Consider the following 65,882-nt stretch of genomic DNA (forward strand, 5'->3'; position numbering starts at 1 on the left):
GTATTCCCCAGCCAAAGAAAATTTCAAGTCCTGCCCAACATCCACATGTCCATCACATGATCCAATCAAAGCACTGTCCCAACTGGAGATGCCTCCCAGGTCCAGCCTTCCAGGTGCAGGGCGAAATGGCCTTGACTTTCTGAGAAAGGAATGTTATTATGACTATATATCACCCATGCTCGATACAATCCCCCTGCCAATTTCCCACAGCAGTAAATTTGGCAGGCCTGAAGGCCCAATTCAAAAGATGGCTTCCAGGTCTGATATCAAGGCCATTTCAGAATGGCACTTCCTATCTAGTTCCTACCCTATGGAATGGATGCCCCTACAATCGGAGTCTGATCTCCTGAAATTTAGAAAAGACATCTCTGAAATTGTGACTGAATTTGATATAGATTTAAATTATGGTTCTCTGGGATTAGCAAATGTTTTAGATTGATTATTATATTATAATAGTGTTGGTACCAATCAATACTGTGTTATATTTTTATTGCCTTTTTCATATTGCTCTTAGGTACCATATTGCACTTGATATAAGTGCCATACATCAAATACTAATACTAGCTCATCTAGGCCAGGAAAATTCCTTATTTCCTGGACTGCGAAGTCAACCATCTGCAGCACCTCCATAGAAACCAGCCTCAGAAAGCCCACCCCCACCCCCATCCAGTTCACCAGGCATGTCCACAATCTCCTCTAATTCAGCTATTACACAAACATTTTACAAGGAATCTCTGGAATATCGATGTTCTCTATCTTCAAATGACAATTCCAGGGATTTCATGTAAACGTTAAAAGATATTACAGATATGCTATTTCCTATTATTGTCACCACTTTAGTTGCAATCAATGCTGCAAGCAAGAATGATGCTAATGGAAAATAATATTTCTGATCCTAACTCTTAGTGATGATCCAATAAGGAACCATGGTTAATGGCATTACTAAGAAATCAATCAAAAGAATCAGATTGCTTTCCTCTCTCTCTCTATCCCTCCCTCCCTCTCCTAATAAAGGTCAGTGATTTAAAAAGACATCAATAAATTAAAAAAAAAAACAGTAGTACATGTTCATGCTGTTAAAATTATCTATCTGATTAGAACTACCATGGTGACTTAGCCCAGATCTGAAACTACACTGAATAAGGTCTAGAAGCTGTGTGTGACAAACCCCTAGTTTTAGTATGGCACAACATCCCTAAACCATTTGATATACTGACCTCGTGCCAGAGGCCAAAATAGATGAAATATAACTTTTGTATTCTAAAGGACCCTCTCCCATTGTAATCACATTTACACAAACAAAGAGTTGGTGAAACCTAGAATATGACTTTATCATTCTACTAAGTATTGCTAAGAAGGTTAGTTGACACCTAATGAACTTCAGATTTGCTGGCTAGTATCCTTGAATATTCCAATTCCAAAGAAGGACAATGCCAAAGAATGTTCCAACTACCACACTATTGCACTCATTTCACATGCTAGCAAAGTTATGCTCAAAATCCTACTAGTTAGGCTCCAGCAGTATGTGAACCGGGAACTACCAGAAGTACAGGTAGGATTTTGAAGAGGCAGAGGAACTAGAGATCAAATTGCCAACATATGCTGGATCATGGAGAAAGCTAGGGAGTTCCAGAAAAAAAAATCTACTTCTGCTTCATTGACTATGCTAAAGCCTTTGATTGTGTGGATCACAACAAATTGTGGCAAAGAGATGGGAGTACCAGACTATCTTATTTGTCTCTTGAGAAACCTATATGTGGGTTCAGAAGCAACAGTGAGAACTGGACACAGAACCACTGATTGGTTCAAAATTGAGAAAGGAGTTCAGCAAGGCTATATACTGTCACCCTACCTATTTAACTTATATGCAAAGTACATCATGAGAAAGGTGGGGTTAGATGAATCACAGGTTGGAATTAAGATTGCTGGGAGAAATATCAAGAACCTCAGATATGCAGATGATACCACTCTAATGGCAGAAAGTGACTACTCTTTAGAAGGCCAGATCCTGAAGATGAAACTCAAATACTTTGGCCACCTAATGAGAAGGAAGGACTCACTGGAGAAGAGCCTAATGCTGGGAACGATTGAGGACAAAAGAAGAAGGGGATGACAGAGAATGAGGTTGCTGGATGGAGTCACTGAAGCGGTCAGCAAGAGCTTAAATGGTCTCTGGGGGATGGTAGAGGACAGGATGGCCTGGAGGAACATTTTCCATGGGATGGCGATGGGTCAGACACGACTTCGCAACTAACAACAACAATCCTCGAATAACGATCAGAGTCAACAGAGGCTGGCTTTCACTTATTGCCTATATTCTGTACTACTGGGGAGAATCTTTTTTTCTTAATAGAGTTGGAGATGGATGGCTATTTCCATCAAAATGAGGGGTGAACAAACAGATATGGACAAGTTTGCATCTACTGAATAGTCTTCTTCAGGAGAGGTTATATAGGTCTCCTTTATGATGCCCCAGACTTTCATGCAATGATGTGTTCATCACAATCTGAACACATTGGGCCACCTGCCCTTCTGCTCATTCAATTGCCTATGGTTGTAAAGGACCAGGATTGAGACAATATATTTACAAGAACCTTGTCTAATTTTTATTTTGAAACAACTGAACTGATTTGACAAATGGAACAGTTGGTGAATTGGATTCAGCAAATTTGTTACTCTCAGGCCAAGGATTGGGGCACCCAATTACTTGGGCAAATGTTAACAAATGCCAAACCAACTAAATAATTATGATGAATGACTACTTGAAGATGCAAGGCATGTCTTCACCATCATCTGTTCTGTTTCATATCCTGCAATTCTTCTGAATACAAGGATGTAATGCAGACTCTGTATGATCAGAAAGTCACTCAGGGATTACTATTACAATAGCCTATACTAGTACAAGACAAATGCCATAATTACCTTTATTGCTCTTTCTTTGTACCCTTTCCCTTGTTTTTCATAGGCTGCTATCCCAGAGGTAGATGCTAAGCATGAATTTTGGAACCTTCATACAAAATTTTAAACATTCTGACATACACATAAGGATCCCATCTCATTATTTTCATGTCTCAAAAGTAATCATTGTACTTTCATTCTGAAAATATACTGTATTTTGTACATTTTTCAAATTACCAGCATCAACACTAGAACTAGTCCATAGCAAAAATGCCATTTTAATCTATTTTGGTTTATTGTAGAACTGACCCTGAAGTTCAACATTTAATTATTATTTTGCAGCATTCTCGGTTTTGTTTTTTATTTTATTTTTCATTCTAATTATGTGATGTGGTTGCAAACATATAAATAAACCTGTTCATTTAAAACATCATTGTTTTGTTCTTTTCATTAAAAATAATGAATAATCTCCCCAAAGTCAATTTCTATTGCAATTCACATTTGATAAACAAAAGAGCTGAGCGCGAGGTTAATTACTCTCCTCCCAGAGTAGAATGCCTACAAGATTTGGTGAGAAATTTCTTTCATCTTCTTGACAGCATACAATAAAACTATCTGATTATCTACTGAAAATCTGTTACAATTTTTAGGAAAAACAATTTCTACATTTATTGTTGAATAGAAATCCCTTCTGGACTTTTTGTGTGAAACAGGAAAAATGAACTTATGATTTGATGGTTAGACAGAATAATTATAAAGAGACTTATTTTGTAACCATAGAGTAAAGGGTAAATTTATAATTGTAAGAAGACCTGAAGCTTTTTTTCTTTTCTTTTCTATTTTTCTTTTACCTTTTTTCCTTTCTTGCGTTTTTAGCCTTATCTTTGATTTCTTTCTCATTTCATTTTTCTCACTCTATATTATTACTTCTTTAGAAAGAAAACAATATCAAAATAATCTGCAGGATATTTCTGAAACAGAAGCTTCGTGTAGTTCCACCCACTGGTGATATAAATTGTAGAAAACAAATCTGAGGATGAAGTCATAGACAAAAGTATCCAAAGCTGTATTGTAAAAAAAAAAACCCGTTCCTTCTGAATAAAGATCAAGGTACCTTTTCTGAGGTACAGAATATCGTTCCTATGAACAAGATACATCAATAGAGGGAAGTAAATTTCCATAAATATTCTGAAGGACGACCTATGATTCAATCTTTTCCTTTTTGTTCCACATAGAAATTAAAATATCATTTGACTTGGTCCCTCTTGAAAATCCCAACCTTAATACGCTGCACTGCTTCCTATCTGATACACCCACATCTATCCTACTCCTACAATTTGTTTCTGTCCACAGACCCAAGAAGACGTTCTCAGCTGCATTCCTTGCAAATAACAAGGAAAAGGAGGGTCTTCTTGCTGGCAACTGTGCTGAGCATTTCAAACAGTTCTCCTTGAATTATTTTTAAATTGCTTCTTCCAACTGCAGAGTTATATTTCTTTGCTTGTTCCACATGGTAGACAGTTACCATGGGGTTGATTCCTCAACAGGACCCAACATTTGCAATCCCATTGTCTGTTAGTGCAGAGAAGTTTTACAGAATGCATTACTATGCCTGTGTTCCCAACAAAAACTGCTCTCTTTACAAAGATACTAACTGTATTGTCCTGACAATGTACAGATTCATAAGAGAAAATGATACTTGAAATGAATTAGACGAAAACCAAAGTTTCTGAGTACCAAAAAAAAAAATCAATTCAGCAAAAACAGAAATATTACCATTTTATTTAACTCAAGGAGAAATTATGTGTGTTTAATATACTACAGGGTTTTTTTAAAATTAAGATTTGTCCATGGCTACATAACACTAAGTGAGTTTGATCTATCCTCCACAATCAGACTTAGTATTTAGAAGGAGCACTTTCAGGAAATCTGGCCTGCAAACTATGGTAAAGAATGAAGCTTTAAAAAATCCTGGAAGAAGACAGAGAAGAATCGCTTCTATATTGCTGTCAAGAAAACTCTAGAAATGGCTCAATAGAATAATCAGGATCAAGCACAAGTCAACTTGATTTTAAACTTCACCTTTTCTTCCTTGCCATTCCTTCTCTAGGTGTCAAGTTCTTGCATCAAGTTCAAACAATGAAACAAGATGATCTTTTTATAAGAGAGAGCGAAAGAGAGAGGGGGAGAGGGAGGGAGAGAGAGAGAGAGAGAGAGAGAGGCTGAATTAAATAGACAGCTATTATTAAATAGTAGCTACATTTACAAATAAATTACACTCTTTACAGTTTTAAGACCCACTTCCATGATAGTGATTTACAATGCCTTCTAGCATCATCCCATCATTTTTTGCACTGGTTAATAGGATTAATATTGTCATAGTAATGTCCTATCTGAAATAATCTTGGAAGCAACACTTAAAGCTGTACAATGCTTCTGCTTTTGTGTCCAGAAGATGCTTTGAAGTATACAGCAATCAGACGCAACATCTGTCTGCAGCTCCTTAAAGCAGCTGCATCATTTCCCAAGGATGACATAAATGTCTATATATTCCAAGGTTGTTCCTGAATGAAAAGCATTGCATAATTCTAGTACTTAAATCACAACCACACGTTTGAATTCAAGAGGGATTCAACTGCATCTTAAATGAGAAAATTCTCAGTTATTTTAATAACTATTGTAATATAACGTGACTTCTATGCATCTCCGCTAACTTCCCTAATTCTTTATTACAAAACTATTTACAGACATAGCACTCATTCATGATTGACTGACGTTACAGTACTTTTCCATTTCCTAATTGTATATTCAACACAGTGAGCAACTTAACTTAAAAAAGAATAAGAAAAACCTTAAACTTTGACAAATAATGTATAAGGGAAAAATATCTTGCATTGTATGAATCCAACCACTGGCAAATACTAAGGCCTTTCACAGGTGCTGAGTTAAACAGCTGTCCACCTATCCTTCAGCGGATAGAAAACTATACCAATTATGGAATTAAATTTGCTATTGCTATTGTTAATCCCTATTTTGCCTCTCCCATTTGTTCTGACTCACTGCTGAATGGCATTGTCCTGATCATATGTGCGCAACTTGTGATAAGTAAAGTGATTGACTGAGCCGCACATCTTTGTTGTCCTCCCTTTTCTGCACCCCAGCAGGCAGGAAAAACATCCATCAATCACAGTGAATAGGAGGAAGGGGGTGGATTAGAGTCCAAAGGTCTGTCCATCATCTGAAGCTGTTTCCCATGGCCATCACCCAATTTTATCATAACTCAAATTGAATACAAGTTTTAAAAATACACAAGTATTTTTAAAATTCTCTCTCTCTCTCTCTCTCTCTCTCTCTCTCTCTCTCTCTCTCTCTCTCTCTCTCTCTCTCTCTTCCCTCCCTCCCTCCCTCCCTTTTCCTTCCTTTCCTGGCTTTTCCCCTCTCCCATCAGTGCCAACTTGCAGTGAGAAAACTACCACCAACATACAGAACCTCAAATAAAGTAAACAAAATCCATCTAGCTTGTATTAATTGCTTCAATACCGGTAGGATTTCCAGAGCATGTGCTGACTTTATTTCAGAATTGATGGTTTGAAAGAGGACATTCATCTGTTTTTCTCCTTTTAGAGCAATTGTTACATACATTTTGTTCAAAAAAGCAAGGTAGGTGAAAATCAGCATGCTATTGTCCAGGCAAGTATTACATTCCTTCTTTAATGTTGGAGATCTAGCTAAAAATCAGAAAATTTTCTAGCACTTCCAACCACCTCCCCAATGATCCTGCTATTAAATGACTAACATAACACAACACAACAGAGTCAACCTGTTCTAACTGAATAAATATGTGAAAAGAGCTTTTTGTCTAAGATGCATGCTTGGACACTTTTTGGACTCTTCTGGTTCCAACATAGGGCCAAACAAGTTAGAAGGCCTTGCCATGCCATATTAACGTATAAAAGATGGATCACATATTGTAATCAAATTCACGGACAAGTGGCTTCCTCACCAGTTTGCCCGGTGGGCACTTCAAGGGTTTAATTGCTAACAATGTGGCTCAAATGCCCAAATGCCCCCTCAGTATTCCATCCATGCATCCCAATCCAGCATGCAATTCATTTTCCAATATGGATGAGAAGAATTGTAAAATAGGAGCTTTTGGCCTTGTCTCAAGACACCTATACAGGGCTCTAATCCTCCACAGCGGATGTGAAATCCCACCGCAGTACATAATGAACCAAGCCACCACTGCACCATTATCCTTCCTTCTTGAAGCAGCACATATGACATAACTCTCGAATTCCTCCAGGAAGGGCTTGGCCGTGCAGCTGAAAAAATGCAACAGCTTTTACTCACAATTATTTTCTCTGCCAAGCCTTATTCTGCCCCAATTATTTCTCACTTTTTCCCCCCAATACGCAATGTAGAAAGGAGGCAGAACAACGGAAGCCAAGTTGACTAAATTGGTAGCTGTTTCACTTTTGCAGTGATCTGAAGTGTAACAAATACTGTAATGTAACAGCTGTGGCTTGGTGCTGGTGAGTAAAAAGTAATTAGCCGCCTATCCTCCAGTAAAGGGGAATATCATGTGACTGGCTGCATAGTATTGCTCAGTTGGTGTGATTCTATGCAGGTTGGAGAGAGTGCAGAAACCTTGACTAGGCGCTGACCTTATTCCTGAGATTTCATTTTCTGAAAAAAGTTTCTAGCCCCTATGATTTTCCTGTGTGTTAGTTTTGGTGAGATGGCATGGTGTGTTTCTAAAGGTAACATAGTCACTGGGTTTTTTAAATGGTTAAGAAAGCAAGGTTTAAGTCAGCTGGAGGGCTGCCACTGCTTCCAGGTATCTAACAGAAGCAGAGTAAATTATAATTAGCACCGTTTGCTTTCTGCAAAGAATTTAGGGGAAATTAATTCAAAATGCACACCGAGAATAAAAAAAAACATTGTAAAGTTGTGATAAGGTGTATTAACAAACAAAGTAGGCGTTGAAAGATTTGATAAGTCTTCTACCCCCAACATAGCAAACACAGGGAAGGTTGGAGGGGAAAAAAAGCAGCAAAACAAAACATTACAAAGGCTCAGCTTCCTGCTGTATAATCCCCCAGAATGCTTTTGGGTCTGCTGTGGGCTTCAAAGCAAGCCCTGCCAGATAGTGAATGCATACATTTTTTAAAATACAGATATTCACCATCATCGCAAACATTTTTAAAAAGCATGGCCACTCTGCAAATGGAAGAGAAGCACAGCACAGTACTAACTGGGCAGTGGCAGAAATCAATGATCCACAGATAGAAGAAGGAGATTGGGCAAACTGGCAGTAGTGAGGTGAACTGGGGCTCACAAAAAAAGCAGAAAATTTAACAAGAAGCTAAGAAAGAGGAATAGTAAAGCATTATACAAACACACAAGTAAAAAGTGGATGCAGTAATATTGGACTAGCCATGCTTTTAGTATTTTAAGAGAATCTGTTTAAAAGCACTGTATCACAGCTTCTCTCTGCTTAGCATAGATCTGCCCCTTGTTATTGGCATCATTATACAAAAACATGGATTTTTGTTTACAACTTTCAAGTCACAGACCATCCCTGTGTTTGGAGAGAGGGTTGTGATGTGATGATGGACTTGATCCTTTGATCCTTAATCATAAAGTTAAGGTTTGCAGTTTTCATCATGGACAGCAAAGTTGTCCAGCAGACTTCCATGCGTGCACAAGTGTTTAGAAGTAAAATCAGATATGATTAAGCTGCAAGTGCTCAAAAGACTAGGTAAGCCGCAAGTTTCCCAAACAACACAGGTATAATATATACCCCCCAAAGGCCATCTGTTCACTTTTCCTGTTTTTAACCCCATGCCTTAACCATTAGATGAAACTGGCTCACTAATGGTATAACTAACAACATACTGCAGTGGTTCATCATTCCTTAAATACTAATGGCCCGGGGGTTTGTAAACACGTGTTTGGCACTTTTACACTGCATTTTTAATACATATCTGAAGGGTCCATTAGGGACAAAGTAAAGCGATCCAACTACTTCTCACTCTCCAAGAATGACATAGCCTCCCTCAAGTCCTGGTGATTTCAATTTTTCGTCGCCTCAGTACCTTGTTTGTTTTTCTACTTTGCGGGCTCTAATATCCCCTTGAGATCTCCCGTCCAAGAAGGAGCCAGGCCAAACCCCATTTGATTTCTGAACCCAGAAGCTCCAGCTAGGTAGCGTGAAAGCCTTCCAAAGTCTTCCAATAACAAGTTCACGAAGATGCTCATACCGGTATTTTAGGGGCACAAAACCCAGGATCGGAATCCTTCCAGCATAGGCGCAGGGACCGGGTCCATTCAGACTTCGGCCTCGCGTTGCAGGTTCCTTGCTCGCTGCTGGCGCCCCCTCGCTCCGGCATTTCTTCCCACGGGGAAGGCTTGAAACAGCGGGTTACGAGGGCTTGGCAAGGAAACCAGGGAGGGATGCTTTGGGGGAAAATATTCCCTCCCCCGGCCAGGCGCTTGGGAGATGCTTCTGGACAAGTGAGGGTGGGGTGGAGGCGAAAGGAGGTTGGAGATTCGGAACTCAGCGGAGGAGCAGAGGAGAAACGATTAGCATTTGTTGCGCAAAAAAAATCGGAACGGCGGAGGGACGGGAGTCGAAGAAAGCGCAAGGAAGAGCCGGACAGTCGAGCTCGCTCTTCCGTTTAATTGCTGCCTCGCCTGCCCCCCTCCGCCCGTTCTGGGTCTCTTCTTCCCTTGGCGAGAGGAGGGGGCTTCAGCTCCAGCCCTTCCCAAGCGGAGGAGCTGGCTTGGAGGCTGAACCGAGACAGTTTCAGCCACAGGTGCTGCCTGGTATGTCCCTTGGAGACGCCTCGCTCCATAGCAACGCAAGAGAAAGAGGCTGGACTGCCGGGGAGGATCGGAGCGAGAGCAGGGAGAGGGGCGCCGAAAGGAATCTGCGAGACTAGCTCGGGGGAGTTGGCGGCGGGAGGAGTGGGGGGGGGGGTGGAAGAGACCCAGGGCAGGATCGCTACAGGCGGATCCTCCCGCCAGAAGTCCCGTCCGCGGCTGAAGTCAGCCTGCAGCCTGGGAAAGGGGGATGCGCGGCCCCTTGGCCCTGGACGGAGGGGGGGAGGGGAGAGGACGTCTTCATCGTCCCCAGAGCGACGGGGGCTCTCTGGCGTGCGGAGAGGAGGCTGCTCACTTTGCTCTGGGTGCTCTGAAGAACCCGCCTCTGCTTGAACAAACAAGCGGTCCTCTAGCAGGGATGAACGGGGAGGGAGGGTTGTTTCCCGGGGGGGAAGGAACGTTGCTTGCAAAGATATTAGCCCGCCACACGGGCATGGGCGTCCACCGCCGTCCAAGGGAACTTCGAGCGGCGGGAGGGCGGCTCCCCCCAAGCGCTACTCCGCGCCCTTTCCTCAAAGGTGGGACCCACGTGCTCCGTGCCCCGCACCCGAGGGTCTCCCCCCGCCCCCGTAACCCCGCCTGCCCCCGCGCCCTGCCGCTCGCCCCGCTCTGCCCGCCGCTGCGCCGCCCGTTCGGTCTCTCGCCAGCAGCCAGAGCAGCAGCCACCCCACGCGCAAGGCAGGCGCTCGAGGGGGCGGCCTCTCGTGGCGCGCAGAGCGGGGCTTAGCCAGCAGGCGGAGGGTTAACGGGGACCGAGGTGTGAGCGAACCAGACAGAGAGACGGACAGACGAGGCAGCCGCTGCGAGTGAAGAGGCTGGAGGAGCCGGCCCGCCGCCGCCGCCTCTGCCTCCTGAGCCCGCCTGGCCATGAAAGGCGACGCCAGCTGGGAGAAGGAGAGCGGCAGCTGGACTCTTCCGCGGCTAGCCGGGTCCCTCGGCTCGCCCGCCAAGGTGAGTTGGTGGCTGGCTCGCTCCTCCGGGCTTGGAGGAGGAGAAGGCAGAGCTCGCCCGCCCGCCCGCCCGCCACTGCCCGGAGACTGCGAGCCACTCGCTCGCGGCTCTTCGCCTGCTCCGTCGGCTTCCTTCCGCGAGCCGCCGCCGCCGCCTCCTGTTTGCACAGGAGCCGCCGCCGCCGCTCCTCGCAGGTCAGCGTTTCCCAAGCGGGGCTGGGCGGCGTCTTCGGGGGCCAGGGGAGTGGGGAGAGCCGGGGGACTTGGGTCGGGGGGCTCCGGTCCGGCGCAGGAGCTCCGTGAGGAGCCGCGGGGAAGGAAGGTTGGAGGGAAAGGCGGCTGAGTGTGGGCACCCGGGCTCCTCGGTGGGCTCCGCGGCTGGCTTCTGCGGGCTTTTCTGGTGGGAAGAGATGTCAAGGGAAGGCTGACCGTGCGGGGGGGAGAACGCGGGGCGTCTTATCGGGGGCTCTTGACGGGCTGAAGAGGAGGGACGTTCTGTTGTGTAGCGTGTGTGTGTGTGTGTGTGTGTGTGTGTGTGTGTGCGCGCGTGTGTGTTGTGAAAACTGGCAGAAATCGAGGATGTTGTCTGCGATAGGGGAAAACGTGTCCCTTAAAGAACGGCAACGATTTGGCAACCCTTTGGGCGGTGATACTTAGCAGTCTCTTCTAGCCTTTTCCAGCAGCCCTTGCCAATCGTGCCCTGAGCCTATTCGGCTCCATCCCTTGTGCACAGACGCCCAAGATCTGCTGTGCCCAGGAGCAATTGTGGTAAGCCAGAAGACAAACAGACACAACACAGGGGCGTGAGGCAATTACCTCCGCCCCAGTACCCGAGAGAATGTGCCACATATGGGTCCTGTCCACCTGGCCGTCCTTTGGGGACATCTCAAAAAGCTTCATAGCTTGTGGACGCAGATGGAAATTCAGACATCATGCAGGTTTAATCCTCACATTTAACAATTCGGGGTTTTTTTTTAAGGGAAAGAAAATGCTTTAGGCTTCCAGGATTTTCACTAGACTCTAGGTATGCTTGCTTAGCAGACCTACATTACTCCCAAGCAGTTAACATGGAACTTATTTGCCCAAGGAGATTGCAGTGCAGTGGGTTACAACTTTTTTCCTCCAAATCTCTGGAAGAACAAAACCTGTCTGGTATTTTTTAAATCAAATTCACATATTTCTACAGTCTGCCGCCCTACAATCTCCTGATCCCGAACTCCCTGGAGGGCTCTGGATTGGAGAAGGCTATTCTAAGCCATCTGATTCACTCTGGACCACTCTTGTCAGTCCTTGAAAAACATACTGTTTTCCCCACTGGGATTAAAACACTTTCCTGCTTCTCACAGCAGCAGCAGCAGCAACACTATTGTAGGGTGAGAGACTACCAGACTCTCACTATTCCAGCTAGAAAATATTGCTGAATTTCTCTAAACAGCATATTAACTACTACCACCATGAAATCACAGCCTGGCTTGGAATATAGCAGGGCCGTACTTTGAATAACACAAACAATTTTATTCCTAGGCTAAGATCCCCAAGCCTCTTTAAGCCTCTGTAAGAATTGCCTGCCTGGTTCAAAGCAAGACTCCATTGTTTCCAGAACTGGCTAGCAAACGCCTGGGAACCTCTAACTGTGGAGGTTCTCAATGGCTTGTCTTAGCTACACTTGCTTTCTGTTCTTTATTAAACAAAGACTAGATTAAAGATGATTGCTTGCATGTGGCGGTGGTGATGACTCCTGCAACTTTATTATGTGTTAGTTAAAGAATTCCTTTCCATTTCTGCCCCAGACTTACTGCCAATCAATTTTATGGAGGGAAAGAAATTTTAAAGAAGTTTCCCAATTACACCCACATCTCCAAGCAACATCATTTTAGGCATCTTTTTATATTATTATGTTTATCTCCTTTGCTACACGGCAGGATCTGTTGCAGCAAACCTCACTCACATATTTTGGCAACTGGCTTTTAGTGCTCATACTAGTCTTGGTGAAAAGTAACCGTTTGCCCGATGTGGGATTTGGAATACTGAAACTTGCTTGTCTTTTCTTGGCTTCAGAGATAGTTTTGTTTCTGCCCATAATAATGTATTTGTGTAACAATTGAGCATCCGAGCATCCCATGGAAAAAGCAGAAGGGAGCTGAAATGGAACTCAAGTGGTTTCCTCTGACTGAGCTTACAGGGACGATGCTCTCCCTCGGACATTTTGATATCTGAAGCAGAACATCCAAATGGCACATTTCTCCCCTCTATTAAGTAATATGGGAGATCATTTGCTAGAGATTTTCCTGCAGAAGAACTGTTAAAAAGGATGAAAGGAGTTGTACTTACACCAGGAACATGCTGGTTAACTGGTCTCCTACAGGTCAGAATTCTTCCTTGTTTTGTCAGTCTTGACAGTGACAAAAATCCCATGGAGGCTGAATTCTGAAAGTAGCTCTGTTGGAATAAAAATTTAGCATGCACAGATTATTTTAAATATTCAAAATGCAAATCCCAACACATTCCTGTATAAATCACCAAGTGAATAACTGTAAGGTTTTTTTTTCCAATATACCTTTTGTCTCCAGCTGAATTTTTTGCCTGGCGTTGAATTTTACATCTTTATCTACTAAATTAAATATCTGTTTTTCCTTGAAAATGCAGAGAAATTCTGAAGCCTAGACAAAAACACAAAACATATAGATAAATGTTGTTATGTCAGGAAACTGTCAATTCTGGGATTAATAAGGGAAAGTGACACCTCACTCATCTCCCCAGATTCTCGGAGGATGTTCAGGCAGCCTGTAAAAGAAGGTGCTCTAGTTGATTCTATACAAATGGATTTTCAGAAGCCTTTCAGAAAACCATTCTTCAAAGTCTCTTAAGAAAACAAAGTCATCCTAGAATAAGAGGGACTCTTGTTTTGTCAGTTACTAATGGGGAGAGGTTTGGTTGAGTTGAGGATCCAAGCAACTATATTCCAGAGCATTGGGCTGACCTCCCCCCCCCTCCCAGTTATGTTTTGATCAGGGTCAACTTTAGCATTTGGCAAAATCTGGAGTACTTAAAAAAAAAAAAAAGCAGATTCTGTCTCCCCAACCCAGCCCCACACATAATTGCTTTTTAGATTTTCTGCTTAATGGACCAGTATGCCTCCAACTCCTTCTCTGTTTGTTAGGACTGCTATGCTGAAGAGCAGAGTGACAAATGAGTAAGAAATCAAGTGGGATTCTAAAAATATGAATAGGAGAGTAGAAAGGAAAGCACTGAACAAAACAAAGAAGGGGAGAGAAGGAAGGAAGGAAGGAAGGAAGGAAGGAAGGAAAGGAAGGAAGGAAGGAAGGAAGGAAGGAAGGAAGGAAGGAAGGAAGGAAGGAAGGAAGGAAGGAAGGAATATTGAACTGGAAACACAATAGGCAAAGCTTTGCACTTGAAAACAGATTGCTGTCTCTGGAAGGTCATTACACAACTGGGTGACTTTAGCAATAAAATGGCAGATGAAACTCAGTGTTAGGCATTGCAAAATGCTGGGGGAACTGTGAGGAAAGAATCCTTATTGTAAGTATTTTCAGAGTAAAAAGATGCATATGATTTGCGGATGCTATAATCATATGCTGCAAATGTTGTAGAATTTGATTTGTAGAAAATGGGAACAAAGATATAAAGAAAGGCAGCAAAAATAGTTTCCATAAGGTTTGAGACTAAAAAGATATTTTCATTGGGCTAAATGATCAAAAGAGTGCAATGGATATTATGAAGTTAACAAGAAGCAGTTGTTAATTTTGCTTTGTTTGTAATATGAAATAAAACAAGGCAATGCCTGTCAAAGCACTGAGAGGCTTTCAGTTCAGTTGGATTTGTGAATGAGTTGTTGCCACAAAGTATGATTGTATTGTGGGAGAAATTTAAAAAAAAGAGAATTGGCAGCACAATCTTGTATTCATCTACTCGGAAAGAAGACCCTTTATATTGAAGCTTGTATCTAGCAAAATGGGAATAGGATTGTAGTTTCAATAAAAAAAAATAGAGAAAAATAGTATCAGTAGAAATTAGCTAATCTAATTCTAAGTCTAATGTTTTTTTTAACCTTGGCAACTGTTAAGATGTGTGGATTTCAACTCCCAGAATTTCCTAGCCAGCACATAGTTCATACATTATATTAAGATGGTGTGCCCAAAACCTTCCATCTCAACAAGGATTATTTGATGTTGCAATATATCCCTGTTTCTGATTGGCCTACCTGATCCAGACTAATAAATTTAGACTAAAACATATGAAGAACAGTTACAGGAACTGGGCATGACTAGTCTAGTGAAGAGAAGGACCAGGGGAGACATGATAGCAGTGTACCAATATTTGAGGGGCTGCCACAGAGAGGAAGGGGTCAAGCTATTTACTAATCACCTGAAGGCCAAACAAGGAATAATGGATGGAAACTGAACGAGGAGAGATTCAACCTGGAAATGAGAAATTTTCTGACAGTGAGAACAATCAACCAATGGAACAGCTTGCCTTTGAAAGTTGTGGGAGCTTCATCACTTGAGACTTTCAAGAAGAGATTGGACTGCCATTTGTCAGAAATGGTGTAGGGTCTCCTGCTTGGGCAGAGGGCTGGACTAGATGACCTACAAGGTCTCTTCCAACTCTGTTAATCTGTTAATACAGACAACTGGGAGCAGCTGCCATCCATAAAAAGTTGGCAAAGCCCACTCATTTGTCTCAAAGCATTGATAATGGTACCTAATCCGATAAATTGCTAATTTGGAAAAAGGTGACCAAGCAAAGATCCTAATGCAATACTTTATAAAACTTCAAAAAGGTAAGTTTTTCATATATGATGAACAGTTTACTTCTTAAAATGCCTTTGGAAAGGTGCAATAGAACTGTTTTCAGTGACTTAAACTAGTAGTCTAGTTTGTTTGTAACTCTTTTCAGCCAGGCTGGCAGCAACACCCAGGTCTATGGACCTGTGTATGTGGATGGGTGTTTTAGAGTTAGTCTCGACTCCAGCCAACCACCTGGAGAAGTCTCTGCAGTTTGCTTGGCAACATTTTGAAAAGTGGTTTGTCCTTGCCTGCTTCCTAGGGCTGAGGGAGAATGACTGGCCCAAGAGCTCCTAGCTGGCTTTGTGCCCAAGACAGGATTAGAATTCATGGTCTATCAGCCTAGTGGCTGAACCATTGCGCCAAACTGTCTCCCTTCTAGGAATTACACTTAGATTTTTGTACTGAATAGCACTTCTGAATACTCATATTACGTGTAAAACCCCTTTTTGGAGAGCCAATTTGGCCTAATGATAAAGGCAAAAGGCTAGAAACCAGGAGTTCTAGTCAGCCATGAAAGCAGGGGTGAAATCCAGTAGGTTCTAACAGATTCTGGAGAACTGGCAGCGGAAATTTTGAGTAGTTCAGAGAACCGGCAAATACCACCTCTGGCTGGCCCCAGAGTGGAGTGGGAATGGAGATTTTGCAATATCCTTCCCCCAGGAGGGGAGGGAATGGAGATTTTGCAATATCCTTTCTGTGCCACACACCCACCAAGCCACGCCTACAGAACCAGTAGGGAAAATTTTTGGATTTCACCCCTGCATGAAAGCCAGCCGAGTGACCTTGAGCCAATCACTCCCTCTCAGCCCACCCTACCCCACAGGGTTCCTGTTGAGGGGAAAATAGGAGGTAGAGGAATGTGTGTTGGATATGTTTGCTGAGAAATATGATGGTGGTTCTCAAATTGTGGGGAGGGTCCTGAGGCAAAACGAGAACTTGTTGATTTTTAGTTCAGTTCCTGAAATGGAACCTTTTTCCAGTTGAACTTTTCCTGGTGATTTCATGTATATGTCCCCATAGTTTTCTTGTCAAAAATAATAATAATAAAGTAATTTGTCTTGTCCTTTTCTAGGATGCCTTTCAACCTCCTAGTCAATGTCTATATCTTGGGAATTTCCTGGATATTTGACATCTAAATATTAGATCTGATTCTGTTTAACTTCCCAGCCTAGGTCGATTCCGGTGTTGCTGAAATTCTGTTTTTAAAGCTGCAGTCCCAAACCTGTGTGAGAGGGAATAAACATGCCTGCTTAACAGAGCTTAGAGAAGGCACATGGTGACTAATTCTTATGTCCCGCTGGATTTCACCCGCTAGACTGAGATGTAGGGCAAGGTTCACCCTCCTCTATTTCCTCTCACCTACAGGCCTTGGACAAATTTAATCTAGGAACCGAGGCCAAATGTTTTATTCCAGTGACTCATCCAACAAAGAAAATGAATGAGTTCATCAGTTACCTCTCTGAAAGACATGAAAAAGGGATGGGGAATTAAATAAATAATAAATAACCTGAATTTATCCCAGTTACCTTTGAAGAAGGTTTGGTTATCCTACAAAGAAGAACACATGAAATTAATTGAGATGGAGAAAATAAGATGGAGAGAGAACACTAGTTTAGTTGCTTTTTGAAGGAGTATTAGAGAAATTAATGGTAATCCTAGTCTTGGCTGCTATGGTAGCTAAATGGAACTTCCATGAGAAAGGTCAGTTGCTAAAGGCACCAGGCTGGCCCTCTGTTAGGTAATAAATTAAGATGTGATGGGGTGAAAGCCAGGTCACAGGTTAACATGATTTGCACAAACCATTCAGTCCAGTCTGCAGATACCCTAAAATGCCAGTAGAAAGAAGTCTCCATGTCTATGATTCATTTTTTGTTTCCTTTTTTTAAGGAGATAGGTTGGGGTAGGTCTTGAAGCAGATTTTAGGAAGAATCCCATATTTATTGCATATTCTGAAAATTTCTGGAGCAAATACTACATGGACATGGGCATAAAAAAGAGGGCATTTTAAAATGATCCCAATTCTGAAAACAGTAAGCAGAACTGACTTTCTCTTGTATGCCCTCAGGGTTGCCTCAGATCACATTCATACTACTTTTTAAAAGCTTGGAATGGAGAAAAACTTTCTTTGGTAATTAAATCCTGGATTCTTATACAACAGGGTGAATGTTTGTTCCCACAGTAGCTATTCAATGTGGTATTACCATAGGTGGTTCATTCAGGTTAATTTCATTCAGGTTAATTCCACAGTTTTCACCTCTAAGTCACCCAAAAGAATATTGGAATGCTTTATAGAAACATTCAACCAACATTCTCCCAAATGTTGGAATGAAGGGAACCAGCAAGGAACGGCAAGAGACCAAAAATGGGTCTTTTGGAAATGGAAAGATGGGTAACCAAACCTTCACCCATCCTTGAGTTATGGCAGCTTCTGGGACATCAAAAATCCCCTTGTTTTTGTTTCATTCAGGAGGGTGGGGGAAAGCATTGGTACCTCAGAAAACAGTTTGGGCCCTGTAGCTCAGATGCTGTTGTGTATCCCTTGAAAGTATCTCTCCAGCACTTTCTGCACAAGTGGTGTTCATTTGGCCGTTTAAGAAAAATCTGAATTACTGGCTGTCAAGTTATCATACTTCCTGTTTATAAATACCCAGTGAGAGCTGTGAAGGTGGCATAACATCATAGTTGTCAACACACGCTTTTCTTTCAACAGCCACAACCATTGTAAGTTGCAGTGTAGAGCCTCGGTGTGTGTATGTGTTGTTGTTGGTGGTGGTGGTGGTGGTAGTGGGGAAGGATTACTAGCTCGCTTGAGCCAGAAGCGACATAAGGCAAAAGAGGTATTTATTTTGAGATAGCATCGAAGTCAGACACCCTGCTTATATTAGCTGGGAAAATCAATCTAGGCAGTTTGAAAGGAGGATTGTGAGACTGACCAAAAAGTTATCCAATACTTCCTCCAGGTCCCCAATGGCAATATTCAAAAATCAGTTCAGCTGCCCAAGAAGGATGAATACAGTGGCTGAGCATTCATGAGCAAAGGCCAAAGCTGGTGATTCTCAGGCCAAACAAATCTGTTTTATAAATATTGAGCAGATATCTGCAGTTCTCAAGGCCAAGAAAAAGAACGGTCAGGAGTCCATGAATGTGAACAGACAAAAGGAAATGTAAACTTTAGAGCAGACCTATGCTGCACATTGGGCTTGCTTTTTGCTTACTGCAGTAGGCAGATTTTCTGTGCATATATTACTTCTTTCTTATCTGCAATAAAGCAACTTACTCAGCCATGTCATGTCTGTGAAGCTTCTGTGGTTAGCAAATTCCTGAATAAAAGGTTGAATGTCGGGAGTGCTGAGATTTATTACCATGCCTGGTGTGAAGCCTGACACAACGCCAGATTGGTTCAAATGCTATGTGCAGAGGGGCTGTCCATTTTTATGGAGCATCTACACTGAGATTGAAAAAAAGTTTATGGATGCCAGAAGACGGTAATTTACGTTTTTTGGAGAGCTGTAGCTGCAAAGTTGCCACACGTGTGGTTTGCATTAAAATGTCTAGTTTGTTTGGTTTTTTTCCTAAGTACCTTGAGAGAATTTGGGGGGATTTTCTTGTTTTGTAAACTGATATTATTGAAGCTATTTTAAGATTTACATTATAATTTTCATGTGCTAACAGAAAATTATGAGGATCTATTGCTCACCTTTAGTAACTATAGCTGCAGGAGTTTCTGTGTTTGCCTATCTGTAATTTACATTATTGATTACCATTCCTTTATGTTTTCCTTGGTTTTTAAAATTTATATTAAAAGTTCACAGAATCCTTTTAATTAAAAGAATGGAACAGAGACATAATTTCACTTTAGCATCTGTGTTTCATCTTTTTCAGTTAGAAGACTGACATTTTAGGTAATTGATACTACTATATCTCTATAAATTGCCTTATCTGTCAGGTCTGTTGTGTTTATGGTTGGTTGCACAGTCAACCAGCTGTTTAGACTGGATTTGACATTTTTATTCACCTATCGAGTATTATTTTTATTGTGGTTCGTCCCACAGTCAGCTAGATGTTTAGATTGAATTTGGCATTTTTATCTGCCTATTGTGTCCTTCCCAAGGATCTGGGGTAGGCAGATGTTGTTGTTTGATGTTGTTAAAGGTATTGTCGCAGCATGTAAGCTATTCCAAGGGAAGCTGTAATTGACTGATGATGATTGTGTGAATGGTGATAGTGTTAAGGTAGTTTATTATTTCAATTTGCACGGCTCAACTCTATAGCAGTTCTGAGCTACAACATTTGTGGCAACAAAGGTAAAGATTGTAGCAATGGAATTCATGTTTCAAGTCAAAATCCAAATTTGTGCTAATTAATTTATAGGACAAAATTTAAAATACTTGCATGCTTAAATGAAGCAGCAGCAATTTGGCACAAACTATAAGAATTAGTGTGTTTTCCAATTTTGGCACCAAGTTTATTTTCTAAACATATATATTCAATGGCCATGCTTTCTTTTAATATATACATTAAATTTTAAATATTTATTCAGTAGCACTTTAAATGAAATAACACTTTAGCCCATGTTTTGAATTAATTGTTTAAAAATAAACATGTTCCAGATATGTTTTAGAAACATTCTGTCTTTCCTAGTCACGCAGTCACAACAGTTCCTAGTACAGCAGAACATAATACAATACATGGGCATTTCTGAGTTTGTACCATAAAAAAATAATTGGAATCTGACCATATCTTCTCAACTTTAAGAAATTTTGGGGGGAAATTAGTTTATATGATAAGCTGCATAGTGCAATTCCCTTTTTTTGGAAAAGCTGAAGCAGGCATGGGAAAATCAGCACATCTGGGCAGAAATAGCATAATTTATTTCAAATGTATTTATTTATGTATGTCTCAGGATTCAAGTAGAGTAAAAATTAACTACTGTACTTTCTTTCATTGGCAGAGTGATAAATCTAGGTAAAAGCTGAGGCAGTCAGAAAGCATTTTAGAAAACTTCATTTGATACGGCCAAGCCAGAAAAATCTACTCTAAGTTATCAATTGACAATTCATTATGCTCAGCGCACAATTGACTCACCAATAATATGGGATAGTGAAGCCATAATTTGCTTCACACGTCTGACTAATAAATGATTGGTTTAACCATAGTTTACTGAATAAATCACAAATGGTTACATTTGCATGTTATCACCTACGGAAGTTTTATTTGCTTAAATTAATAGCCGAGAATATAGATTGAGCAGCTTGTCCCATTCTAATTCTATCAGCTAGGAACCCAAACTTATGATAGCTGGCAAAGCACCTATCTTCTATCAAGAAAGTGCTGCTTTTAGTTCTCCGTTCTCTATACATTCACATATTAGGAAACATAAATTTCACACAAATCCATGCTTTATATAACCATGGTGTAACTGAAAAAAAAAATCCATTGGCTGACTTTGAACATAAACTAAGTAGATTTGCATAACCTGCTAAGCCAAAGCCACAATTTTGGCTTAACATTTCATATGAATTCATGTTTGAGCTTAACCAATGTGTGAATCCATCTACTTTGTGCAAGTTGTACAGAACATTTATCAATAATGTTATGTACTTAATGCACATAAAGTACAGAATTATTATGTTCTTTAAAACACGATTGCCACTTAACTGGATACGGGACTTCATTAAGTTTATGATCTAATACAGGTCCTATAAACTGTCTTCAGTTCCACAGATGACTGGCACAGATTTCGTCTCTTGTTTTGCTCTTTAAGAACCACATTTTTACCCTTTGTGGTCATAAAGAGAGGCTTGTAGGATCTGTGCTGGAAATGAAACCATAAGAGAGAGTAAGATTTGGTGTTAGTTTTCCTTCCAGAATTTCTTGCCATTTCTTATGACATGAAAGAGGAAGAAGTTATAACCTGGGTGAATTATGAAGCCATGTGTAAAATCTATTGTAAAATACAGTGTTAGGATGTCAAAATACAATATATACAGCTCTGTAGAGAGAACAACACTCCAACTGACACACTAAGCCTCTCATATATCAATATATTTTAATGTGTTAAATTACATTATTAAACAAATAATAGCATGTTTATGATTTTAAAAAGGGACATGGAATATTTTTCTTGTAAGAATTACACCTCTCCCCAAAGTGAGATGTCTTTTGCAGTAGAAAATTATAGCATCATCAAATCATGGCTGGGACACTAACATAGAAGCATAGTGCAGGCAGGTTTTTACGTTGCTACAGTGATGACTGAGCGATGCTATAAATTCTTAGTGTGGACAGGCTCTGAGCATGTTGGACCCAGCCAAGCCTAAGAAACCTGAAGGGAATTTCTATGTGCAATTTTCCTGTAATTTAACAGGGTATGATTTAAAATCCGTAAGCAGAACAAAAACTTATTTCTTTAGGTCATCAGAGGGCAATGAGAAAAGGATAGATGATGTATGTAAGGTAAAATAATGAAGGTAATAAATAAAACATGGCAGAAAATGCACATATTCATGTATTTTGGATCGATGAAACAGAAGAAGCCATTGACAGACAAAAAGGTTGCATCCAGGCAGGAAGGGTTCATTAGAACTCAGAGTTCATTAGAGCAGGGGTCTCCAACCTTGACAACTTTAAGCCTGGCTGGGGAATTCTGGGAGTTGAAGTCCGCCAGGCTTAAATTTGCCAAGATTGGAGATCCCTGCATTAGAGGGCCAGCTTGGTATACTGGAGACTGTGAGTTCTAGGCTTCCATCAGGCATGAAGGCCATTGGGTGACTGTGGGCCAGTCATTCTCTCTCTCTCAGCCCAGCCCATCCCACAGGGTTGTCATTGTCAGAAAATAGGAAGAAGGAATATTGTTTGCCATACTTTGGGTCATATATATTAAAAAGGCAGGATAAAATATCATAATAAAATAAGTACAAGGAGACAGCAGAAAGGAAGAGAAAGAACTGCTCGTCCCAGTGGCATACTGCCTGCCATACCAAAAAAAATCTTCATTTCCACAATATTTGCATCAGTAAGTTACAAAACGCCATACTTCTTGGAGCTGCACATATACTTTATGACATTCTAGGTTCCTGGAAAGAACTCAATGCATTTGAAGGCCAACACTGGTTAAAGAACTGGTAGCTGTGACATTTTTGTGTATATAGTAATAATAATAATAACAACAACACTAACGAACAACAATATTTACCTATTCCAGTTCCTTGTGAAGGTCTCGATAGATGGATAAAAATGCCAATTCTAGTCTAAACATCGGGCTGGCTGTGTGACCAGCCATAGTAAGACCACAAAGTAACAAGGTCTGAAAACCAAAATTGAAAGACTATGACATAAGATGACTGTGGTGGTTCCAGGCACACTGGAGGTCATACCAAACAATCTTGGATAGAAATTAGAAACTATGCATTGACAAAATTTCCATCTATCAGTTATAAAAGGCCATGCTGCTTGTATCCACACATATATTATGTGGATACATTACACCAGGGCACTGGTGAAATCCGAACCGGTTTGCTACTGGTTTGCTGGCTGTGCATGCGTGCCAAATCCACACTGTGTACGCATGCACAGTGCGCACCAAAAGGAGGCTTGGGAAGGTAAGTAGAAGTGAGGGAGGGATCAGCTGTGGTGCGTGATTTAAACCCTGCTGCATAGCTGATTGTTGGAAATACCGGTTTGGAAGAACCTGTAGCATTTTTTAACTACCAGTTTGCCCGAACTGTTAGCTAAACAGAACCAAAACCAGGTTTTTTTTTGTTTTTGGTTTTTTTACTACCAGTTCATCTGAACCAGTAGTTTTATCACTACCGGTTCACCTGAACCGTAGCAAACCATTAGCATTTCACCCCTGCACCAAGGGTGTTAAACTCAAGGCCTGGGGGCTAGATCCAGGCCGTGGGGTGATTAGATCTGGCTCATGGAGCCACCCTGGAAATGGCGAAGGACTGGCCCATGGTGCCTCTGCCAGCCAAAAAGGGAGCTCACATGGACCATGTACAGCCCCTCTGAGTTCCACTTTCACTGGCAGAAGGTTGTCGGAGGACGTCGCTGCCAAAAATGGAGCTTGGGAGCCTTTTTTTGCTGGCAGACCATTTGGGCCACAACTGGTGCCCCCCAACACAAGTGATGTCATGCTGGCCACACCCACCTTGACCACACCCACCCCGGCCCCCCTGTGTTTGAGGTCAAACACAAACCTGATGTGGCCCTCAATGAAATTGAGTTTGACACTCCTGCATTACACTATCCTAGGTTCTTGGGAATAACTCAATGTCCATGAAGACCAACATCATCTGGAATCCGGAAGCGGCACAGCGGTACTGGCTGGGAAAAATGTCGGGCTCCGACGAGGTCGGCAAAATCCAGCCAGACGAACTGTCACTGGAGGGTCTTCGGACTGAAGCTGTCCTGTAGGGACAGCGAAGAAAGAGAGGCAGCTCGGTGTCTAAAGAGGGACAGGCAAGTCCCTTGGATATCCCGAGAAACTCACTCCAAGTCGGTGATGGGGGGTGGCGATCAGAGTGAATCGCCATGAAGCTGGAGCCTCTGGAGCAAGCGATGTGCAGGAGGGAAGATTTGGACAGAGTGCTGGTGTTGGGTGAGTGATCGGTTAACCCACAGACAATAAAAAGGAAATTCTAAATATTTTCAACTACTAAACAATTACTAAAATTACCCCGGCATGGAAATTACAGCTAAATAGCGGTGGAGGGAGATGGCGGATGGAAAGAGAAAGTAAGAATGACAAGCGCGCCATAGAAGAACCCAAATAAAGAATTAAAAGTGATTGACAAATGGAAATGTAAATCTGGAACTTGGATTCAATTTGGATTGGATTATAAACTGATTGGTGATATATAAAGGTGAAAGAAGATGTGAAAACTGGATTTTTTCTCTTTTATGACTCGGTAAACACGGATGTGGATTACAAATAAAATGGCGATTTGTTAATTAGACAAGTGAAACTGTGGATTATAGAGAGACATTTGCAGGAGAAGGAAGAGCATGACATGGAATTGTTTTACTTTTAAAACCTTGAACTTTTAAAAAAAGATAACTGGTGAGAACTAAGGAGGATACGTTTTGCCTACAAGAGGACAGACTTTGATGATTATAAAAGAAGGACCTTAATGCGATTTAAAACTAGAATAATTCAACCCGGAAAGAATAAAATGGAACAGGAACTTAATGAACTGATAAAGACGATGTGTTTGGAAATAAAAGAAATGATTATAAATTTGCATGGAAAATCAAAATCTGAGGAGGCAAAGATAGAACTAGAATGCACTAAAGATGAAAAGGAAATGACTAACGAGAAACAAGAAAGAAAGATGGATAATGAAGAAGACAAAGACAAAGAGACTGATTATGGAAAATTAAACAATTGTAATATTAAATATGGACAAAAAGAAAAGAAACAAAGACCAACATCATCTAAAGAACTGGATGTAACTTCACATTCTTGTGTAAATAATAAGAATAAAAGAAGAAGAAGAAGAAGAAGAAGAAGAAGAAGAAGAAGAAGAAGAAGAAGAAGATGATCACATACTCAGCCCATGCAAGAAGATTGTACAAGCTAATTATAAACAGTGATATAACATAGTTGCCAAAATTATTCATGAATGTCTGTAAAAATTATCATGTGCTAGTAATAAAAAACTGGGGGAATATGTCATTAAAAAATAGTTGAAAATGAGCAGGCAAAAATATTGTGGGATTTCTGAATACATACTAACAAATCTTGGCTCATAACACACCAGATTTAACTGTGGCTGAAAATAAGAAAGAGTTGATAATTGATGTTGCAATGCCAGGAAATAATAGAATACAAGACAGAAAATTGGAGAAGTTCACACATTATCAAGATCTAAAAATCAAAATTGAAAGATTATGGCATAACCCGTCCTTAGAGTGCCAGTGGTTATTGACAGTGGATGCCATACCAAAAAAATATTGGACATTACTTAGAAAATCTTTGCATTAATACAGTTGGCCACCCTGCGTGGATCCACACATATACTATGCCAATACATTATGAGATCCCAGGTTCTTGGGAAGAATTTGATGTCTATGAAGACCAAGATCAGCTAAAGAACTGGCAGCTGTGATCTCATATTGTTGTCCATATATACAGTAGTAGTCTATGTGCAATGGAACATAATAATAACTCATGAAAAAGGTATTACCTGACCAGTACATAAAAAATAGCAGGCAAATAGATAACAATAAGGTTAGAAGCATGAAAATTGAAGAAAGAGACAGAGGGGCTGCACAAGACCAAGCCTTAAGAATAAACACATGCAAAACCAATATTGAGAAGACAACAACAGAGAGCAAATGCCACCTCTGCCAGGAAGCTGAAGAAACAGCAAACCGTCTAGTATGCTGCTGCAAGAAGATCACACAGATTGACTATAGAAAACAGCATGACAAAGTAGCAACAATGGTGCATTGGAATACTGTACTGTATCTGCAAGAAATATCATTTGCCTACAGGCAAGAACTAATGGGACCACAAAATAGACAAAAGTAATAGAAAATGAAGAAGCTGAAGTGCTCTGGGACTTTAGAATTCAAACAAGCAAGCATCTGCCACATAACACTTCAGACTTAATTACTATTGATAAGAAAGTCAAAAAAGAATGGATAGTGGTTATGTTAATACCTGGAGACAGTAGAGGATAAGAAAAAGAACTGGAGAAAATCACAAAATACTGTACAAAGACTGCACATAGAAGTAGAATGACTGTGGCAAGAGAAGACAAAGATAGTACAAGTAATAATAAATGCCTTGGGTGCAATCCCAGAAACATCTGGAGCATCACTTGAACACCATCAGCATTGACAGAATCACCATCTGTCAATTGCAAAAGGCAGCTTTATTTGGAACAGCTTACAACCTGTGATGATGATTATATCATCAAACAACATCTCCCTATCCCAGGTCTTTGGGAAGGATTCAAAAGGTGGATAAAAATGGCTGATTGTAGGACAAACCATAATAATAATTGGCTGTTTGATCAATGGCTGCAGCAAAATTTCACAAATTGACTATAAGCAACTTCATGACCAAGTTGCCAGAATTATTTATTGGAAGCTTTGCCAGAGGTTTGGATTTGAATATAGTTAAAGCTACTGGGACTATCAAGTTGAGATGTTTCTGGAAAATGAGTGGGTTAAGATCTTAAGGGACTTTAAGATCCATATAGATAGACCTTCTTTGTAACATGCCTGATATAACAGCTTTTGAAAAGAAGAAAATCTGTTTCATCGATGTTGCTATTCTGGGTGATGCTAGGATTGAGGAAAAACAATTGGATAAAATTACAAGATACCGGAACTTGCAGATCAAAATCGAATGCTAACGGGGAGGGGGGGAGGGGGGGGCGGTGGGATCCATTGTTATCCCTGTCATGATTGGAGCCTTCAGAACAATACCTAAAGGACTTCCTCAACATCTCAAAATATTGAATTTATCAGCTTTGAACATCCTAATTTTACAAAAAATAAAACCAAAAAAACCCCCTCCATCCTGCTTGGAATCGCCTATATTTTTAGTTGCTGCCTTAATAATTTTTAGGTCTTTTTTTTTAATTTATAAACTTTATTAAAACACATATAAAACACATATAAAAACACATATAAAAACATTTACACAACAAACAACATGTAAATAAATTAAACTTTTGAAGCATTTGTTTCGTATTAATTTTCCAATTAGTACGGTTATAGTTATTCCCCTTAATCTTACTCTAATAATTTTCTTTTTCATTTCCCCCCCTTACTTTCATCCCCTAAAAATTCCCCCCTTAGTAATCTATATAATATATATTGAGATTATATCTTTCTTTTTAAGTTTCCCTCTATAAATTTATCCACCCGTAGGGAATTATTTGTATACATATTTACATTTCTATTCTATCTTTCTTCTAATTGTGTTTCTTCAATAGTGACGTACCATTGGTATCATTTATCCCATATTTTATAGTACTCTGTCTCTTCTTTTTCCTTTAGTTCTTTTGTTAGTCTATCCATTTCAGCGCACTGAGTAATTTTGTCCATTACTTCTTCTTTTGTTGGGATCTTTTCCTGTTTCCAGTTTTTGGCATAGGTTATCCGCGCTGCAGTTAGAATATGTATCAACAAGTATTTTATTTCTTTAGGGTATGTTTTTGTAAAGATTCCCAACAAAAAAGTTTCTGGCTTCTTGTCTATTTGTAGATTAGTAATTTGTTCCAGCCATTTCTTGATATTGGACCAAAATTTCTTTGCCGCTGGGCACGTCCACCATAGATGGTAAAAGGTACCTTGTGAGTTTTTACATTTCCAACATAGTGGGCTATTTTTCGGATGGATTTTAGCCAGCCTTTTGGGCGGCATATGCCACCTGTAAAACATCTTCAGCTGGTTTTCCTTGTATGCCACCGCTAATGTTACTTTCCTATTCAATTGCCAAAGCTCTTCCCATTTCTCCAGATCTATTGAATATTTAAAGTTTTGCATCCATTTAATCATTGTATTCTTAACTGTTTCCTCCTCCATCTTATACCTCAACAAGAATTTATAAATTTTACTAATCAATTTCTCTTCTGAGTCTAATATAATTTTATCTAATTCTTGTTTTTCTTTATAAATTTCATATGTTTTTATATATTCCTTATGTTTGGATTGAATCTGTGAGAAGGACCACCAATCAATTTCTCTGTTTAGATCTGCTTCCAGTTGTTGTTTAGTTTTCAATTTCCCTTGATAGTCAATTAAATCTTTATATCTGATTATATTTTTGGGTTCTGTTAAATTTGGGTGTCTTATCGCTTCTGATGGTGAAAGCCAGAATGGGATTTTTGTGTACTGTTGCTTTTTAATTTTGAGCCAGATTAATAATAATGGGTTCCTAATTGTGTGTCTCTTAAAATAAATATGTGTTTTATATTTTTCGTCCCATAGAAAGGAGTGCCAGCCCACTTGTAGGTCATGCCCTTCAATTGTTAATATTCTGCTGTTTTCCAGCTCCATCCAGTCTTTAACCCATGATAACACCGCCGCTTGATAATAAAGTTCCCAATCTGGAAGTGCTGTTCCTCCCCTCTCCTTGGTGTCCTGGAGAAGTTTTATTCGTGGTCGTTTCCCCTGCCATATGAATTTGGAAATCATCTTATTTAAAGTTTCAAAGAAGTTTTTCTCTAATTTTATTGGGACAACCTGGAACAGATACAGTAATTTTGGTAGGGTATTCATTTTAATAGTGGAAATTCTTCCCATTAATGAAATCTGTAGGTTTTTCCAATTGTCCACATCTTTTTTTATCTGTGTTATTAATTTATCATAGTTATTTTCTTTTATTGACGAGGTTCTTGGTGACAGCCAGATCCCTAAATATTTTATTTTCTTCATTATTTGGATTTGTATACTATTCTCCAGTTCTGTCTCCTGAGTTTTCGTAAGATTTTTAACTATTAGTTTCGATTTATTTCTATTTATTTTTAGGCCAGCCACCTCTCCAAATTCCTCTATTTTCTTAAACAGTTTTGGCACTACTTCCAGTGGCTCTTCTGTTATAAATACAAGGTTATCGGCAAAAGCCTGGACCTTGTATTCCTCTCGTCTTATTTTTAACCCTTTAATTTCTTGGTGTTCTTTAATTTTTTTTAACAGGATCTCCAGTGTTAAAATAAACAATAGTGGAGAAAGTGGACAGCCTTGCCTAACCTCTTTTGTTATATCGAATTGATCTGTCATATCGTCACTTAGTATTACTTTTGCTGTTTGCTTTGTGTATATTTCTCCTATAATTTTTTCAAGATTTGATCCGAATTGCATAATCTCTAATTGCCCTTTTAAAAATTTCCAATTTAAGTTATCGAATGCTTTTTGGGCATCGAGGAAAACCAGTGAAGCTTGTTTCTCTGGGTGTGCTTCATAATATTTGAGTGCATTTATTATTCCTCTCATATTGTTCTTGATTTGGCGGCCTGGCAGAAATCCATTTTGGTCCCGGTGAATGTAGTTATTCAGTAATTTTTTGATTCTTTCTGCTATAATTATTGCAAATACTTTATAATCTGTATTCAGTAGAGATATTGGTCTATAATTTTGAATTAATTGGTGATCAGTGTCATCTTTGGGTATGATTGTAATTATTGCTTCCGTCCAGGATAGTGGGATTTTTGTCTTCTCTAGCGCTAAATAGCGGTGGGGGGAGATGGCTGATGGAAAGAGAAAGTGAGAATGACAAGCGCGCCATAGAAGAACCCAAATAAAGAATTAAAAGTGATTGACAAATGGAAATGTAAATCTGGAACTTGGATTCAATTTGGATTGGATTATAAACTGATTGGTGATATATAAAGGTGAAAGAAGATGTGAAAACTGGATTTTTTCTCTTTTATGACTCGGTAAACACGGATGTGGATTACATATAAAATGGCGATTTGTTAATTAGACAAGTGAAACTGTGGATTATAGAGAGACATTTGCAGGAGAAGGAAGAGCATGACATGGAATTGTTTTACTTTTAAAACCTTGAACTTTTAAAAAAAGATAACTGGTGAGAACTAAGGAGGATACGTTTTGCCTACAAGAGGATAGACTTTGATGATTATAAAAGAAGGATCTTAATGCAATTTAAAGCTAGAATAATTCAACCCGGAAAGAATAAAATGGAACAGGAACTTAATGAACTGATAAAGACGATGTGTTTGGAAATAAAAGAAATGATTATAAATTTGCATGGAAAATCGAAATCTGAGGAGGCAAAGACAGAACTAGAATGCACTAAAGATGAAAAGGAAATGACTAACGAGAAACAAGAAAGAGAGATGGATAATGAAGAAGACAAAGACAAAGAGACTAATTATGGAAAATTAAACAATTGTAATATTAAATATGGACAAAAAGAAAAGAAACAAAGACTAACATCATCTAAAGAACTGGATGTGACTTCACATTCTTGTGTAAATAATAAGAATAAAAGAAGAAGAAGAAGGAGAAGGAGAAGGAGAAGGAGAAGAAGATCACATACTCAGCCTATGCAAGAAGATTGTACAAGCTAATTATAAACAGTGATATAACATAGTTGCCAAAATTATTCATGAACGTCTGTAAAAATTATCATGTGGTAGTAATAAAAAACTGGGGGAATATGTCATTAAAAAATAGTTGAAAATGAGCAGGTAAAAATATTGTGGGATTTCTGAATACATACTAACAAATCTTCTTGCATGGAATATTGAATTTATCAGCTTTGAATATCCTAATTTTACAAAAAACAAAACCAAAAAAAACCCCTCCATCCTGCTTGGAATCGCCTATATTTTTAGTTGCTGCCTTAATAATTTTTAGGTCTATATTTAGGACTTGTATTAAGTTTCCACCAGCCTTAGACAGGGGAAGGTGGGGAGGAGGAGGAGGAGGTTGAGAAAATGATTCTTACTGGGAGATTGTTGCAGTAAATGAGATGTGAGATATAAACTCTATGTTCAGTTACATCACTTGCTGTAACAGACTGATGACAACCACTGAAGTAAGTCAGAAATACGGAATGATGACAGCTGTCAAGCATAGCCCAAGAACAATGTATATAAATCCAGCCAAAAGTCTTTATTTGCCCAAACTGGATAGATAGAATCTTGCCAGACTAAACCTAGACTACCCTAACTTAATAGACGTACCCTGGAAGATTCTAGGGCAGTGATGGTTAACTTTTTTGGTGCCGAGTGCCCAAAGCGAGCATGCACGAATGCACATATGTGTGCCTGAACCCCCAAAATGCAATGCAAGTCCCCCCCTGCGCATGTGCCCCCCATGCATGAACCCCTCGCCTCCCATGCATGCGCCCTGGCTCTCCCATGCCTCGTTTTGGCTTCTAGAATGATGCAGGAGGCTCTATTTTGGGCCTGGAAAGCCTCCTACATCAACCTGCACTCCCCTGTGCATGTGCCTCGCCCCTGTGCATGCGCAGCAGAGACCCGAAGACCAACTGGCCGGTGGGAGGCATGCACACATGCACGGTGGAGCTGGGCTGGAGCAACGGCTGGCGTGCCCACAGAGAAGGCTCTGCATGCCACCTGTGGCACGTGTGCCATAGGTTCGCCATCAGGTTCTAGGGAGTGGCTATCCTAAATCCCTTCATGTTCTCAATATCTAGTTCTGAACTATGCTGTCCCTTGTCTAACCCTCTTCCTTGGAATGTGCTTCCTCCTTCCTGGGAACCTGCTGCGTTATTGGAGTCCATGACATCACTTCCCCCTTTGTTGACACACTCATCACTTGAATGACAGTAGACTTCAAACAGTGTAAGAATTATGCCCCACTAGTGCAACTGATAATACATTATGCTCTGATAATGCATAGGAACTTGAAAGTGTTCTATGAAAGTTGCATGCTCTTTTTAAATTTTTAACCTGTTAAAATATTGATGCTTTTTTTTTTAAGGAAGAAATGATAAAAACACAAAAGCAGAGAATATGAACAACTGCGCACAACTGATTACCCCACATTCTCCATCCTACCAAACTCATTGCTATATAAATCAAGACAAACGCAACATCTTCAAAACCCCCAATTCAGCATCCTATAAGGGATAGCTGGAAAATGCAACCTGCCTCTTTCTGAGCTCAGGAGGTACCAAACACTGACTTCTTCATTTGATGTTCCTGCCATGTGTGGGAGTTGGAAAACTATTAGTAGATGCAGGAACAATTTCTTTCTTACAGAATCTTGTTTAATCATTCAGCCTATAAATAAGCCCACAAAGCTTTAAATGTGAGGCATGTACTTTGTTCTAATGGTGATTATTTTTCTACCAGCCATGCAACCTGAGAATGGATTGGAAACAGAAGACACTTCTCCCAAAGGTTGGAAGAAATGGAGGGGTTTTATTTTCTCAACCTTATTAAAATTCATCCAGTTTAGAGGCTACCTCAGTGACTGCAGCACTGCTGGGTGACATACAACTCTACAATCAGAAGCCAAAGGAAAAAATATCACTATTAATGATATCAGCTTTAACAGCTCACATTAGAGTAACTGTAACCATCGCCATCAATCAAATTGAAAAAAGGTCACAAATCACCCTGCCCTACTAGAATTAATTAAGCAGCAGTATATAATTTAGAAGGCTCTAATAGCAGTATAGAGTTATGGCTATTTTGTCTGCATTAACAGCAGGTATAGGGTTAAAAGTCTTTCTGGCTTTTATGGGAAATCCCCAACGCTACTGATGGAATCCAATGAATAGTCCAAATCACTATGGTGGTCCTCATCTAGTGACCATTCACAGTTGCAGTGGTGATTAAAAAAAAGCTACTTTACAATCAATCCTTGCATTTTTGACCTTTACGGGTCTGTAAAGGAAAGCTGAAGTAAGATCATGAGCGCAGTTATGGTTTCACTTGGCAATCACTTTGCTTAACAACTGAGTTGCTGGTCCCTATTGTCTCTAAGCAAGGACTTCCTGTATTTCAATGTTTCTCAACCCTGCCAATTGTAAGATGTGGGGACTTCAATTCCCAGAATCCCCCAGCGAGTATGGGGAATTCTGGGATTTGAAGTCCCCACATCTTAAAATTGTGAAGGTTGAGAAACACTGTGCAACTTTATTTATGATTACTATCTAAATAATTCTGTATCATTGCCTCCCTCCCCACTGCAAAAATTCTTCCTTATCACTCCTTTCCCTCACCCTTCTCATGGGAATTTACCTATATTTTTGATGAAATGTATGTGATTCACGAAAGCTTACATTTTAGCCTTTAAGTTGCCATAAGATTCCAGGTTAGTCTTTTTGATCTCTCTGTGGAGATAAACTTTTATCCAAGCAATCTCACATCTAAAGCTTGAAATGAGGAGCATATATTTTCTGAAGAGTCTTTTCTCAAACACTGTTATTCCACCTTCACCTCAAATATTAATGTAGGTAAAGGGATATACGTCTGCCCAGATTCTTTTTTTCCCTTTCCCTTGTCTTGTGCATTCTTCTCCTTCTCTGTTTTTTGCAGCTTACTGATCTGAAAAGCAGAATCCAGAATGAAAAGTGGCTGAATGTCTTAATGCAGACGGATGCTTGTAGGTTTCCATACAGGGCCATTCATGATGTATTATTAAAACTAAATCTTAGTCAGAGGTTTTAGCTACAAATCTCTTCAGGCAAGGAGCAGAGATCTGTTTTTTTGGGTTAATTTATTATACACATACCAATAATATGTTTTATTTACACTGGAGTATTTTATTGAATGCAGCATTGTGAACGTCATTGTTATAGCAGAATGTCATTGGCATTTCTGGGAAGTGGTGCATTTTTCCTTCTCTCTCTAAGCTCTGCCATTGAAATTTTATTTTCCCCTTTTTCCTTTTTATGAGTACCTTTTTAAAAATTTCTGCAGAGAGAAAATGCTTCTCCTGCTACACTGCTCAGATAGGTAGTGTGCACTCATGCATCTTTTTGTCATGGCAAAAGAACTCCCTAAGAAAACCAACAAACCAGAGAAGTCCGAACAAGCTTTTATTAGTCTGAAAGAGATTCCAGGGAGTCTCTTGTCTTTTGCACTCAGGTGAGAGAACAGCAAGAACCACAAGGTGAAATAGATATTATATGAAATGTTGATCAGAGAGAGTGAGAAGGTGAGCACAGTCCCAGAAGATGGGAAGCAGTCTACAGAAAGAATTGGTTTGCCATTGATAAAAGAAACAAGATAACCACAAAAGTTGAACTTCAATATCTTTCATGGCGTGAAAAGATTACAGGTGCATTCCTTGAAATGCAACATAACAGCTTTGATATACGACTTATTCCAAGTCTCTAATTGTTATTCCAACAAGCAATCCTTGCATTTCACTGCAGGAGGAAGAACGATAAGGAAACACTTTGAAGGCCTCCTCTCAAGGTGTTAACTCTCAGTTAGGGGGTTCTGAATGGCCCATAATAAAAAATTCATTTGGGATGATATTACATGACAAATGACTTCTATGAGCTTAAAGAAACATATGGCAGCATTACACATGTGCATGAGCAAGATTACATATGGTAATTCAACCACAGTTCTACAGAAAGACAGCAAGATCATTCCTTCATAGCAGCAATGCCCCCAAAAGCCATTTTTGCCATATGTCTTCCCATTGTCTACATTGCTTCACCTTCTGCTTTGCATGCAGCATAGAACATAAGTAACCCTGTAGATGTAGATAGAATGATGAGAGATCAGGAGAAGCAGAAAGGATTGGCACCCATGCGACTTATATCATCTTAGGTTAATCCTTTCCTCAAGTCAGTTTGCCTCTTTTCAAGCATAAAACACACCTTTTTTTCCAAAGCAACGATGAAGCTCTCTCAGCCTCTGGTTATGCACTCTCTCTCCCTGTCCTCTCTCTCCCTCCCTCCCTCCCTCCCCCCTCTCTCTCACATACACACACATACACCTCCCTTTGCACAACATTATGACTTATAAGACATTGCATTGATATTTCAGCTAGTACAGCACTAAAAATAAAACCCTGTCCACAATATATTAGGAATCTGAAGGTGATTTTTGCCCATTAAGAAAAGCAAGAAAACCAAAACAGAATTAAGAAGTGAATAATCGGTAGATTAAATCAGACCATGCCATCACAAGGCACTAGAGTTGCGGGAAGCTTTGTCTTTGAAGCTTTTAGCTAATATTGGGGAAAACAGTCTGTGTTAAATCAGTGGAAAGTAATTGCCTAGAAAGGATGCTAAATGTCTACACTTGGGAAAAATAAATGAGGGGATGAGAAAGGAGAATTAATATTCCTTCTTTGCATATTGGGATGGGCAGATGAAACTAGAGTGGGACCCTCTGATAGATTTCTGCGCTATTCTGCAGAGGATTTTGATTCTCAAATATCTAAAATAGCATATGCATTATGCTATTCCCTTTCAAGTCCAGCAATGTTATGGAAAGCACAAAAAAAAGGAGTGAGAGTAAGAAAAAAAAATAGCAGCGGGAGATAAAAGATTAAATCTAGTTTGCACAACACATTTCCCTACACACCTCCTTTCCAAGCCATGCAAAACATCCTTGCTTCCACCATGTTGATGCACCAATTCATAGGTTGCCTTTTGTTCTTTAAACGCATCACTCTTTTTCTCACTTTCTTCCCTTTCTATCAAATAATTCACTCTTGCTCTTTATATTAATTTTGTGATTTGAACTTCACTTATTCCCAATAGCATCAAATCCCTCTGCATATTTATTTCTTACACATTTTTTGTATTCAAACCACATTCATTCATCACTCGTTCACTCTTGACCCTATCTCTCCTTGCTTTATTACACTTTTTAAAAATAATCCATTCTCATTACATGCAACTTATATTTTCTCCTGACATACCCAGCTATCATCTGCATGTAACAAAATAGGCAGACATATCCTATTACATAGAGCTATTGTCACTTATTTTAAGACACATTCATTATTCAAAATAGATTAGCATTTACATGTCTTACATTTTATTTCTCCATTGGACAGTCTTTGACCTGTTGAATGATTTCAGAGGAAAAAAATCAGCGGGAGCCAATATGACTTTCAAGTTCCTGTCAACCTCGCTATTGAGATTCCTTGTGGGAACTGTCAGGGACCATCAGAAATCTTCCATCTTTTCCTCCTTGTTCCTTCCTTCCTACTTTCATCCCTTCTACCCTCTCTCTTCTTTACTTCCTGTTCCTGTCTTCCTCCCTCCATTTCTCCCTCCTCCTTTCCTCCCTCTTTCCTTTCTTCCCTCCACTCATCCTTTCCTTCTCTCTCTCTCCCTCCCTCCCTCCCTTTAATTGGGTTCACTTTGCTAGAGGTTCCTTGTTTTGCCATATTTACTCAATCCCCCCCCGAAAACCTTTTGTTTCCATTAAAAGCAGTCTTCATTTTCTTTGCCAATTTTAATCTTAACAGTTCCTAATGAACTTTGATTACATTCCTTGCAACTATCTTTATATTTGTACACATAATAATACACTCTATCATTTATTGTTTTTGCTATGATGATTCTGTTATATGCATTTTTCTCATCCACAGCCTCTTTCACTTCATCTTTTCAGGAGGCCGTCAAATTTCCTTTTAATAAAATGTCACGTTTGTCTGGCACTTTGTAACATAATTTTTTTGGTCCGTTTCTAGCAACTTTCATATCCTTTCTTTGTATTCCATTCATTCATTTATTCTGTTGAATGATTAATGTTTTCTTCTAATATTACACAAAACTCATTCTTTGTCATTCTGTTTGCACTCTAATTTCTTTTACTTCCTTGTTTTTCCTTCATATCCATTTTTCCCTAGATCAAGTCATGATATTACCAAAATAAGTCTGTTCCACATTCAGAAAAGTTTCATCGTTGGTGTATCTTCACTAGTTCTCAGACTTTCAGTATAGACAACCAAATCAACCAAACTTTTAGCATGAATCATCTTTTGCTTAAATCACGCATTTGAAACATTTTTCTAAGCAGATGCCAAACAAACACTATTTTCATTCATTCTCAAAAAGACCGAATTATTTTTCTCTATTGTCTCACCTCATTCCCATCTGTTGTTCAATTCATGTAACAATAAATATTTTTCCCCTGAATTCCATCCATCTAGAATGTTGTACAATTTCCCCCCAAAACCATTCCAGGTTCTTCTATTATCATAGTCACTGAACTGTAACCTGCAATTATAACCAAACTATGACTTCATACTTTCATATCCACTTAGAACAATTGTATCTATTATATCCTTCTCTGCATTTTTCAAACACCAAGTGTATTCAATTTTCTTTCTTTTCTTTCATTGTGACTTTATAAGTCACAAACTACCATGTGCCATATTTATCACCACATGGGCCACTTAGAATTGACTTTCACTTCCCATAAATGGTTTTTTTTTTAAAAAAATAATCTTTATTTACATTTATCATTAAAAAAGAAGACAACACACCAGATAAATGACAAACAGAACAACAAAACAAATAACATACATGCCTATAAGTAGTACCTTAATAACTTAATATTCGGTACAATATATCTATGTTACATTCCGGGGGAGGCAGAACAACCTAATTTACATTTGTAAATCAATTAGGTCTATCCAACCTCACTTTACTTGTATAATATACATTTTTCAATAAATACAACTCCTAATTTGGTTTGGGTTATAATTTTCTCTTTGATAGCCAAATATATAGTTTTTCCCAAGATAAACATGTTTGTGTTTGGTCTCTATCTTTCAGTTTTTTAGTCAATTTATCTGCTTCCACACAATCCAAAATCTTCTTTATAATTGCTTCCTCTGATGGGGTATTTTTATCTTTCCAGAATTGAGCATATGTTAATCTCGCTGCTGTGATAATGTGTAATGCAAGGTACCATGAATCTTTTTTAATATTTTCCGGTTTGGAGCCGAGCAAGCATGTCTCTTGTCGCCATTCAATCTCTTGGTTTAAGATCTCGTTAAGCCACTTTTTTATTTTTCCCCAAAATTTTACTGCTTCTGGGCACGCCCACCATTGGTGATAGTAAGTGCCACGCTCAAACCCACACTTCCAGCATTCAGCGGACTGTCCAGTAAACATTTTGGCCAATCTATCGGGGGAGAGATGCCATCTATATAGCATCTTGTAAATATTTTCTTTGTATGCCGTAGAAACTACTAGCTTCATATTCCCCCACCAAAGCTCTTGCCATTTTTCCAGATGAATTGAATAACCAAAATTTTTCCCCCAGGCAATCATTGTATCCTTTATTATCTCATCACCAATCTCTAACCTCATCAACAGTTTATAGCTTTTAGAAATCATGCCTTTTTCCTGGCCCATCAAGATTTTGTCTAACTCCTGCAAGTCAACATTTATACCTTTCCTATCTCTGTCTTTTTTATATTTTGATTGGATCTGTAGATAGGTCCACCAATCCAATTGTAATCCCTGGGAATTCAACTCCTGTTTTGGCTTTAGCTCTCCTCGTGCATTCAGCAAATCTTTGTACATTAATTTTTTCACAGGGTTATATAATTTTGGATATGTCAATGCTTCTAGAGGTGATACAGTCAGGTCCATAAATATTGGGACATCGACACAATTCTAACATCTTTGGCTCTATACACCACCACAATGGAGTTGGAATGAAACAAACACAATGTGCGTTAACTGCAGACTGTCAGCTTTAATTTGAGGGTTTGTACATCCAACTCAGGTGAACGGTGTAGGACTTACAGCAGTTTGTATATGTGCCTCCCACTTGTTAAGGGACCAAAAGTAATGGGACAATTGGCTTCTCAGCTGTTCCATGGCCAGGTGTGTGATATTCCCTCATTACCCCAATTACAATGTGCAGATAAAAGGCCGAGAGTTCATTTCAAGTGTTCTATTTGCATTTGGAATCTGTTGCTGTCAACTCTCATTTCATTTCATTTCATTTATTCAAATTTCTATACTGCCCTTCTCCTTTCGGACTCAGGGCGGTGAACAGCCAAGATAAAAACATCTATACAAAACATCACAGTTTAAAAATAAAGTTAAAATAATTTATAATTTGGCCCATAATTTAAAACTTATCAATTAAAATCAATATTAAAATTTTAAAAACTAACCCTAAAATCAAGACAGACCGGCTAACTGGAAAAAATGAGTTTTTAGGGCCCGACGAAAAATCCGAAGGTCGGAGATCACTCGTATCTCTGGGGGTAGATTGTTCCATAGGGTAGGTGCCACCACAGAGAAGGCTCTCCTCCTGGGGGTCGTCAGCCGGCATTGTCTGGCCGACGGCACCCTGAGGAGGCCCTCTCTGTGGGAGCGAACCGGCCGGTGGGAGGCTATTGGTGGCAGAAGGCGGTCCCGTAAGTACCCTGGCCCTAAGCCATGGAGCGCTTTAAAGGTGATCACCAACACCTTGAAGCGCACCCGGAAGTCCACCGGAAGCCAATGCAGCTCGCGCAGGAGAGGAGTCACATGGGAGCGCCCCGTCGCTCCCATAATCCCCCGCGCAGCCGCATTCTGCACCAGTTGGAGCCTCCGGGTGTACCCCAAGGGGAGCCCCATGTAGAGAGCGTTACAATAGTCCAGACGAGAAGTGACGAGTGCTTGAGTGACCGTGCGTAGGGAGTCCCGGTCCAGAAAGGGGCGCAACTGGCGTATCAGGCGAACCTGACAAAAAGCCCCCCTGGCCACGGCTGTCATATGCCCTTCTAAAGACAGCCGCGCATCCAGGAGGACACCCAAGTTGCGGGCCCTCTCCGTGGGGGCCAATGATTCGCCCCCAATAACCAGCGATGGCGTCAGCTGGCTATACCGGGACGCCGGCAGCCACAGCCACTCGGTCTTGGAAGGGTTGAGTCGAAGCCTGTTTCTCCCCATCCAGACCCGCACGGCCTCCAGGCACTGGGACATCACTTCCAAGGCATCATTGGGATGGTCTGGGGTGGAAATGTACAGCTGAGTATCATCAGCGTACTGATGGAACTCCACCCCAAAACCACGGATGATCTCACCCAGCGGCTTCACATAAATGTTGAACAGGAGGGGCGAGAGGACCGACCCTTGCGGCACCCCACAAACAAGGCGCCTTGGGGTCGACCGCTGCCCCCCTGTCAACACGGATTGCGACCGGTCGGAGAGATAGGAGGAGAACCACCGCAAAACGGTGCCCCCCACTCCCAATCCCTCCAGCCGGCGCAACATGATACCATGGTCGATGGTATCAAAAGCCGCTGAGAGGTCTAATAGGACCAGGATAGAGGAAGAACCCCTATCCCGGGCCCTCCAGAGATCATCCACCAATGCGACCAATGCCGTTTCCGTGCTGTACCCAGGTCTGAAGCCGGACTGGAGCGGATCCAGATAGACAGCTTCATCCAGGTACTGGGGAAGCTGTCGCGCCACCACACTCTCAACAACCTTCGCAATAAAGCGAAGGTTGGAGACTGGACGATAGTTAGCCAAAACAGCCGGATCCAGGGATGGCTTCTTGAGGAGAGGCCTCACCACCGCCTCTTTCAAGGCAGGCGGCAGGACACCCTCACTCAAAGAAGCGTTAATAATCCCCTGGAGCCAGCCTCGTGTAACCTCCCGGGAAGCCAGCACCAACCAGGAGGGACACGGGTCCAATAAACATGTGGTTGCGTTCAGCCGCCCCAAGATCCTGTCCATGTCCTCGGGAGCCACAGGATCGAACTCCTCCCAGATAACACTCTCAAGGCCTGCCTCAGTCATCTCGTCTGAACTAACCCAGTCGGCGGCCAAGTCTTCCCGAATCTGAGTTATTTTATCATCCAGATACTGTACAAAATCCTCAGCTCGGCCCTGCAAGGGGTCCTCCCGCGCTCCCAGATGGAGGAGGGAGCGGGTCACCCTAAACAGGGCGGCTGGGCGGTTATCTGATGACGCGATAAGAGCGGCAAAATAACTAGATTTCGCCGCTTTTATCGCCACTAGGTAGGTCTTAATATGAGACCTTACCAGTGTCAAGTCAGACTCGGAACGACTGGCCCTCCAACCGCTCTCTAGGCGTCTTTTCCGGCGCTTCATCTCCCTCAGCTCCTCAGAGAACCAAGGAGCTAAGTGAGTTCGGTGCCGGGTCAGAGGCCGCAAAGGCACGACCCGGTCCAAAGCCCCGGCAGCCGCACTATCCCAGGCGGCCACCAGGTCATCAGCCGAGTCGTGAGCTAGAGTCTCAGGAAATGGCCCAAGCTCCATCTGGAACCTATCAGGGTCCATCAGGCGCCTGGGGCGGAACCACCTGGTCGGTTCCACCTCCCTGCGACGGGGTACGGCGGTCAGAAAGTCTAGTCGAAGGAGCAAGTGGTCAGACCATGACAAGGGTTCAATATCTACATCCCCTATATCAAGGCCACTCAACCACTGACCAGAGATGAAAACTAAGTCCAGAGTGTGTCCCCCCATATGAGTAGGGCCGTGAATTACTTGGGTCAGGTCCATGGCCGTCATGGAAGCCATGAACTCCCGAGCTACCTCAGATGTCTCACCGATGGATGGCAGGTTGAAATCCCCCATGACCACAAGTCTGGGGGTATCAGCCGCCACCTCGGCTATAACATTGAGGAGTTCGGGCAGGGTCGTTGCCACGTGGCAGGGAGCCAGGTACGTGATCAACAGACCCATCTGCACCCCACGACCCCACTTCACAAAAAGGGACTCACATCCGGCTATCTGAGGTACAGTGGTCTCCCTCGGATCAAGACCCTCTTTTAAAATGACCGCCACCCCCCCCGCCCCTGCCCTGAGCTCTCGGCTGATGAAATGCACGGAAGCCTGATGGGCACATCTCCACGAGGGGAACTCCCCCCTCATGGCCCAACCAGGTCTCCGTGATGCCTGCCAGGTCCGCTCCCCCCTCCTGAATAAGATCACAAATGAGGGGGGCTTTATTTACTACGGACCTGGCATTACATAACATCAGCCGGAGACTCGGGCGCTGAGACTCTAAGCAGCCTGGGGAATGGGAAGAGCTAAGGGGACCGGGGCACGCAATCGCTCGGAGATAGCGAGCACGTGCCCCCACCACATGATATGGCCCCCTGCTCCCGCCATACCTGCCCCTCCCACTCAGCGTGTTAATAGAGAAGCCCTCACTAGAGGGCATTCTAACAGTCCCCTTTCCCCCAGAGTCCGTACCCCCTACGGCACCATTAATAGCAGCCGGACTAGTCTCCAACCCCCGTGGGTTTTCCCCCAAACCCACATAACCTCCCCCACCCTCAGAACCCCTTAAAAGTCTAATTAAAAAAGTCTTTAAAAAACCCCTCAATCCCCTTTTTGCGACATGCCACCTCTCGGGGTCCCAAGATCCGTCATTAAGGTGGGCCCTCGATAACATAGAGGGCCAGGCCTGCGAGAGGGGGGAATCTCGCAGCACAAGAAGCTTTGCCCTAGAATACATTTTAACACTAGAGTGATAATACAAGTTTGGCAAATACAAAATAATACAAGTTTGGCCTAGACATGGCCTAGGGGTCGATAATGATGGTTTCAAATGTCCAGGAAGCAAGACTAAGATGATCGGAAGAGTCACCATTACCCTCTCACGGTAATGGGTAGGAGTCCTCACGTTCAGTCCAGTTGAGGGGAACTATCCAACCACCCTCTCACGGTGGTTGGCCATCCTAATCAGGCAAGATGGAAAGAGTCAGAAAAAGTCCAAACCACCCTCTCACGGTGGTTTGGCGTTCCTGGCCCTGAAAAGATGAGTCCCGTCCGTGGCGAACGTAGTCTGGAACTGGCTCCATCCATCCTCCCATAACTGCCTTGTCCTCCATACAGCCAGGAGACAGGACGAAAGACAGAGCCAGGTCCCAAGCTCTGGGGAAGAAAGTCCACATTGGCCGATAGGCCGATAACAGGGCCTAAAAAGGGAGGGGGGGAGGCCATCCATAGCGACCCAATACTTGAGCCGTCCACCAGCCTCTCCAACCCCAGGTCTTTCCACACAACCTTTAACGTTAGCCATGTATCCTTCAACCCCTGAGCACAATGGGGTTCAACTCCCCCATTTCAATGTCGAGGCTTGATGTTCCTCTCCTCTCCTCCAACGCCAGCAGCTCTCCAGCTCTCCAGCACCATCATCAGCCACCACCGCCCTCGACCTGGATTGCCATGCAGCAGCCGCCATTGCCACAGCGTTGTCCTTGGCGCCGGCCACACCCGAGCTCCCAGCGTTCCCCAGCGCCCCCGGAACATCCAAAAGAAACTCCCAGGGGCATCCAGGGTCAGGGGGGGAGCTCGCTGGATAAAGGGGCATCACCACCGCCGCCGCCGCCGCCACCGCTCTAGCAGCCGCCGCCTCGGTCAAACAGGGAGAAAACAGGGGGAAAAAAAACGGCGGAGCCAATGCAGCCGGGCTGTCAGCGTTCAGCCTCGGCGTTCTTACAGCCGCGCCGTCTTCCGCTCACTTCTCCCCAGCCACGAGGTTCCGGAGGGCGAAAAAGCCCTCATCAGGCTGGGGAGAGAGTCCTCAAACTGGAAACGGGGTTGCCGATGTTCATGGCAGCCCCAGAAGACCCCTGCCAGTCCACGAGCCGCCCATCTCTAAACGCGATCTAGACGGGCGTCGCCATCTTGAGGCATGCGATCTCAAGATGAGATCCAAAGAGCTGTCACTATCAGTGAAGCAAGCCATCATTAGGCTGAAGAAACAAAACAAACCCATCAGAGAGATAGCAAGAACATTAGGCGTGGCCAAAACAACTGTTTGAAACATTCTCAAAAAGAAGGAATGCACCGGTGAGCTCAGCAACACCAAAAGACCTGGGAGACCATGGAAAACAAGTGTGGTGGATGACCGAAGAATTCTTTCCCTGGTGAAGAAAACACCCTTCACAATAGTTGGCCAGATCAAGAACACTCTCCAGGAGGTAGGTGTATGTGTGTCAAAGTCAACAGTCAAGAGAAGACTTTACCAGAGTGAATACAGAGGGTTCACCACAAGATGTAAACCATTGGTGAGCCTCAAAAACAGGAAGGCCAGATTAGAGTTTGCCAAACAATATCTAACAAAGCCTTCACAGTTCTGGAACAAGATCCTATGGACAGATGAGACCAAGATCAACTTTTACCAGAGTGATGGGAAGAGAAGAGTATGGAGAAGGAAAGGAACTGCTCATGATTTTAAGCATACCATCTCATCAGTGAAGCATGGTGGTGGTAGTGTCACGGCGTGGGCATGTATGGCTGCCAATGGAACTGGTTCTCTTGTATTTATTGATGATGTGACTGCTGACAAAAGCAGCAGGATGAATTCTGAAGTGTTTCGGGCAATATTATCTGCTCACATTCAGCCAAATGCTGCAGAACTCATTGGACGGTGCTTCACAGTGCAGATGGACAATGACCCAAAGCATACTGCAAAAGCAACCAAAGAGTTTTTGAAGGGACAGAAGTGGAATGTTATGCAATGGCCAAGTCAATCACCTGACCTGAATCCCATTGAGCATGCATTTCACTTGCTGAAGACAAAACTGAAGGGAAAATGCCCCAAGAACAAGCAGGAACTGAAGACAGTTGCAGTAGAGGCCTGGCAGAGCATCACCAGGGATGAAACCCAGCGTCTGGTGATGTCTATGTGTTCCAGACTTCAGGCTGTGATTGACTGCAAAGGATTTTCAACCAAGTATTAAGAAGGGAAAGTTTGATTTATGATTATTATTCTGTCCCATTACTTTTGGTCCCTTAATAAGTGGGAGGCACATATGCAAACTGCTGTAAGTCGTACACCGTTCACCTGAGTTGGATGTACATACCCTCAAATTAAAGCTGACAGTCTGCAGTTAACGCACATTGTGTTTGTTTCATTCCAACTCCATTGTGGTGGTGAATAGAGCCAAAGATGTTAGAATTGTGTCGATGTCCCAATATTTATGGACCTGACTGTATCTAGCATGGTGTTTTAATATAGTATTTTTTACTGATCTTCTCTCAGTTTCGAATTAAGGTATTCCTTAATATCCCATAAATGGTTTTGATCAATCAGAGGGTTCAAATAATGTTTTTTTTTTAGCAAGATGAGTAGATTGGGTTAGAGCCTTAGTCATGTTACATGCAGCATCCCCTGTTAATAGTAAGAACAATGTGGACAAATTTGGACAGTATGGCACAGAAGCAGCCAAAGCCAGCTTATCTCAACGTGTGCCCATGATATTGTACACAAATTAGGATCTTAAAGTACGCTGCAATCCAATAAGCCATTGCTGCATCCAGCCAACTAGAAAGTACATACAATGTATCTATACACACATACAGAAAAATAAATGGGAGGACAAGAATCAGGAACAGATTTGTGTGTGAATTGATTTTTGGAGTACATAAGCTTGGACTCCAGCAGCTCCTTCATTTTAACATTTGGCCTCCCATATAAGCTACTATTTTGCATCTGGCTATGACTGTGGATCCTAGGATATTTTTTAAAAAATAATGGACATCCCAAATTGTCTGTGTTGCCCCAGCTGAGCATTGTAGCCCTCGACTTGCAACAGTTCATTTAATGACCATTCAAAGTTACAATGGCACTGAAACAAGTGACTTATGACCAGTGGTGGGATTCAAGTAATTTAACAACCGGTTCTCTGCCCTAATGATTTCTTCCAACAACCAGTTTTCCAAATTGCTCAGAAAGTAAACAACCGGTTCTCCCAAAGTGGTGCGAACTGGCTGAATCCCATCACTGCTTATGACCATTTGTCACACTCACGACCATTGCCACATCCCCATGATGATATGATCAAAATTCAGATGCTTGGCAACTGACTCATATTTATGACAGTTGCAGTGTCCCAGGGTCATGTGATCACTTTTTGTGACCTTTTGACCAGCAAAGTCAATGGGGAACCCAGATTCACTTAACAACCAGGTGACTAATTTAACAACTGTGGCAAAAAATGTTGTAAAATGAAGCAGAACTCACTTAACAACTGTCTCACTCAGCAACAGAAATTTTGGGTTCAAATGTGGTCATAAATTGAGGACTACCTATAGTGATTTTCAATCTAAGTTCAGTGTGTAAATTATGTATCAACCATACAATTGTCTAGTGCACAAAGCCAATTTCCTCAATCTGCTGCCCTCCAAATCTGTTAGCCTCCAACTCCCATAATCCCAAGGCAGCATAATTCTCAGATGTGCTGACTAGAGATTGTAGGAGCTGAAATTAGGCATACTGAAGAGCAGCAACAGGTGGGGTAAGGCAGCCTAGAGAGAAGAGGCTTTGGAAAAGTATCTTAGTCTTTGAAAAGACCTACAAGCTTGTAATATCCAGTATTTTCTATGGCCAGATAAACTATATCTGAGATTATCCAGAAGGCACAGGCTATAAAAGACTGAACAGTTATGGAATTCTGAAATTTGAGACTATTGTCTAATATCATGTTAGTCTACATGAACAATAGTTCAAAATACAAGTCAGAACATATAATCCACTTGCATTTTATGTGTAGCAGGAAACTATGAAAAAGGCAAAAAGGAATGTTGAAAAGCATTTTAGCCAACCAGAAAGTAAATACTAAATATTTTATGGGCACATTTTTTTCTCTAAATTCTTAAACAGGCTTGGAATCTTTTCTTGCTGATTCATTCCCTTTCACAATCTCCTGTGTTTATCATTCTAAATTTATTCTTATTCCTTGTCTTGTCTGCATGCAGAATTAAAATGGCTCTTTATATGAAGTGGATTACACATTTCATACTATAAATACATGGATGAACTGTTAAGTTTTTAAGCGCTAAAAAATCCATGACAATACATTTATTTTTTCAATCTCAGAAGCAGCAATGGGTAATGTTAATGATAGTGAGGTTTTCACATACTCATTTTTTCCTCATTTTTATGAGTGCAAACATATGCACAAAATGGGAAACTTAGGTCAAGTTTGCTCTATGTATGAAGCAATAGCCTATGTACGTTTTTAGTACCTTGTATCTTCGTAACAGTTGAAAGAATAACTGGAAAATGTAGGAAGTTTAGAATCACTCTATAATCATAAGGTTCCTGCTCACTACCAAATTTGGATTCTATCAAGCACTGACCTTGCAGAAAGCTAAACTGACTTAATATTTGCTACCTCACCTGGCAAACCTACCCTGCCCCAGCCATGGTGTGAGAAATGGGGATTGTTTTATTTATGCCATACAGGGGACACTACAGGGAAATATTGGAGGATTCCTCCACAATAACTTGTCTTTTTTCCTGCATAACATTTACCTCAAGGGAATGGGCTGAGAGTTGGGCAGGAGACAAATTTTGGCAGATGGCTAAGATGGCATGTTTAGCCATCACTCAGACCTCACTCTAGTTTTGCTGCTCCATATTTTGCATGGGTGTATTCAAGGGGAACCCAACCATCAGCTGATCTCATGGGCTTAGCACTCTTCCTGAAAATGAGATTAAAATTCTTTTAGAAAACACAGGTTAGTACTTTTCCAGTAGGACACTAACATCAACTGATAATCAAACTCATTCCAGAAATGCGGTCATTTTTATTCCAGGAGTGTATTAAATCAATGTTCAAAAGCAACATCTGACAGGCACTAGGAAGATTATGCTATGAACCAGCAGAGTTAAGGCCATTTATTTCTCTCTCTTCTCCTCCCGAAGTTCACCATGCGTATCCCTCCTACCATTACTATCGGTCAGCTGTTAAGTCTCTAAAGCAGGAATCACCTTGGAGGCTTGCTGATATATGGGAAGGACCTGGCTTGAAAGTACTAGCTCTTTGGAATTAAAGCAGGAGGGAGAGGCATGCCCACATCAGGCTACAGTGGCCAATGAGTGCAAGGATCACCTGACTGTACTCGGAGTAGGAGTCTATTGAATTATATTCACCGGGAAACTGATTTTGGTGTAAAACAGAAAACTCAGCTTTAACATTGATACTACCATGCGTGGCTTAAGATAGCCCCTATTCTAGTCTTGGGTCAAAAAAAAATCAATATCATGAAGATATAACAGGAAAAAAAAGTTGCCAGGGCATGTCTAGTCTAATGAATATCATAAATAATATCTGTCTATGTCTAGTCAAACAAAGAGAAGGACTAGGGGTGACCTGTTAGTAGTGTTCCAATATTTAAGGGACTGACACAGAGAGGAGGGGCCAAGCTATTCTCCAAAGCATCTGAGGGCAAGCCAAGAAGTAACGGAAGCTTATCGAAGAGAGGCCCAACCTAGAAATCAAGGAGAAGTTTCCTGACAGTGAGAACAGTTAATCAGTAGAACGGCTTGCCTTCAGAAATTGTGGGTGCTCCACCACTGGAGGTTTTAAAGAAGAGATTAGAAGCCCCTTGTCTGGGGTTGTAATAGAAGACCTCCAAAGCCCCTTCCAACTTTGTTATACTGTTACTGTTACATATTTGTGCTGCAGTCAGATGCAAAAGAGGAAAGACCCATGAGAGTGCCTATGGATTTGGAAGTATTGGTGTAGATAACATCTAACATTTATCCCCCTTTTTTTTCTTATTCCTGGTTTTAGTGAAGAATATGAGACTCATTTACACCTGTGGAAAAACTGTTGCCTCTAGCTATGGAAACTAGTTTCTGGTAAGTCCATAGTATTATTTTAGAATGTAGGATAGCAATGAGAGCCCAACCACGGCATCTAAGGGACTGTTTTGAAAAGGCTAATCTAACAGCTGCAGGATCAGAAAGCGGTGGGATTAAACACATAGCACCAGTAACTTCAGGTGCTATAAAAAGCCTATTCTGTTGGCACCGGGAATGGGTGAAGGAGTGGCTCAACTAAGAATGAAGACGCTTAGGAATCAGTGGTTGAATAGGTTGCAGTTTCACAAAATAAGGCTCCTCCCTTTCCTCTTTCAACCTGCAATGTATTAAGCACAAGTTTCCCATTACACTCAGAGGAGGAGATTCTGGCTTAGTATTGATAATCCAGGATATAAGGATTTCTTCACCAAAGTGGTGGTCCATTAAGAAGGGAAGAACATATAGCCATGCTCCTTAAATCATATTCAGTGACATCACAGGTAACTGAATGCAACCACTAGACTTCTTGGGGTGGGGGGGAGAGGGCAGTACCCGCTGAACGACATGAAATTCTAAGACAGACTGAAACAAGGATCTCTATAAAAAGAGAGGAAGGGATAATTGAATCTGAGCTGGAAGGTAGCAAAATCTTTCCTCTTCACTGTTAACCGTGCAACTCCTTCCAGGCATGGCCTTAATTGAAGAAGGTAAAATGATACTTAATTCTGGTTGAGAAATACGCTGCTGCTCCACCTTCATGGTGAACCTAAGGCATATTCATGTCTGAGGCAATAAATTCAAACAGAGACATTCTCTGCTTTTCTACTTGTTAACATGCGGCTCCTCCTAGTTATCTCATGAGGCAATCAGAAACTGAACAAAACCACTAGCTGAAACAGAGCCATCTTGCAACACAGAAAAAGGAGTGGTCCAATGAATAAGGGACATCTCTCTTTCTTCTCAACAGCCATAGGAGGTTCCCCCTGGTCTCCTGCTTCCATTTGCTGCACTTCTGGCTCCTCCTCCTCCTAGCCTCAGCAGTTCCGTTGCACAGCGCCTGGTCTCTTCGGACCCGTGGTCTTCTGGCAGCCCGGCCATTGTGCAGCCACCGGAGCCCCACAGCATCCAGATCTTTCTGCATCTGGGATAAGAACCTGCCCACGGAGAAAACAGGATTTCACTCTACCTCACTGCGGCTGCGCCCTATGGTTTCCAAAGGGGCTGGCCAACGCCATGCCATACGGCTGAGGCGTCAAGCCCAAGGGATTCGGCCTGCTACCCCATCTGGCTTTGAGGATGGTCCCTCCTCATCTCAGTACCCCTGGGCCATTGTTTGGGGTCCCACAGTCTCAGTTGATGAGGGAGGGGATGCCAGCTCTGCCAACCCAGGCTTTCCACTTCTGGATTACGCCTTTGTTTCATCCAACGGAATGGCAACAGCACAACCCAATTCCCACTCACTGTTACACAATGAAGGGCTCAACCTGCGTCAGACCCCAGCCACTCTACCACCCTTCCTCTTTGGACCTCGGGGAGAAGGTAACCATCGGTTGCTTTCCGTTACTCCTTTAGGAACTGCTTTAATGATTCTGTGTAATTAACAGCTTGAGTAACAAGCCGAAATTAGGCAGGGGCTATTTTTGTCATAGCAAAAACTGCCTTCTGTGGCTGCTAGGTTTTTGCCTCTCTGTTTACAGATGTACAGAAATCAATCTAGGAAATAGTTGACCTTCCTAAAAGGATCTTAAAATTTAGTGCTTCTTCTCATAAAATTAGTCCCACTTCTTTTCTTTTCTTTTTTTCTGACTCCACAACCTTTGTCTGTTCCAGGTGTGGACCCCCAACTTTACGTCACCATTACAATTTCTGTCATTATTATCCTTGTTGCCATGGGAATAATACTCAAATTCTGGTAAGTAGATTCTACACAGGTGTAAAGAGTTGTTCCAGACCTTTGCTGAAATCAAAAGTAGTATTATGGGATGTGGCAATAGTCCTGGGAATGGGCTATAATTGCAGATAATGAATTCCAATGCCTTGGAGGTCATTTTTTCAATTATCCATTTAGTTGCCTTGGAAGTGTATTTTGTTGCCCTAATTATCTCACAAGCAGTCAGGCTGTATGAATAAAGTTAGTGCTGTCCAGCAGGAAACATTTTGTATATTATGAAGCCCATAATACGCCTAAGGCTGCAAATGGCAGGTCACTGCTCTGTCAAACTAAAGGAATTGTTAGTAGTTACTCTAATGCCTCGCCCTTTACTACTGTGAGCGGCGTTTAGGATGGAGAAGATTTAAAGGTCAAACTCAGCAACTTTAAAGCAATGGATGCTTTTCATTTTCTCTTTTCAGTTTTCTACAAATGAGCTAATTCTCTGCTGAATATTTGGATCGGATTTATATGCCGTATGGTTTCAAAGTACAGAATAAAACCCTAATAGATTCATTCTAAATATTTTGCCTGATAGATTATTACCGTAGAAGTATATAATAAATGATAAAACGGCTTTATTATTATATGCTATGTTGTAGTGAATGATTAGCGTCTTTCCTTAGTTAAGAGTGGATTTCAATCTCATTCGACATAATGAAAATAACCTCCTGTGTCCTACAATGTTCAGCTTAGGGTGAAGGCAATGCCTGTGTTCGTAATAAGGCTGAGCAGTGATCCAGATTCAGAGGGCAAAATGTTATTTGGTATGTGCATGAACACACATGGCTAAAACTCTGGAGAGGCCCTGCCAGTCTGCATAAAGAATATAAGCTAAATGAACCAAATATCTAATTCAGTTTCATGTAGCTTTTGTTCACTTTTCAAAAGCTATAGCTAGTTTACATGTAACATTAGATCATAATGTTGAGGTTTTTCTGTTTTTGGCTTAGTGGGATGTGCAAAGCTATCCATATGGTTTAATATTATATGCAAAACAGACTGCTTTGGTTGAAAAAATATAGTTTTTTTTTAATATATATTTATAACATAAAAATAAGCAGCTCACTGATATAATGGAGACACACAAGGCTACAAATTGAACTGGGTTTCTCTTGGATGGATCTGCCATACAATTGTAAAATCAAGAGACAATTGGGTTGGAATGTATACTTTTCTTTAAATATTTGGTCTGTGCTCAGATCCAATGCCATCAAAGTATTCCCAAGGAAGTCACCATGTAAGGGGTTGATGGAGTCTTTTATTCCATTGCCATAATTCAAGCTCCACTGTAGAGAGTTTTTTTCTTTTTGCATACAGTGAATTTATATTTTATTTTTCCTTGTTTCAAAAGCCAAAGAACTATTTGAAGAGGTAGCTTTAAAAGTTTTGCTTCAAACCTGTTATCTTCCCTCTGTAGAACAGAGGCAGGCAATGTTTATGTGGTACAACATAAAATGTTTCACTGCTGGAAGCTGTATCTTTTATTTTGGGCACCAAGAGAAACAAAATGTTTCTAAATAGGCAGCACCAGGATTTTTCTTTTCTTTTCTTTCTTTCTGGAGTATGTTTGGCATATTATTTTTGCAGTTTGATTGACTGTATATTCTAAGTCTTAACCAACATTTCAGTTCCCTGCCAGAAAAATTGTGGAAAACCTGCTTCAGATCTCTGCTGATTTTCACTCTGCAATTGTATGTGGATCTGGGGGTTCCAAAAATATGCTTTTAAAGCTGTATGTGTCTTGTAAATCATGGACTGCCCACGTCTGATCCAGTATGTATAAGAAACAAAATTGATTCTTCTTTCATCCGCCCCCTTAGGAGACAGGAGGAAAGGAGAATCTGCTGTCACCTACACAATACTTAATTCATCCACTACTAGAAGAGTATTTAAACCATAGAGCTTTGTGAACCAATTGGAGTGGAAGGGAAACAAGCAGGCCTGTTATTTTCCTGAATGTTTGGGCTGCTAACCCACATTTGTGGGACTGCAGGAATCAGAAGCAGTCTCTTCACACCTTGTAATCGGAACAAGCATGTAAAGTTGTGGAGTTCAGCCCCAGGACTGAGGATTATGGTTACATGGGTGATCTTCCTCCTTAGTGACTAGCTTTGTCCAAGCTCATAAAGCTCAAAGTAAGCAGATGGGTGGGCGTGCAGGCTGGCTAGCTAACAGAGTAATTCTTTTGTATCAGTTCCTTGCCTTCTTCCTTATCCTGCACCAGAATGCAAGTGTCAACACAATGCACAGTATCAGTCAGCAGCAGTTCCCAGGGAAGCAACAAAGACCTTTTGTTGCTAGCTCAGCTCCTGTTAAAATCCACCACCTGCATTTCTAGCACTAATTCTAGGCCCAGTTCTCTTGACATCAGAATTAAAATTGGCAGCCTTAGCTACATTAGGCGTGGAAACAAACATGATCTGGAAGCTTTGACAATTGTGTTAACGATCATCTGTGTCACATGATAACCAGTCGAGGCGTTCCTTCAGGCAATACAGTAGCCTCAAGGATTGAAAGTTTCAAGAAAATGCTGCTGAGATATTGACAGATTTTGCCTGACACATAGAAATGAAAATAAAGGATTTGGGTATACGGATGGAAAGGTTTATTCAGTGGCTGTGGATCTCTCTGATGTTGGTTGCTGGTTTGGAGCATGTGTTGAGTAGAAGTTGCCCTTTTTTTTCATAACAACGATGCAATATGAAGCCGTTTAGTTATTACAAAGTGAGTGAAAACTTATTTTGCAATTATAGCATAAAGATTTGACGATTAGTAATTCTGAGCATATGTTCTTGCTGACAGAATACAAGGATTGATTTACAGGCTCAGATAAAAGTAATGTTTTCTGGGATTCCTGACAATAGAGTAACCAGATTGTTTTAGGGATCCATATCATTTATTTTTTCAATGGCGGCAATCTCTAAAATGCCCTCCTAATCTGTTTCATCGGTAGGCAGGTAGGTAGATCCATCCATGTCTGCAATATATGATATTTGCCAAGATTAGTATGGTTTAAGTATTAGATTAAGAGGAAACCCAAGTTCAATTCCCCATTCAGTCCTGAAGCTGATCAGGAAATTACCTTCAGTTTAAATTACATCATAGATTTTGTGAGGCTTAAACAAAGGTAGCAATCTAAAATTGAGGTAGACAAAGAGAAGTTCTCTGTAGGGATTTTTACATACTAAAGACACTTGGCTATGCTTATTTTAATCCTTCTCTGATAGCAGGAAATATACAAGATACTATTCTTATGAAATAAGAGGGAATGGAGTTGGGGGATAGTGGTGTAAAGTGGTGAACCACAAAATTTCCAGATGAGAGAGAAGAATAAATAATTAAGAGGTCCATGAAATAATAATGTACTTTCTACAGAGAAAGGAGCAATCTCTGCTATATTACTGTTACTGTTGTCATTAAGGAAGTAGCCTGAGAGAGTTTTAGAAATACTCATATACTTTTGTTGTACAGTGTTTAAAAAAAAAAAAATCTCAGCCTCCCAAATGAATTTGGGAACCACTGTTTCCTTTCTTTGTGGTAAATGCACACATTTTATTACTTTAAGCTATGAATTCTAACATATTTATTCTTCTTTAATTAACAAAGATAAAATACAAAACAGAAGAACAGGAGAAAAAACAGATTGACAACACTAATAACCAAACACCAATAACAAAAAAAAAGGATCTTATGTACAAAAAAAATGAAAAAGAAAAAAAAATCCAAATATCAATTAAATCTAACATTAAACATAAAAAATCCACCCCAGCTGAATGCTGAAAGATACATCCAAAAATAACATGTTCTCCTCCCTTTATATAACAGATCTACAAATAATTATATACTTCTCCATCTGTATTTAACAAAAATGCTGTATTAGGTACACAAATATCTCTGATGTGGAAATCTATTTATCTAGCAATCAAATCGACCAATACAATCTACATATTAAAAAATAACCAGTCAACGGGTTACCCCAAACATAAAACTAATTTTCAAATCCCTCTATTAACCACCTGTTATTGTCTTTGACATGTAGAAAATCGACAAACTTTTTCCAGTCTCTTACAAAGTTGTCTAATCTATTGTCTCTAATCAAGGCAGTTAATTTTGCCATCTCTGCTAATTCAGTCATTTTGAAAATCCATTCTTCTTTCCAATGCTTAGCATATACAATCCTCGCAGTGGTCAACATATAGAGAAATAGCATTGCAAACTGTTTTTCAATTGGTTTGTCCACCATACCTAAAAGAAAAGCAGAAACCACTGTTTCTATGTTCTAAATTGCTACGCTTGTAAATTGCTGCTGTTGGTGAAATTCATTATTTGTTTTTCTGTTCCAAATATGTAAAATGCTGTACAGTTCAATAAAAAACAATCAAATATATAAATAAAACTAACAAGATTAACAAAAACAAGAATTAAAAAATAAAACCCAGGTAAAGCTCTCTCTAATGCCTGAGCTTTAATGAAAAATATTTCTAAACGATAGATATGTTGTAAAGAAATAGACAAACTCCTTTAATTGCTGTATACCAAATTCTGGTCATGAGTAAAAGGAATGAAGAATGCAGGTAGTCCTCGACTTATGACCACCCAAAATTGCAGACGCTAAATGAGTTTTGCCCCATTTTATGACTTTTCTTGCAACAGTTATTAAGTGAATCGCCGCAGTTAAGTTAGTAACAGGGTTGTTGAGTGAATCCCCATTGACGTTGCTTGTCAGAAGGTCGCAAAAGGTGATCACATGACCCTGGGATACTACAACAATCATAAATATGAGTCAGTTGCCAAGAGTCTAAATTTTGATAATGTGACCATGGGGATCCTGCAACTGTTGTAAGTGTGAAAAACAGTCATAAGTCATTTTTTTCAGTGCCATTGTAACTTTGAACAGTCACTAAACAAACTGTTGTAAGTCGAGGACTACCTGTATAGCCATTTTCTGTTGAATTTGACCCACATACCATGGTGTGCATTTCATAGGGACGGTTCAATGGATGCCCATTAAACTTCTACAAACAGCAGCCTGTATTGGAACACTCTGAGATTGAGTATTGATGCATTCAAAAAGAGGACAGGTTCTCTGTCAGCTATACAAACGGCCTTTTTATTTTCCCAGTAATCAATAATTTGATTACTATTAGTTTGATTAATAGTTTGAATTAATAGTTTGATTAAAATAGTTAGAACATTGGAAAATATAATGTCCTTGCAAAAGCTATAACATATGGAAGGAAGATAGTGGAATGCCTAAGCAATGAATGACTCCCTGGAGGTTATCTGTGGATGCTGCTTTGATGGTAACCCTCTTCTCCACCTACCTTAGTTGGGACCGGAATCAAAAGCGCCGTCACCATTCTAGTCAGCAAAGCGAATTGCAGCAGCAGGAGAGCCAGCAGCCTTTAACAGACCTGTCACCTGCCACTGTCAGCATCCTGGGGCCCTACAGCGATTCACAAGTTCCTACGCCAGAGATGGTGGAAAGTGGACAAGTACTGGAAGGCTTGGAGAAGCTGGAGGGTCTAGGGAAGTCCAGTGCCTTCCAGCTCAACAGGTAAGAAACAGCATGGACAATAATTGGATGTTGCTTTTGGCAGAAGAAGAAGAGGGAAAACAAGTGAAAATCAAAGCAAAAAAACCAAACAAACCCAGAAGTATGTGAGCAGTTGATTTTGTGTGCAGGGCTAACGAACCTCTATTTGAGCCACATGTCAAAATGGATTCTACATTTCGGTGCTGGTTTTGTTTCCTCTTAATGTTTATACTCTAAGTTTTCTCAGACACGGTGTTTGGAAGAAACCAATGGAAAAGGGACTCTCTTCTAAATGGAGAGTGACTTTGTAAAATTCTTGTCAATTTTATAACGCAATTCTAAAGACTATCATGGGGAATATGCTAATTTCATTCATTCTTTTCAAAATACATAAACATTTTTATCTATTCTTGTTCTCCCCCACCTCCAGCTTTTGTTCCTTGGAAGATAAGCAGTTCTACTTTTCAGTAGAACTTATCTACGCCAGGGGTGTCAAACTCAAGGCCTGTGGACTGTATCCAGCCCCTTGGGGTGCTTAAATCTGGCCCGTGGGACCGGCCTGGAAATAGCAACAGATTGGGCCACGGTGCCTCTGGCAGCCAAAACAGGGCATGGAGGAGGTTGTGCGCAGTCCCCACACGGCCTATTTTCAGCCTGGACAGCATCCTGAAGCCCTTTGCCGGCCAGAATGGGGCACGGAGGGACCTACACGTCCTGTTTTGGCGGGCAAAGTGCTGCAGGAGCCTGTCCAGGCTGAAAACCGGCTACAAAAATGCCCCCCCTCCAAGCCAGCCCACAGAGAAGAGCTATAATGTTCATCTGGTCCTCAAAGAAATCCAGTTTGACACCCCTGATCTATGCTATGGCTTTTTTCAAGTGGTATGAAAAGTGATCAGTAGTAAAAATTCCTCCTCCATTCCATGATACTAAATGTTTTTTAAATTTTACACAGACATCTCTGTGGTAGCAGTATTTGTCCTCAGAAGGTAATAAAAAAAAGACTAGGAGTAATATCCCTACAGCAGGATTTTTCAAACTATTTTAGGCTGTGGAACCTGTTCGTTAGAAAAAGAAACGCCAGAAACCTTGATCAAAAGGCAACAGTCTACTGGTGGATAATTGGCTGCACTTGAGAGATATTTCCCACCCACCCCCAGTGTCTCACAGAACCCTGAGGTTGAAAAACTATGCCCTAGAGAGGACAAGTTGTAGATTGAGAGCTTCAGTTGTTTAATCTGTACGTACTATGCTTTGTCGCTGTGTTCTGGTTTTATTTTTGTTATAAAACATTAGCAAATATCTCTTCAAGAATTAGGGGAGAGGGAAGTTTGACTTTCTAGTTTTGTATTTGTATAACTTTCAGTCCTGTAGGTATAAACCAAAAATAGGGATACAAAGACTTCAGAAACCTCAAGGAAAATAATTGAAAAGCAATTGATTGATTATGTTGCTGCTGACTCTTAGCAGCCATATACATTTTCTTCATTAAGATTCTACCCCTAATTTAGCCTTTCAGGTCTTCCAACAGTGCTCACTGCCACTGTAACTGAGCCTACCTACATAGTGGATGGTGGCCCTCTTCTTCTCTTTCCTCTCACTTTTCAAATGGTCCTGAAATAATGCCTCGCTGTGCTAGGCTTGGGATAGGCCATGTCCTTGGATACTGATGAACTATAGTTTACAGCAGCCTTACACAAGTTGGCAATGATAAAGGGTGCTGGAAGTGTCAGGTCCCATTGTTGATATAGGAAAAGCAGTAGTCTCATTGTTGTGGCCTGAGGGCCGCTGGCCCCTTCAGCAGCCGAATTAAAGGAGGAGGAGGAGGAGGAGGAGGAGGAGGAGGAGGAGGAGGAGGAGGAGGAGGAGGAGGAGGAGGAGGAGGAGGAGGCGTGGGAGTCAGGGTCATCATCAGGGCAACCTGGGAGCTCCAAGGGGGAAGAGGGAATGGAGCTGGCAGAGAGAGAGACAGAGGCAGAGCCTTGGTCATCCGCCAGCCCTCAGATGGAGAGTCAATTGCCCCCAGGTCGGGAGGTGGTTGAGGAAGAAGAAGAACAGCTGGGTCCAGTGCCTGACGCGCGGCTGCGCAAAAGGCAGAGAAGAAGAGTGGAAAGCTGCGAGCCAATCCTGGGGAAGGAAGAGCCACCGCTGCTAGCGAAGCCCCACCCTAGCTCTGGGGATAAAAGGCAGGGGGCGGAGATGAATAGGTGTTGCAGACAACTATTCATCTTCCGGCCGGTCAGACTTATTAGCCTGCGAGATAAACTTTTTGCCGGGACTGCTGGCATTCCTAATAAAGGAATCTTTTGAGTTCATGTCAGAGGGCTTGTCATGTTTGGGTCAGAACACTTATATTACTACTTCTAAAAATGGTCCTTACTAGAAGGAGTAACAAAAAAAAAAACTCTTAAAAACAACTATGACCTTTACAATTAATGGAAGAGAAATCTCGCTACTTTTTGTTATTCCTATCACAAGCAGAGTCCAAAATGCCAGGCAAGGCCACAGAGGTAGCAAAAGTTACATTACTTGACTGCATTTCCAACCCACACCCTCACCCCACTTATAATAGTATATAAATAGAATGCATTGGTTTCTGTATCATGGGTTGGGTTCCCAAAGCCAAATCATATATTAACTGCCACCATGCAAATAGGTAGTAGCAAAATTACTTAGACCTCTAATATATATATCAGGCTAAAAGTGATTGAAGGTGAATATCACTAATACTGTAATACATTTGACAACTTCTATGGGGATCTTGGTTCTACCGTGTTTCTCCCAAAATAAGACCCTGTCTTATATTTTTCTGAACCCTGAAATAAGCATTGGCCTTATTGCCATGCACTCAAAAGCCCAATTTGGCTCATTATCAGGGGATGTCTTATTTTGGGGGAAACGGGGGATATAGTAAATATAGAACAGCAGCTGGGTATCCATCAAAAATTACAGTTAATCAGCAAGATTCAAATATTAATACAGATAGACCACGAGTTACAATCATTCATTTAGTGACTATTTGAAGTTACAATGGCACTGAAAAAAGTGACTTGTGACTGTTTTTCACACAACTATGCAGCATCCCTGTAGCCACATGATCAAAATTCAGACACTTGACAAATGCCATGTATTTATGATGGCTGCAGTGTCCCAGGGTCACGTGATCACCTTTTGTGATCTTCTCACAAGCAAAGTCAATGGGGAAGCCAGATTCACTTAACAACTATGGCAAGAAAGGTCGTAAAATGGGGGGGAATCACTTAGCAATTATCTTGCTTTGCAATGGAAATGTTGGGATCAATTGTGGTCATAAGTCAAGGACTACCTGTAGAATCATGAGTTAAAGGCAGACATCCATATTATCAGCGAGTATTTTTGATAAAAGGATCTTCTGACCACCCATTTCTATGTTACTGTTTTGTTTTGATTTTTCACTTCCTTGGTGTCTCAGAAATCATTCCTCTAATCAGGATATTCCATTCCTTGCTATTGTCATCAATGGAAAGAGCCCTCCATCCTGATGCCCTGTATCAGAGATGGTATTCTGCAGGTTCTGACCAGTTCTGGAGAACCAGTAGTGGAAATTTTGAGTAGTTCAGAGAACCAGTAAACACCACCTCTGACTGGCCCTGCCCCCATCTATTCTCTGCCTCTAGAATCCCAGCTGATTGGGAGGAAATGGGGATTTTGCAGTAACCTTCCCTGGATAAGGGAGGGAATGGAGATTTTACAGCATCCTTCCCCTGCCACGCCCACCAAGCCATGCCATGCCTACCAAGATACGCCCACAGAACCAGTAGTAAAAAAATTTGAATCCCACCACTGCCCTGTATGGTGTGCTGGGTTCTTTGGGAATAGTTGGGAATAACATGAGTAGACAGGACTGTGCCCCATCTCCATGAGAGGGCTCTCTCCTTGTTTTATATCCTTCTTTTTTCTGAATATCCCTATCTATAGGGGCTTCCTCCAACAAATGGGAAACAATAGGATACAGCAATGAGAAAGCATGAACAGAATGTTGGATAATGTAAATTTATTTAAATGTAGTAGTTGATGGAAATACTGTCAACATTCCTAAAATTTATCATTTTGGCATAGTGTAATGAGTTACATGCTACCCCTTTTTATAGAGAACTAAGAAGGCTTTAAGAATAATCTCATCCAGGCTATGTTAGCATTGCAAGAGAGCAGATAAAGCCAATCTATTCTTACCATCTAAGATCTGGGAATACTTTTTATTTATGTCTCTAATTTTCTCCCACTCCATTTCTACTTCTGTCTCCCCCAGGATTCCACTGGTGAACTTGTGACTGAATGCACTAGAAGGAATAAGGCTTGATGTCCTTGTAATGAGCTCAGATGCTGAATCTTCGAGGGAGTCCCACAGAAGCGGCAGCCCTTTCTTTAGTCCCATCTTCCTGCAATGCCACTTCTGGTGCAACAGAAGAGCTATTGTGGATCCCTTTGTGTCACGTCCTTCCATCATCACTGCAGACCCGACAGAAACAAGGATGAGCTCAGGTGCAACCTGCCAGGCTGGGCTTTCAAAAGCCCCATGGTGCACGGTGATTAGGGCAATGTCATGCCAACAAAGCCCGGGGGAGGAACAAGTGGATGAAAGCTACTAGTATCATAATAATTTTAACATGTCTCCCTTGTATCTTGACACAAACAGTTGCATACAGATATTTATTAGTAAGCATGCTTGATACCAAGAGGCAGGATGCTGTGTGTCTTCCCTTCCTTCCCAACTTTTGTTCTCTTCCCCTTCGTGTGATCTGATGGGTCTTCCAAAAGGGCAGTTCTTAATATCATTTGGGGTGGGGTGATGATGCAGATCTTATTGGGTTATGGGAATCAACATACTATATAGGAAACGAAAGTACGATGAAGGGGAACTAGATACAAAGAGTCAGTAACAAACATATACCACACTCAATTTCCTATGGTGGTTTTCAGATTAACCTTTTCTCTAGAATTGCCATCCCTTGTTCATCTGTTTTAAATTGTGTTCAAGTATCGTACTGAACCTAGGACCTGGTTAATCCAAATGTGCCACTTACAGGCCACCCACTTTCCTCTGAAAACCACTGCTTGTTTATAGTTAGCTGATACAGAACAAAAACCTCTGCCCAGAGATAATCGGAGAACATGGCCGTAAACAAACAAGCCAATGGCTATTTCAGTGAAACAATTGCAAAGACTATGCTGTCTAGTGATGACAGGCTAACCATAACTGAAGCTTTGATAGGGTCTTGTGCCTCCCATCAAATGTTTCCTGGCTGCAGGTGCGGTATGCTTGATTGCTTCATAATGAGAATGAATGGGAGATAAGTGAAAAGCTATTAATGGCCCTCTGAATAGCTCCTCTTCAACCCAATGCAGCCTTTGTTTTGACAGCAGAACAAAAATGCATCGGAGGGGTTTGTTAGTTGCTTTTTTTTTTTTTTGTCTTAAAAAATATTGTGGAATTATATGCCTTCCCTCTGTGGCAGAAAACTAGCTATTGAGGAATTAAAAGAGGAAATTGTTTGTTTATATTGCTAGGAACTTTCACTAAACAGAACCTTTTTGTGCATAAACATAATAAGATTTTCTTGATAGCAGCAAGTGTTGTTCCTTTTGTATATGTAAAATCTCTGATTAATTAAATTTACTGCCAACTGCAGAAAGGTAATTCCTTAGTACCACTAATGCACTGTAGTATGTAAGCAACCCATACCATCTGTCTGTCCTTGAATTTTTAAGCACATTACTTGCTATAGCTATGGTGCCAAGAAGGTACATTTCTTTTATATCACCCTTCATTTGCCCTTCTGTAGCATTTCATTTTAGTTCTGAGTTCCCCACTATAATTATTGGATGAGGCTTACCTGTCCTGATGCCCCCAATGAAAACTTTGGTTTGCAATAAGTGTGGCCTCCGAAAGCATTGTAAAGTCAGTGCCAAATGCATTTCTTCTAGGAAGGGGTTCCAAAATTGAGCTATCACTGTTGACCGTGCTAGGTGGTGTATATAGTGTGTGTTGTGCCCTTCCAAATAGGGAAGTAGTAGAGATAGAGTTTCAGGTAGAGATTTGAAGATGGGCAAACCAAAGATTATAAACCACACGTAGCCACTGGAGCCCCTTAAATTTGCATTGCTAAACATTTCAGTCCTAACCTTAGGCTCATCATTAAGCCTTCTGGGGCCTGCTTTTGTTTTAAAGCACAAAGCAGCTACCTGAGCAGTCTGACCCTTCTTAGGATAAAAAGCTACTTCCTTGCAATGCCAACATCATTATCCCTGGGTGTTTCATATTTTCTGCAGTGGATTCTCTAGCTTAGAACAAATAGCAAAGGTATATGTTTATAGTTTTTGTACAGTATCTGCAGAACTGTGTTGTATAAGTGGGACAAAACCAAAATCTGCTTTTTTGAAATACGGGCATCTGTTCCAAAGCCCCAAGGAAGCACTTATGTGTTCTTTTTATTACTTCTGTTTCTGACAAGCACAACTTCTTTATCAAAGGCTCCTCCAGTAATTATATCTGAGCTTCCAACGTAAAGCCGTTTTTCTGTGATAAATCCACAAGGGGCAGATTCCTTTATACCCATCTTCCCAGATACTAGATTGCATAGTTATGAGGTACTCTGTACAAACATTTGTAATGTTTATATCTTGCTCTTTCCCAAGGAAGCTCATTGAATGAGTAGGTGCCACCCTGTCAATTTTAGCCTCACAGCTCTTCTGTGAGGTGAGAAAGAGAAGAGTGGCCCACACTTATCTGAATGGAATCAGAGATTTGAAGCCAGCCTGAATGGAGATCTAGCCAGGTATTTGGAGTTTAACCGGTCCTCTTAAGTTCTGAAGAAAAATGCTTAGGTAACATTTCATATCTCAAGTCACTTCTGTCCTATGAATACTCACACAGAACTAAATTGCACTGTTGCATTTAGAATTCTACTCTCAGAATCACTAAGTAATCAAAGGAGTATAGGGATCCTGTACTATTGAAAATGCGGGATGGGAAGGTGGGAGGGGGGCTGTTGTCATTTTATTTTAATTAAGGAAGAAATGAAGGAAACTTGCCATTGTTATTTGTATTTGATCCCTCTCCTTTCCTTGTAGTATACTTAATATCATTTAAAATGTTTGCATTCTTTCATCTGCTTAAGGATATATGACACACAGAAAATTATTTTAAAGTGCCATTTATTTCAGTATGGAGTTACAACTATTTTTAAATTAAGAATTAATTGTCATAATAATGCCAGCATAAATTTCTTATTCAAGTGAAATAACTTTATAGTTTATTTTTATGTAGTAATATGAAGTTAGTAATCCCTTCTGCTTGTTTGGGGCAAAGGGATCGTCACCTAGTTACTTAAGAACTATAAAGCTCTATATTTTATTAATTGTATCAATAGCACAGAGTTAGAACTTGACTACCAAGATTCCTAGTGAAAACTACAGACTACCCAGGCATGCTTATTAACCAAAAAATAACCCTAACTCCCCACCATAACTGTACCCTGTTTGCCTGAATTTGATACGCCAAAATCAATCAGCTGAACTCTTTTCAGCTTGCTTAAAACTGTCGTATTTTAATGTGTGTACACAAAGCTGCTTTTATTTTGGCAATGCATAAGACCTAATCCCTCCACCGCCATCAAAATGATAGAGAAGTTGGAATGGATGGTGCTGTAGCATGTGAAGTAAAGCAAGAAAAAGGCATGCAGAAATATTACTAAGATTGTCCATCACTGGAAAAAAAGGAATAATGGTGCCGATCTAAACCTTGGGAGGGAAGATGAAAAACTGGTTAGGTGCTTAACTACTTAGATGTTTACCTTTTCTACGTCTGTTATTCTCCTCCCTTGATATGTGTTTGCAGAAGATAAGGATTCTTCCTCAACAAAATTGTGTTCTCTAACCTTTAAAAATATTAATCCTCATGCTGTTAAAACAGAGTGATATCAGCAAGTCTGACTAAAGATGTTTTAGCAAGTGAAATGGAAAATGCAAAAATCTTTAGCCCAGGATTCAGTTCTTGGGTAATCCACCAGAGACTTTTCTTCTACACGCCTCATTGTAATTAAGGGCATTTCTGTGCTTACTATCTGAGCTGTTCATGTCCTATGGTCATGCCTGCTTGACTCTAAGCCAGCTTTAAAAAGCCTGGCCAATATATAACTATATACTGTATTTGTTTCTAAGGGCTTTTTGACTCGTTTTTACCAGTACTACAGTTGATATATTTTGTTTGAACGTAACTGGTTCAAAATCCAATGTGTTTTACAATTATATATTTTTTCTTTTCAAAATTCCTTTTTCGCTCTTTGCTTTATTTTCTTGGGTGATAATTGGAATTCCACTGATTCTCCAGTCACCTGAGATAGAAGAATTTTATCCCCAGCTTCCGAGCAGCTCATAGCTTAAAATAGCTCAAGTGTTACTTTTAAGACATTAAACAATCCATGTTAGCATTCAGTGGATTATTTATATGGGGGGGAAAGAGACTGAGCAGCTACAAAGATCCTAGCCAAGTTGTTCTAAAATAATTTCTCCCAGCAGGAATAGGAGGAGGTAACACTGGAATCTGTCGGGTAGGCAAAGCAGAGATGCCACCAAAGGAAGCAGGCAGGGTAAGGCAAAACTGAAAATTGAAGTGGGTGAGATTGAGGAGAAGCCGTGTTGGGGGCAGCAGCCAGCATTTGTACATTCCTGGTTTGGATTCACACTTCATTTTGGCACATGTCAAAGCTATGCACAAACCCTGGATCTGCTGCTCCAAGATTTTCCAGGGGAAATGGGTGGTTGAAGCCCTAGTTGGGCGGTCTCATCTTCTCTTCATTATGGTTCCTCCTGCCCTTGCCTTGACACAGCTAAACCAGAGGAACAGAAAGAGACTTCTCCTTCCATAGTTTGTATTTGGAATGGACGGGTAAAGAGATTTTCCCACCTAATAGGAGGGAAAAGAAGCCAACAATGATGACTATGATGGGTTATGAGTGAGGTCTAATGGATCTGGTCATGAGAGAATGACTCTGTCATAAGCATGCATATTGTCAGGGGTGGGCTGCTGGGGGTTCGCAGTGGTTCAGGAGAACCTCTAGCTAAGATTCTGTGCAGTTCAGAGAACCCCCAAATCCCACTCCTAGCTGGCCCTGACCACCCTGCCCTGTCCCACCAAAGAGTCCCCACGCGGCCCATTTTGGATGCAGGTAAGTGCAGGGCGCACGCAGAGGCTTGGGGGAGGATGAAAAATGGGCCTACCGGAAGATTGTTTCTGGCCTCCAGAGGGCCTCCGGAGCCTGGGGAGGCCATTTTTGCCCTCCTAGAGGCTCGAGGAAAGCCTCCAGAGCCTGGGGAGGGCAAAAACACCCCCCCACTGCCATGGTGCAAGAGGCCGACTAGGCCACGCCCATCATGGCCATGCCCACCCAGCACCTGGGCAGAAAACCCCTTGCTAAAATTTTTGAAGCCCACCCCTGCATATTGTAGGCAGTTCTTCCTCCGTGATGGTATGTACAGCTCCATAAAAAGCTTCTTTAACTTTGCCACATTGGAGCCTTTAGAGCCTTCTGTGTCATTATTTATTTTTGTTGGCCTCTGCATCAGTGATAGTAGATTAAATGCTGGTAATTGTAAGTGCGTAACTACACAGAGCTTCCCAATGGGGGTGGTTACACTGCACAATGAATGTACTTTCTATCCCTGCTCCATGTAATCAGATATCTTTGTCGGGTGCTAATTCTCTCATTAGCCATTTGCAGGCAAATACCAACTGGGACCCACACAACCCATGAAACCAAAACCACCTGGATTTTTATTTTCCAAGAAAAAGTTATGACACTGTAATATTTTTCCTGCCTATTTGTTCTCATGCCAATAATTGTTTTCTTTAATAATTTAATTTATCCC

The 65,882-nt window shown here is 41.1% G+C and overlaps 1 protein-coding gene across 1 annotated transcript; it reads left to right on the forward strand.

Moving 5' to 3' along the window:
• Nucleotides 1–10,654: 10,654 nt before the first annotated feature.
• On the forward strand, nt 10,655–60,286 carry PIANP (PILR alpha associated neural protein). The gene is made up of 6 exons (XM_070935350.1): nt 10,655–10,734; nt 48,500–48,567; nt 49,478–50,049; nt 50,341–50,422; nt 55,773–56,000; nt 60,265–60,286. Exons 2-6 carry the CDS (start codon nt 48,551–48,553, stop codon nt 60,284–60,286), a joined length of 921 nt encoding a protein of 306 aa, XP_070791451.1. The 5' UTR covers nt 10,655–10,734; nt 48,500–48,550.
• Nucleotides 60,287–65,882: the final 5,596 nt, after the last annotated feature.

Source organism: Pituophis catenifer, unplaced genomic scaffold (genome assembly GCF_029215685.1).
Source record: "Pituophis catenifer annectens isolate HBS135680 unplaced genomic scaffold, rPitCat1.0.hap2 SCAF_2, whole genome shotgun sequence".
In the NCBI taxonomy this organism is placed as follows: Eukaryota; Metazoa; Chordata; class Lepidosauria; order Squamata; family Colubridae; genus Pituophis; species Pituophis catenifer.

Bases quoted from the DNA above. Each gene is read 5' to 3' on its own strand.
- PIANP (XM_070935350.1), top strand. The intron at 50,050-50,340 runs GTAACCATCGGT...TGTCTGTTCCAG, and splicing joins CTTTGGACCTCGGGGAGAAG to GTGTGGACCCCCAACTTTAC. The intron at 50,423-55,772 runs GTAAGTAGATTC...CACCTACCTTAG, and splicing joins GGAATAATACTCAAATTCTG to TTGGGACCGGAATCAAAAGC.